The 63,784-nt window shown below is 42.3% G+C and overlaps 4 protein-coding genes across 4 annotated transcripts; 2 read left to right on the top strand and 2 right to left on the bottom strand.

Annotated features, from left to right (window-relative positions):
* Positions 1–8,157: 8,157 nt before the first annotated feature.
* On the bottom strand, positions 8,158–36,680 carry LOC112265279 (gap junction delta-2 protein-like). Its single transcript, XM_024442423.2, has 2 exons — positions 35,502–36,680; positions 8,158–10,064 (listed from the first exon to the last, which is right to left on the bottom strand). Exons 1-2 carry the CDS (start codon positions 35,570–35,572, stop codon positions 9,221–9,223), a joined length of 915 nt encoding a protein of 304 aa, XP_024298191.1. The 5' UTR covers positions 35,573–36,680; the 3' UTR covers positions 8,158–9,220.
* A 3,067-nt stretch (positions 36,681–39,747) lies between these two features.
* LOC112265276 (ribosome biogenesis protein NOP53) lies at positions 39,748–50,866 on the bottom strand. Its single transcript, XM_024442420.2, has 12 exons — positions 50,568–50,866; positions 48,120–48,196; positions 47,919–48,015; positions 47,213–47,412; positions 47,063–47,118; positions 46,813–46,908; positions 43,165–43,266; positions 42,897–43,046; positions 42,619–42,794; positions 42,237–42,303; positions 41,046–41,122; positions 39,748–40,420 (listed from the first exon to the last, which is right to left on the bottom strand). Exons 1-12 carry the CDS (start codon positions 50,771–50,773, stop codon positions 40,360–40,362), a joined length of 1,365 nt encoding a protein of 454 aa, XP_024298188.1. The 5' UTR covers positions 50,774–50,866; the 3' UTR covers positions 39,748–40,359.
* Positions 50,867–51,326: 460 nt separating this feature from the next.
* LOC112265278 (histone H3.3A) lies at positions 51,327–54,453 on the top strand. Its single transcript, XM_024442422.2, has 4 exons — positions 51,327–51,474; positions 52,534–52,677; positions 52,815–52,968; positions 53,488–54,453. The coding sequence occupies exons 2-4, from the start codon at positions 52,550–52,552 to the stop codon at positions 53,614–53,616; spliced, it is 411 nt and encodes a 136-aa protein (XP_024298190.1). The 5' UTR covers positions 51,327–51,474; positions 52,534–52,549; the 3' UTR covers positions 53,617–54,453.
* Positions 54,454–55,223: 770 nt separating this feature from the next.
* On the top strand, positions 55,224–58,468 carry LOC112265277 (histone H3.3A). The gene is made up of 4 exons (XM_024442421.2): positions 55,224–55,364; positions 56,226–56,369; positions 56,573–56,726; positions 56,961–58,468. Exons 2-4 carry the CDS (start codon positions 56,242–56,244, stop codon positions 57,087–57,089), a joined length of 411 nt encoding a protein of 136 aa, XP_024298189.1. The 5' UTR covers positions 55,224–55,364; positions 56,226–56,241; the 3' UTR covers positions 57,090–58,468.
* The last annotated feature ends 5,316 nt before the right edge of the window (positions 58,469–63,784 follow it).

Genomic DNA, 63,784 nt, shown 5'->3' with positions numbered 1-63,784 from the left:
CCAGTCCTCAATCCCAATTCAGCACAGCGAATTGGGATATCAGAGACACACACACACACACACACACACACACACACACATTGCAAACACTTTCTCTGTTGACATTGCTGCTGTTTAGTGCAACAGAAATGAAAGAGGAATAAACACATACACACAAATGCACACGCACGCTCACACTAAGGTTATTATAGTTTTGTGTTTTTCTATTTGTTTTTTCTATTTTTTATTTAAGTTGTCCAGAGCCAGCTGCTATCGCACTGGTGCCAATGCGAGAGCCTTAGGATTCAACCGAATATTACAGATTGTCCACACACATATTAACTGTGGTAGATTTTTGGGGAATTTTATGAAAAGCTGAATGTGTTCTGAGCATTCTGAGCCACAAATTGACAGAAAAACAACTTTGTTTTAGTTCTCAAAGTGGCTGAAGCAGTCGTCTCTGCCTGCTGGTCGCTATGCTACCCGAGAAAGCATGCTCACAGGAGAAGCGTAACTTACTTACACAGACACTTTTTTTCAATGGGAAACTGCCTTTTTGCTTCATCTTAATTCCTCCATAATATCTGGTCATAACTAGTAGTAGTGATGCACAAACTTGGTCTATTTGAAACATCGCCATCTCCTGGCAGCAGTTACCCACCAGATTCAGTAGCTTGAAAACCTGCAAAAAGCTTGAAAACCCCATTGAAAACCTACATTGAAAACCACATTGAAAACCTACATTGAAAACCACATTGAAAACCTACATTGAAAGTTTAGGGAAAAAGACTAAAATGGAACATAATATGCTTTTTATTTTAGTTTGTTTTGGAATCAAAGATAATAGTTTCAGTATAGTTTTAGTTTTTCCAAACATGTTTGTTAATTATTATCTATTATTATTATTAACTAAATTGTTTTTTCATGACTATTTTTTTGTTTTAGTTTCAGTTTTAGTTTACTGTAATAACCTTGGCACACACACACATACGCACACACACACGCACACGCACACACACACACACACACACACACACACACACACACACACACACACACACACACACACACACACACACACACACACACACACACACACACACACACACACACACACACACACACACACACACACACACACACACAGCATTCCCTCCTCCCTTTCCCTTGCTATTATCACTGATGCCATTAAGAAACTACTTGGAATTGTTATTATTTGTGGTCAGTTTTATCATTTCAGCAGCAGCACATTTTGATGTGTCATACTATAATATACTGCTTTTGTTTTTCGATTCCATTCACGTGGACAATGACATTTCGATATCCCATCTCTCTCTTGGTTTCTGTCTCTCATGCACACAAACACATGCAGAAAATGTTTTGATATTTTGACACCTACATCCATTCAGATAGGGCTGCACACTGTCAATCACCACAAGGTCAAATTCGGGCATGTGTAACATTCAAGGTTTTATTCAGTATTTACATACAGTACACAAGTCAGACACAATGGTCAAGAAACCTTCAAATAAGGTCAGTTGGATATAAAATCAAATCTGCAGTCAAAACAACAGATTTTCCGTTAAAAATCACAAACAAGTGTTTTTTTCTTTCTTAGCATTTTTTTTATGTCCACTTCGGTGTTGGAGATATGCAGAGCTACGATGAAACAATCACATGTTATTCTACAGCTAATACATTTCCCTTTCTGCTCCTTAAGAAAACACGTACCTGACGTTCATTTTAGTACCGAGCCAAATATAGACATTACCTCGTCCTCAACTCTCGTACCCTAGCATGTTCTTGATATGATTTTTCATGACGTTACCGTAGCAACCACTCCTATAAGGTAGCCTTATTTAATTTGACAGTGCAGTGGTGGTGTGGATCAAGAATCATAAGCTTTATGTCAATTGTTTACTCTAATTTGTATGCTACTTTATGACTCAACGGGGCCACTGTGTCAGTTGAGGGGACAGGTAGTTGTTTTCCCCTCACTAAAGCTTCTCTTCTGAAAAACCTCACGGCCTTAGAGCCGTCCTCACTAGATCAAGTAGCACTCAGTTTAATGAAATTGCCTAGTTACTATTGATATCATGAGAGATTAAAGGGTTTGAAATTGCCCCCATAAACAAAATATTCCTAATCCAGCTCGGTGTGGCTGTTTGTGTCGACTACATCAGCACCGTGCATTGAGTGCACTTATAGCACGTCGAAGCCTTAGACTCAGTGGGTGTCATGTCCTTCACATGACAAGACAGAGCTGGCTTCATCATGGCTCAGGCTCTCAGAGTGGAGAGGGGGATACTAAAGGCATGTCACAAGTATCATCAATACCAATTCTCATGTTCAAGTTTGTATGACACGTTCTACTAATCCCGATGCAAGTCTGTCTTGCATGAAGTAGTGATTTCCTTGCTTATTGTGGCCAATGAGAATACAGACTTTTCATGCTAGGGTCCATTTTTAAAGCATGTTTTGACACAATAGACAATGTTGGGTATTTTTGCCAGCATTTAGCTGATAATGTAGCTGACCATCATTGTCCTCCACAAAGAAAATCGGGGAGGGGACTGTGGCTCTATATTTGTCCGTTAGTACGTTCGTCACATGCGATATCTCAGACAGCAATGGCCTAATTTTGACGGAACTCGGGTGAATGATGCATCTTGCAATAGAGATCTGCCATTTACAAAATGACACTGTTTGGCCAGACGGTGGCGTTATAACAAGTTATTGAAAATTAAAACTTTAAAAGGTCACACCTCTCACTCCATTTGACCAAATGTCAGGCAATTCTGTACATACAGTAAGTCCCTTTCCTCACAAGAAACAAATAAGGTCTGCTATGATGGATTTTCCGCCATTTACAATATTGTGAAAAAGACTTACAACTCTACTCCTCTGGCATCGAATTACCAATCTGCATGAAACTTCATATGTGGCATCTATGGACAAAGATCTCTCAACGCAATATTTTCCAGACTAGTACCTAAAACAACATGGCCGCTCTTGACCAATAACCATTCACGCGGGCGTGGTCTGGCACATAAATGCATATAAATCAGTCACAGATATTGTAACAAAATCTGGTAAACATGTTGCAAACACTGTCACGACTCATCATACAGTGCCTTCGGAAAGTATTCAGACCCCTTGACTTTTTCCACATTTTATTACCTTACAGCCTTATTCTAAAATGTATTAAATAGTATTTTTCTGTCATTAATCTACACACAATACCCCGTAATGACAAAACAAAAACGATCACATTTACATAAGTATTCAGACCGTTTAATAGTACTTTGTTGAAGCAACTTTGGCAGCGATCACAGCATCAAGTGTTCCTGGGTATGATGCTACAAGCTTGGCACACCTGCATTTGGGGAGTTTCTTCCATTCTTCTCTGCAGATCCTCTTGGATGGGGAGCGTTGCTGCACAGCTATTTTCAGGTCTCTCCAGAGATGTTCGATCGGGTTCAAGTCCGGGCTCTGGCTGGGCCACTCAAGGATATTCAGAGACTTGTCCCGAAGCTGTTCCTGCGTTGTCTTGGCTGTGTGCTTAAGGTCATTGTCCTGTTGGAAGATTAAACTTCGGCCCAGTCTGAGGTCCTGAGCACTCTGGAGCAGGTTTTCATGCTCCATTCATATTTCCCTCGATGCTGACTAGTCTCCCTGTCCCTGCCGCTGAAAAACATTCCCATGGCATGATGCTGCCACCACCATGCTTCACTATAGGGATTGTGCCAGGTTTCCCCCAGACGTGACGCTTGCCATTCAGGCAAAAGAGTTCAATTTTAGTTTCATCAGACCAGAGAATCTTGTTTCTGTGCCTTTTACTGAGGAGTGGCTTCCGTCTGGCCACTCTCCCATAAAGGCCTGATTGGTGGAGTGCTGCAGAGATAGTTGTCCTTCTCGAAGGTTCTCCCATCTCCACAGAGGAACTCTAGAGATCTGTCAGAGTGACCATTGGGTTCTTGGTTATCTCCCTGATGAATGCCCTTCTCCCCCAATTGCTCAGTTTGGCTGGGGCGGGCAGCTCTAGGAAGAGTCTTGGTGGTTCCAAACTTCTTCCATTTAAGAATAATGGAGGCCACTGTGTTCTTGGAGACCTTCGATGCTTTTTTGGTAGCAGTTTTTGGTACCCTTCCCCAGATCTGTGCCCTGACACAATCCTGTCTCAGAGCTCTACGGACAATTCCTTCGACCTCATGGCTTGGTTTTTGTTCTGACATACACTGTCAACTGTGGGACCTTATATAGACAGTTGTGTGCCTTTCCAAATTATGTCCAATCAATACATTTTAGAATAAGGCTGTATCGTAACAAAATGTGGAAAAGGTCAAGAGGTCTGAATACTTTCCAAATGCACTGCAACCAAGAACATTCATATCGACACCACATGGTGGCGCTATAGCTTTTGTTACTATCAGTATAGTCTAGTTTGAATTGTTATTACTAATTGGCCCAACTGGCCCAAGCTGGGAAGGGGGGGGGTGCTGCATCATTTTCAGGCTAGTGAAGTTGACGGCACTGCGTATCACCCATTGGCACAACAAGGCTAAAGGTTTGATTAGGTCCTTGAGCAACAAACATGGTCACCACGTTCTGTTAGGGAGATAAATATTGGGATAGCGGTATGTTGTGTTTTTGTTTCTATGGTGAAGGGGGGATGAAGGAGACTGTGCTGAAACTATAAAGCCCTTGTTTATAAAAACTTTCAACACAGCCAGTCTCGTTAAAATGTTTGGACGGGTCCCTTTGTCTCAAGAGTGGGCGGTGCCAGACCTGATGATGTAAACCTGGGTCTGTTACCTCTCCACACCCCCCATGCCACTGGTTTGAATGCAGCCCTACATGTGAGGTTAGGACAGGTGGCTCTGGTGGTAGATGTGTGCTAGAGTGATGGTACAGCAGGTATTTAATAGTGTCACAACCTCCAGGGTTTGCTCTCTGCCACCACAGATGGTGTCCGTTCCTGCCAATTGGAAGAGTGTGTGAGCTGTCTGTAGGTCCTTGCTTCCATCTCCTCGGAAATATTTATCTGAACTTGTCTGGTAAATGACCTTCCTTGTCACTGATTCAATGCAACCCATGATGAGGGTTGATAGCACCAACGTTTCAGGCAAGAGGGCTGGTTTAGGCTTGGATACAAGGAAGTGGCCACAGAAGTAGGGTTATGGGTCTGTTTTGCCGTAACTCTGCAGATTAAAGGGATTTTCTTGCCATCAAACTAGTCTTGAGAATGTTTATGTAGTAATACATTAGCTTTCTCATTTGTGTACTGATTGACAATACTTGATGTGCCTTATTATCTATATGGTGTTTCCTGATGGGTTTCCTGTGTAAGAAAGAATGCAGATGTTGTCTGATAGCGTTTAGAAAAGTTTTGTTGTATTAATTGTAGAAATATTAATAAAAACCTAGTTTTAAAAGATTGTTAATCATTTAGAAGTGCATAATTCCTGAGACTGTTTGTATGATGTGCAGTAGCCCTCAATGTGTTGACCTGAAGCAGAGGGCTACACAGTCCCCATAATGTTACTGTGTCTTAGGGCTTCACTGTTTCTTTCATCAGACTTCATTCATTCAGTCGTAATTCATTTGCATTACTGTGGAATGTTGTTTCCTCTGTTTTGTCAATGTAGTGTTTATTTACCCTGAAAAGTGTGGCTTACAGTACACACAAGTATAGTTCAGAGTATCCACATCATAAGTGTTGTTGTTTAAAAAAAATCTGAATCTTTTTATAGCAGGTAAAGTAGCTCAAAATGGTGGTAAAAAAACAGCAGGGCTGAATCCTACCCTATTCCGTTTAGAAATGACTGCTTGGCTTGGTACTGACTTGTAAAAGAGTTAGAATGAGAGATTCTTGACATCAAGACTTAATTACACGTTTTATCTCCAAAGCTTGGACGACAACTAAAAAACCTCTTCTTTCTTTTAAAGATGGAGTTTTTCAAAACAGGTAGAAACATGCTTATTCTAGCCATTGTGCATGCCTTAAAAAAGAATACATTTTAAACCCCATGTAATTTGTATATCACTTTGGCAAGGGATACAATACATGTGATCACATTTCAACACCCCCAGTTTGTACATTTAAAATGTTTTGTTCTTTACATAGGAAAAAAAAAAACTTTTTCGATAGGTCTTTCAATTACATCACTGTACAAAAAAAAGAGCAGAAGACAACAAAATGAATCCACAAGCCAGAAAGGAAACAAATTAAGAAAATAAAATTGCATAATTTTCACATATAGACTGGAGAGAGCATTAGACCACTAGAACCCTGTGTGGTCACTTTGGGAAGTGTCCTTATCCCAACCCTGTTATATAACCCTCAATGAGACCAGACAGGAGAGCAGGAGAGAGACACATGGGGACTGTACATGTACACTACTATACTACACTTCAGACCAACCTTCCCAAACCGTTTTCTTAAAGAGAAGCGCCCAGGATCATTTAGAGAAAGCCCGGCCTTAACCTCTATTATTACGCCCTCTCAGCAGTCTTCTAAGAACAAGGCTCCTCCTCATCCAATCCCACGGCCATTCAACAAACTCTGAAGAAGGGGACTAATTCTATACTAGAGATGATCTACTAGTATCAGTGGGTTAATCACAGACAAGACCGGACGAATGAAGAGCCTTCTCTGGCTACTTCACCAGTCACACCTCAGTAAGACTATACAACCACATCAGCAGTGTGCTCAGTGAGGATAGAGAGGATAGCTGGACTCATACATAGAGATACAACTCTAGAGAGGCTGACTTCGTAGAGCCGCATTTTGTCGGCCATCTTACACGGGGACAGTTCTGAACGGTTTCTATCTCCATAAACGTGTCTCTCTGCGGTTGTAATCCTCTGTCATTGAATGACTAGCGAGGACTTTGTCATGGCTTTCTGTCGTTCTGTTTAGGACATTTCCTGTTCTTTTCAAACAAATGTGCAACTAGAGGCTTGGTGGCTTTCCAGGTTCCAGCCATATTTCCTCTCCCATGTCTGTTTTCTCGGCTTGGCTTGCGAAGTTGTTTTGGCCCGGGCCCAGCCGGTGTCACTGTAGACCCAAACATCTCCAACCTGAGCTGCCTACTCTGTTTTACAGTGTACCAGACGTACGTGCCAAAAGAACACATGCTGTTGATGTCAATGTCTCCAGCAACCCCCCTCTCCCTCTTCTCTCTCCTGCTCCTTACAGAGTGTTTAGTAGAGCCTGTACATTACACACTCCAGGCTGTGTGTCCCTGGGCAGTGCTTGGGGTGACCGCCATTACAGGGTTCCTATATGATCCTGGGGTGGAACACCAGGAGAATGTTCCGGCCCAAACATTTTCACTCAAGCAGAACCATGCTGATGGGGACTTTCTCTCTGGACAGGACATAAACCAAGGAACACACACGCAAGTATGCGCGCGTGCACACACACACCCAGACACACACACACACACACGAGGCACATTGTACAGTACGGTGATGCACCTCGCTGGCCATGTTTGGCCTTCTTATAATGTCATCGACATGGACACTACTACTGCTCAGTGTGCACACCCCTCCCTCAATACATCCACAACAAGGACACCCCCCCTCCCCACCTCCCGTGTCTAGCCTCACTGCAGGGTGAAAAGGCATTGTGCTGTAAATGTGGGATCCCTTTTAGAGTGTACCACTGTTGCAGAAAAGCTGAACACTGTCTTCAGTGGTGTTGAGCGAGTGTGTTGGGTTTTTATTGCTGGTGCTACAGAGCTTTTCCCAACGAGAGTTCCTTTCTGTCTGCCGTTCTCCCGCCTGTCTTCAGGGATCGTGCTGCAATACTTATTTTCCTTTGTATTTTCCTCAATCTTTTCTCTTCTCTTAATAAAGGCATGCCTGCTGATAACCACAGATGAGAGAGATGCAGCACAAACCAGTAGATTAGCATGTTCTCTGTCAAGAGTACAATCCATGATAACACTTGGTTCATTCTAGAACCACTGCTTTGTAAACCTGCCTTTTTCAAATACCTCTTGCAATCCTCCTCTCAGACACAAATTCAGTTCCATCGATCAGAAACAAAAAAAGACAAGGCTATTTATACATTTTAAGTACCCCATGATCCCAACCATGTTTTTTGCCCCTCCCTCCCTCCCTCCCTCCCTCCCTCCATAAAGATAAATACATCTATTTTGATATACTCTCTCAACTAAAAGATGAAATAATATGCAGGAACTTTCAAACAAGAAGTAAATCCAAAGGCTGGTACCAACTTCGTCACGAAAGGAATAAATCAACTCATAATAATGATATGGTAAACATTTAAATTAGTAATAAAATGATCTGGTTCCTCTCCGTCGAGAGAGCAAGGAGAAGGTTCCTCTTCTACTCTCCTATTTCTCTCTTTCACTTTCTTTTTCTCTTTCTTTCAGTCAGTCACAAACACACGCAATACATTGGCATGCTGGAGAGAGAAGCTCGGCGCAGGGGTGTTTTTGTGTGGAGGGGAACGGTTTGTGACTGTGGAGGTGTCGTTTATGCGTGGCCTCCTTGGGTTCCTCTCTAAAGATTACACGGAGGAGAAGAGGACAAGAAGACATTACTGTCATCCACCCTCAGTCTCAACGGTGCAGGTACCAGCAGCGAAGAAGTAGAGAAGAAATGTTTTTAATATTCCTTCATGGTGTTTGTGTTAATAGTTGTTTGCCAGGAGACAAAACGTAAACAGCAGCTTCTTCTGGCACCAGCTCCAGGACTCCCGAACACTGTCTCTCTCTGTCATCGTAATCTCTGGAGACTAGCTTGAGAGGAACATCATTCTCTCTCCACAGCAGGAAAGAGAGGCTAGAAAGTTGACTCCCTGTACGCTGCTTGTGGAGAGTTGATCATCGTTGCGACAGCACTTCCTCTCTTTCTCTGTTAACGACCCCTCCTGCTCTCTTCATCATGGATGAAATAAGCCAGAACAGCACCATGACATAGCCAACCCCTCGGTCCTCTTCACCGTCCCTGGCCCGAAAACCCTACAACAGCCAGAAGCCCCAGAAGCCCTGTCCCAATCAAAACATCATTCACATGACAAGGTATGACAAGAACAGGTGCAGCTGGTAATAAAGTAATAAAAAAATGCACCAAATATTCCGTGGCAGCTTTCCCTCCTCCTCCTCCTCTTTCCATTAAAACTAAAAAGAGAGAGCGGAATGGAGTGGTCGTCCCACTCGTTCCCTACTCTGCCCCCTCACTTACCCAGCATTTAGCCCTGTCTCCATCAGACATAGGCGGACTCGCTGGACTGGGTCCTGCCCATGTTGGGGGGCTGTGACAGGTGAGACATGTCCTTCTTGCGGATCTCGCAGATGGACTTCCGGCGGGCCTGCACGCCCCGGATGGCTGCCTTGATTTTCTTCCAGCCCAGGTGGTTGAGCTCTGCCAGGTTGAGCAGCACGCAGATGCCACTCACAGCGAACATGAAGACCAGGAAGACCGTTTTCTCGGTGGGCCGTGACACGTAGCACTCCACCTCCTTCAAGCAGGGGTAACGGTCGCACTCGAAGATGCCCGGCACGCTGAAGCCGTATAGGAAGTACTGTCCCACCAGAAAGCCGATCTCCAGTGCGTTACGGAACACCACCTGGATAATGTAGAAGCGCGAGATGCCCTCCTGCTGGCGCTGCTTGGACTTCTTGCCATGTGTGAGCCCCCGCGGCACATTGGGAATCTCCTTCACCTCCATGCAGTCATGCTCGTCCTTCCCGCCACCGTCGCCGTGGTGCACCAGGATGCCGTTGATGTTACGAAGCTTCCTGGTGCCACTTTGCCCGTAATCCGAACGCTCCAGCAGCGGGTAGAGGAAGGAGTAGCGTCTGTCACGCTGCTTGGCCGACTGGTGCACAGAGTAGGTGATGAAGCACAGGCTGGGCGTACACACCAGAATGATCTGGAAGACCCAGTAGCGGATGTGGGAGATGGGGAAGGCCTTGTCGTAGCAGGCCTGGTTGCAGCCCGGCTGCAGGGTGTTGCAGATGAACATGGTTTGCTCGTCCTCGTACACCGTCTCGCCAACGATGGCCACGATCAGGATCCGAAAGATCACCACCACGGTCAGAAGAATCCTGTCAGAGAGAGAGAGAGAGAGAAGACAAAATAAATATTAGATACAATTATCAACTGGAAGGTGTGGTGAAGAGAGAAAGGATGGTGGAAAACCAATAAACAATTTTGGATTAAAGAGATTTAAGAAGATTCAGACGGGGCAGGATCAAGAGAGAGAGAGATATAACTTGGTTAAGAGATGTGGAGTTCTGGGAACAATGAGCAGTGATTGGACATGATGTCACTGTTCCTTTAGATAAGGTAGAAAAAAAGGGATTAATCTAAAGCACATTCATCTGCTGAGCACAATATCTATATTAGAGAAAGAACAATTATTTTTTCCCATACTTCTTCCAGTCATTTCATCTCCAGCGCAACAGCCATTTAAAACAGCGACATGACACATCTCTCTGCTTCATGGCCTAAGTTTAGCATCAGGCTCATTTAACATGATAACCCTCATCTCAGTCCCTGCTAAAATGGATCTTGCTCTAATTAATTTTGTAACACACAGTCTCTGTCTTCCCATTTTTCATCTATCCCCTTAGCAACCGGTGACACTGTGCACCTTGTTTGCGGCTTGCGTGCTATTTCTGTGCGTGTGACAGAGAGAGAGGGGAGATTACTGGGTGTGAAGCAATTCACTGTGTTTTTTCAGTGGTGTGCTTAATGTGACATGTTGAGAATATTCATTCTAAGAATAACTATTATAGCCTGTGAGGGGGCATACATATGTACAGGGCCGGCCCTGGACGTTCTGGCGCCCTAGGCGAGACAAAAATAAAAATAATCACATTTTTATCTCAGCTAAAAGTCAGAGGAACAGAACATAACAGCAGCCCAAGTCATAGGTCATATTTCTCCAATGTCAAACCAGAGTGTCTTGCTTGCAAAAAAATGTAATCTTAGCTAACCTTATGAATCTAAACATGGCATTTTCAAAAGTGACATTCCCACCCAGACAGATGCTCTACCGAGGCAAAAATATGTAAGCTTCAACTGCTGATGCCTTCTGTCTCATATAGACTAACGTACATTGGTGCAAGAAGTGTAAATCAATCCCAGAACAACAGCAAAGGACCTTGTGAAGATGCTGCAGGAAACAGGTACAAAAGTATCTATATCCACAGTAAAACGAGTCCTATACTGACATAACCGGAAACGCTGCTCAGCAAGGAAAAAGCCACTGCTCCAAAACCGCCATAAAAAAGCCAGACTACAGTTTGCAACTGCACATGGGGACAAAGATCGTACTTTTTGGAGAAATGTCCTCTGGTCTGATGAAACAAAAATAGTTTGGCCATAATGACCATCGTTATGTTTGGAGGAAAAAGGGGGAGGCTTGCAAGCCGAAGAACACCATCCCAACCGTGAAGCACAGTGGTGGCAGCATCATGTTGTGGGGGTGAGTTGCCTCAGGAGGGACTGGTGCACTTCATAAAATAGATGGCATGAGGACAGAAATGTATGTGGATATATTGAAGCAACACCTACAAACTTGACTCAGTTACACCAGCTCTGTCAGGAGGAATGGACCAAAATTCACCCAACTTATTGTGGGAAGCTTGTGGAAGGCTACCCGAAACGTTTGACCCTGTCATAATCGTCGTAAGAACATCTGGACCAAAGCGCAGCGTGAAATCGGTTCAACATTTTTTATTATAAGTGAACCGCACAAAAAACAATAAAGAATAAACGATACGTGAAGCTACGGAGTGCTCACAGGCAACTACACATAAACAAGATCCCACAAAACACAGTGGGGAAATGGCTGCCTAAATATGATCCCCAATCAGAGACAACGATAAACAGCTGCCTCTGATTGGGAACCATACCAGGCCAACAAAGAAATAAAACAACCTAGATTACCCACCCTAGTCACACCCCGACCTAACCAAAATAGAAAATAAAAAGGCTCTCTATGGTCAGGGCGAGACAGACCCAAGTTAAACAATTTAAAGGCAATGCTACCAAATACTAATTGAGTGTATGTAAACTTCTGACCCACTGGGAATGTGATGAAAGAAATTAAAGCTGAAATAAATAATTCTCTCTACTATTATTCTCTCTACTGCCATTTCACATTCTTAAAATAAAGTGGTGATCTTACCTGACCTACGACAGGGATTTTTTACTAGGATTAAATGTCAGAAATTGTGATAAACTGAGTTTAAATGTATTTGGCTAAGGTGTATGTAAACTTTTGACTTCAACTGTATCTTCAGAAAGTGGAAAGCTAAATTAATAGCTTCAATTTATATTATATAGTTATATTATATTTAATATTATAGGCCACAGCTCAGCTTCAGAATGTCATAGAGAGGAATCAATATATCCCTGTATGTCACACCCTGACCATAGTTTGCTTTGTATGTTTCTATGTTTTGGTTGGTCAGGGTGTGAGCTGAGTGGGCATTCTATGTTACATGTCTAGTTTGTCTAGTTCTATGTATGGCCTAATATGGTTCTCAATCAGAGGCAGGTGTTCGTCATTGTCTCTGATTGGGAACCATATTTAGGTAGCCTGGGTTTCACTGTGTTGGTGGGTGATTTTCCTGTCTGTGTTTGCACCAGTTAGGACTGTTTTTGGTTTTGCACATTTATTGTTTTGTTAGTTATTTCATGTCTAGTTCCTTTATTAAAGAACATGAATAACCACCACGCTGCGTTTTGGTCCGCCTCTACTTCACCTAAAGAAAACCGTTACACCGTAAGCATCAGCTGCTTATAGTAGGTAGCAGTTTCTCACTAATAATATGACATCTGTTATCACACATGGCAGACACCACAATTGTTACAATTAGAATAAAAATAACACTTTTATTCAACATATTTAACATATTTTAATATTCCTGTAGAACTGTAAAAAGAATGATACATCATTTGAGCTTTGGAAACAAGTTCTTTCAGAAATGCATGGCTGGCCTAATGTCAATGACCCAGCCTTAACGAATTTTGTTTATTTACATATCGAAATTGATTGTCCAGCATCAGTTTCAGCATCTATTTTTTCCGTGCCCTGCCTAGAGTGGCCTCTTTCCTCTGCTGTGGTGCTTCCTTGCAATCAGCAATGTTTTCTCTCGGTAGCTGTCCATGGTCCTGAAATCAAATCACCCGAGAGAGACAGAGAAAGAGAGAGGGATGTAGTCTATTTAAATCATTTAAAAAAACAAAGTAAACAGGAGATAGATAATTGAGTAATCTTACAAATTACTCTGTGATAGAATTATTGTGAGTGTATGAGCAACACTTACCTCTCATTCGAAGACAAGCTGACTCGCCTGGCCTTCCTGGCAGCAAAAACTTGCACTGCTTGTGCTCAATTTATATGGTGGAGAGTCCATTGAGTCTCTCTTGATTCATAGCAGAGCGCAGGTAGTTTTTGATGAGTTTGAGCTTGGAGAATGTGCGCTCTCCACTTGCCACTGTCACGGGGAGGCAACAAATCCATTGGGATACCAGTAGGCCATTTGGTATCTGGATATGTACTCCAGTGCGTCAAGTGGTTTTGCCTCACTGTCCAGTCTCCTGCTCAAGACTTTGAGCTCATTACACAGCTCTTTTGCGCCGATGTCCCTGGAATCCCTGTACGTAAGGGCCCTCTCCAGTGTTGCGCAGTCAGTGATAAGTGCTGCATTGTCCATGTCCTTGATGGTGGGGATGTTGTACAGGATGCTGAAAACACTGCTGTGCTCTTCGAGCTGCGTAACACACTCGTTGACAGACTGGATAGCAGAATCAAGAATCTGATGAAAGAAATATACTTTGAATTTCTGCTGAGGTACAGTCACAGGCTCATCTGGGAAACAGTGAAGCCCATGACTGGGATAACAGTCATGGGCTTCACTGGGAAACAGGGCTCGATTACCCATCTCCTCTGCCAACTCTTTTGCGCTTGCTAATGCGCCAGCGAAAGCTGCATCAGATCGGTGGTCTTGGAGGAATACCCTGATTGAGTTCAATTGAGCCTCTGCTTGTGAAAGGTTCAAAATTCAGCAGGGAATTTCTTTGGTTTAGAGATTGTGCCACTTTTCTCATTCGTTTAAAAAAAAATAGTTGCTTCCTTTTTCTGTCTCTTAGACATGGTAGCAATTTTAAAAAAAAATCTCTGTAGCTTATTATTATTTCCACTAGTAGCTAGCTAACGTTAACAGGTTAGACTACTGCCTTAATCACTAATCTTCTTCCTCACACACAAACTTAAAAAAAAGAATAATAATAATCTAAACCGGCAGATTCCTTTTTAATGTTTCACAATTGGATAATCCCATATAAACACACACATCACTATAGCTATCAAGGATAGTGGGAGTGAACTTCGGGAGAAGCGGGAATGGGGTGCAGGCGGGAACTGCAGCAACGGCTATGAGCTAGTGTCTGGGGCGCCGGTGGTGTAGTAGCCGATCAGGGGTGGCAGCTAATTGCCAAAATGTCGCCCAAAATTCAATCTTGCCTAATGGGAGGGCCGGCCCTGCATATGTATACAAGTGTATGCAGCTGTTTTTGTACAGTGCAGCGCTACAGTTTCCTTCTGTGAGTGGGCTTCAGAGGTAATCTTTCACTGTCAGTTGAACTCACACACTCTCACTCAAAGCATTTGTCTCATTCATTTTTCAGACAAACTCAGCAGGCCTTTTAACACTAGAGGACGGCGAGCCTTTTGTGTGCAGCTCTCAAAGAGATCCACACTTCGAATGAACTTCCGTTAAGGTCATAAATCATCATAATTACTCCAAGCAGATTAACTGTATAATGAGAACTTTTATGAAGTGATGACGACAATAGAAGAAAGTGGGATTGTCACCTTAGTTGCCAAATAGTTGGATGCGGTTTGGCTGCTCTGGATGAATTTGTAATCTACCAATCGGAGCAGCTTTACTGGCCTGCACATGCCACAGCTGTGGTTTCAGAGGTCATATTTAATCTGACCCAAAGTCAGCCGCTATTCACAGGCCTATTTCTCATAACAGACAGAGACTGCAGAGGTAAAAAAAAAATGTAAGCCTGGAATAAAGGAAAAGGAAAAAACTGAAATACATGCTCCCAATCCGCCCACCTGTAATCTGGATGGAATTGCAGTAGAAATTTTGAAATGTAATGCTGTTGCCCTTGTAGTGACTCCATTAAGGAGTTTAGGACACCGTATCCACTACAGCAGTTCTATAGCATTGTGCCAGCTAGCGCACTGTATCAGTCAAAGGCTGTGAAAAATGATTAGGTACAGAGGGAAAACATCAAATTACTGTGGAATTAGTTACAGACGGGGATAAAAAAGGCACCCAAAAATGTAGCGGACAGAGATTTAGATGAATAAAAAAAACTGCCAAAGTGGTAAAAAAAAGGGGGATGAGGGAACAAAATCTCATCAGGGAGAATGAATTATATAATGGCTTCCACACGCAAACCCACAACCTTAATCTGCTCCAGGGCCAATGGAGGATTCTTGCATTAGGCCTAGTAGTTTGTTTAATGCCATCAAATAGCTTCAGATGATCCATGCCCACAGCCCCCACCTGCTCCTTCTCCTCTTCCTCCTTCACTAGCTCTCGTTCTGTCTTTTCTCCCTGTCTTTCCATTCCCTGTGCTCCTGCGCCCTACCATCTCCCTCCCTAACCCCCCTCTCTGTCCCTCCCTTCCTCCCCCTCTTTCCCTCCCTATCTCTGCCTGGCATTGCAACAGAATAAGCTCCAAATAGAGACCATTTCTATTTAAATTGTTTACATTTTGGTGAAGCATTTTTGCTTCCATTGTCGGAAGAATTTGTTAAACGTTAAAACAAAATCTCCTTTGTGAATCTTGTGAAAATGTCCAAAACCGCCTGTGTATGGCTCTGCTGGCCTTGCCCCCCAGCCCCTTGTCATCGTGTCCTCCCCCCTCAACAGCCTGCATCTGGTTGTTAAATGAACACCCTGTCTGTGCTTTCATACAATGTGACTATGTGACTATGTAAAAACATTATGCCCAGAACCCAAAAACATCTTTTAATTTATCATGGTTTCTCTCTCAACAGCTAATGACAAAAGCCAGGTTTATTTGTTTGAAGTACTATTTGCAGTACTATTTGAAGTACTATTTGTATCTACAGTGATCAGTGTGCACCAACATGTGAAATGATAAGTTATTTCTCGGAGGGAAGCGTTGTCACAACCGTCCGCACACAGACAACTGAGCAGCTTGCTAAACAACCAACAGAGATTCCATTTGAAGTGATGCTACTGTTTTGCTGTTGTTGTTGTTGTTGTGGAGGAAGAACAACCCCTTTTATACTGTACGTTCATTAAAGTCGTTCTTCCTTAAGTTTGACTTAAGTTTGACCGATTCTACAGTGTTTCTTTCTGTAACCCCTGGAGATAATATGATGATCGAGGAAAGGGGGTAAGTCAGGAGGGACGGTTCCCTGGTGCCTTTACCCACAAACCCCCTACATCCCCCCTACCCTCCCTCCCTCCCCTCCCCTCCTTCCTCCGACAGTTACCATGGCAACAACAGATGGGCAGAACAAGGAACGGAAGCTCTGATTCGAGCTGAGGACCAGCTGTAGTGAAGACTACAGGCAGCTTGACTACCCAGGAAGCTGAGAAGAAACACCAGCAATAACAATGCTACCAAAGCAGGTTGGAACTGTCTGCTGTCATCTATGGATGGAAGCCAGATGAAAAAATCATTCTACACCCAGGAGAGAGAACCTGTTGTATAGACTGTTGCAGACATGGTTGATCTATGATAGACTCTTATTGATAACCACAAACACGATCGATATATATAAACTGGGTGGTTCGAGCCCTGAATGCTGATTGGCTGACAGTCGTGCCGAAGAACAGCCCTTAGCCGTGGTATATTGGCCATATACCACACCCCTTCGGGCCTTATTGCTTAAATATAACAGACACTAGAGAAGTCCTTTTCATTAGGTGATGGCTGAAGAAGCCACCCATACACAAGAAGCTGTGATGAGTCAAAGCTGGCTTGTTTGCCCCATGATTTCAATGTTCCCCATGTGATACTGCTGTGTAATCCTCTTAAAGGGCTCCCTCTTTCCCCCGTTGTCTGGGCTTCTGCTGCGGCTTTACCTGGCCTCATCCCTTTAACTCTCTCTATAAAGCATCTCCCTGGTTTCCTCATGCCTGTCTTGTGACAGGCTGCCAAGGTTTATCGTCAATAGGACCTGGTTGACTTGACTGCAGGCCATTTGGCACATAGCCCACAGCTACGTCTTGCTTCAGGTAGGGTCAGACTCTTGGCCGTTTAGCTAATACTGTATCGACTCTTCCCAGAGAATCCTGGGCCTATTTCCTCTGCCGCTCACACACGTCCACACACGCGCACACACACGTCCACACACTGGTTGTGCGTCAGGACAACAGCTTAGTCCCAGCAGGATGAGACTCCAGACATGGAGGAGAACTAAAACAATTGAGAGAGGGAGAGAGAGAGAGAGAGAGAGAGAGAGAGAGAGAGAGAGAGAGAGAGAGAGAGAGAGAGAGAGAGAGAGAGAGAGAGAGAGAGAGAGAGAGAGGAGGGGGGCTGCAACCTTCAATCCAGGTTATTTGACAGCATCTCATACGCAACCAAAAATACTGTAAATACTGGCACACACACATACATACTGTATATAAAACATCCCCACCAACACAGACACATACCCAGTGAAGCATACACGCAAAATACATGATGCAAATATATTTAGACAGTAGTGATATAGAGTTCACCCTGAGATGGAGCCTGAAAATCATCCATCCACTTTAGAGAGCACGGGAAGAACACAGGAATGTCAGACAGTATAGACGCAGTCATCTTTGTAAAGCTTGTGTGTGGATGGCACTCTGTTGGCAGGGGAGCGGAGGCCCTCTGCTCCTTCTGTCACTGACTGGAATGTGACAGAGATGGAGGAGGTCCAGGATAGCCCTCAAGACCGGAACACACTCTCTGTGGCAGAGCCTGTACACACTGCTCAGTGTTAAGTGTGTGTGTGTGTGTGTGTGTGTGTGTGTGTGTGTGTGTGTGTGTGTGTGTGTGTGTGTGTGTGTGTGTGTGTGTGTGTGTGTGTGTGTGTGTGTGTGTGTGTGCGTGTGAGAGTGTGAGTGTCACTGGGTGTGGGTTTTGGTGTGGTTTGGCGTGTTTGAGAGAGATATAGAGCCAATACTATATGTGTGTGCTGGTGGAGAGAAGAGAATGATCCTGTCTGTGTTTTTTGTGTGTCTCTCGGTCTAAAGTCAGAGCCATACGGATGTAAATCTCATCCGTAGACCTCTGACGTGAGACAGTACCCACTCATCCTCATCCACTTCTCATCAAGTCCTCGCCCCACACTCACAATATCCACAATCTCCTCCTCAGTATCCTAGTCCAGCTGATCAGTACTGAGAGACAGACTGGGGGCCATGGCACACTGGTGTCCTCTCTCGTTGGACACACACTAGAGTGACTTGAGCTGGTGATTTAATTACACACAGCACAGCAGTGATTAATCCCTATTTACCACTTGAGTAGCTCCAAGTCCACTCGCAGCCTCTCAGCAGTCCTTCACAGCACCACAGAGACCTCCACTCCACAGTAATCAACTGATAACAGTATAGGTGTGCAATAGGGCTGACAACACAGCCATCAGAGCTGAGCGCTGGGTTTGGGAAGGTCATGAGGTGTGAGTTAGAAAAAGAGCAGCAGTCAGAGATCGGGATGGGAGCACGGCTGTAATCCACATTTAATCTTCTGTTTTGGACAATCCAGGGCCTGCGAGTGTGGCCCCTGCCAAGGCCAAAACCCAAATCACTCTCAGTCACACATGTTGGAAGCATTCTTCACGGACTCCCAGCCACACACACTTCTCTATCGCTCCTAAATGTATTCTAAACATGTGCAGTACTGAGAAGTATTCTAAATCTATTTTAACCATGTGCAGTACTGAGAAGTATTCTAAATCTATTCCAAACATGTGCAGTACTGAGAAGTATGCAAGGACCCAGACGTTCTAATTCACAAGACATTTCCCATCACGATTGATGTGTACAGTTAGTGAATCAATGTAAGTAATAACAAATTGCTAGTTGTGCATTTGAGTTTGATGAACATCTACATTTTGGGTGAAGGTTGTGTGTTTACCTGTTTATAGGTTGGAATGTTTGTGTGGGGGGATTATATGTATTTATGTTTGTGTTAGTATTGCTTTGCAAAACCAATCTCCTCCACCACAGTATTCTCTAGAGCAGGAATTCCCAAACGGAGGTACGCAATGCCGTCGGGGGTGCGCCAAATAAAAATGTGATTCACATTTTCTTTTAATAAAATCTAAATATTTATTGTTTTTTAAACTTTTTTTTTTCTTGACATTTTCAAACAGTCCATTTATATTTTCCAATGGGGCTATACATTTAGTAGCCTCGTTTCACTGCCAAAAATAAAATAAAATAATCTAGTGTCCAGCGAAATAACAACATAATGTCAAATACAGGTAGCCTAGTCAAATAATTAACATCCAATCATCATTTACCGTTACTCTCTCGCGGGAATTCAACTATGTAGCCAAACGTAGCTGCTGCTCATGTTGGTATCTGTACTGATGGCACAAGAGCCATGACAGGGAGACCTAGTGGAGTGGTAACGTGCATGCGAGCAGTTGCTCCCGACGCCACTTGGGTACACTGCAGCATCCACCGAGAGGCTCTAGCTGCTAAGGGAATGCCTGACAGTTTGAAAGATGTTTTGGACACTACTGTGAAAATGGTTAACTTTGTTAAAGCAAGACCCCTGAACTCTCATGTATTTTCTGCACAATGCAATGATATGGGCAGCGACCATTTAACACTTTTGGTTATCAAGGGCAAAAGTATTGACACGTTTTTTTTAAATTGAGAGACGAGCTTAAAGTTTTCTTTACTGACCATAATTTTCACTTGTCTGACCGCTTGCATGATGACCAGTTTCTCACATGACTGGCCTATCTGGGTGATGTTTTTTCTCGCCTGAATGATCTGAATCTAGGATTTACAGGGACTCTGCAACTATATTCAATGGGCGGGACAAAATTGAGAACCACTGGTTCTAGAGCAGGGCTTCCCAACCAGGGGTACTAGGACCTTGGCCTATCCACAGTGGGTACTTAAAAAGACTCAGGAGTCCACAGGGTTACTGGTCAAATGCACATGAAGGGGTACTTCAGGGGTACTCAGGGCAGAGCAACAATCAGTTGGTGGTATAATAACCAAAAAAGGTTGTGAACCACTGCAAGGAAACTTGGGATGGCCACTGCAACCACTGCAAGGAAACTTGGGATGGCCACTGCTCTAGAGTGATTGTATCATTTATCAGACTCAGCTTTCACTAAGGTGTGATGCTCCGATCTGTCTCTATTCCCCATCTGAGGCCTAAGGAGATCAGACACATGAAAGCACTGCTCTCTCCTAGTGTGTGTGTGTGTGTGTGTGTGTGTGTGTGTGTGTGTGTGTGTGTGTGTGTGTGTGTGTGTGTGTGTGTGTGTGTGTGTGTGTGTGTGTGTGTGTGTGTGTGTGTGTGTGTGTGAGAGAGAGAGAGAGAGGGGTTGTGTGTGTGCGCACATGTACAATACACGTCCCAAGTGTTTGTAACACAATTTGCTTGGAAAGAGTGGAGATCAATTCAGTATATTATTGCCAGTCAAATGGCTTCTCTCTGTCTCACCCTCTCTCTCTCTGTCTCACTCTCTCTCTGCAGCATGGTGAGTTGAATACTTAATGAAAGATAAGTGAATGTGATAGGTGGAGTGTGAAGTCGTTGTCACATTTAGCATGCGGTTATTCATGTTTGGCTGCTAACGGTGTGTGGCTTACTCAGTTTTGGCAGTGGAAACATTTGCCTGAGAGTGTGAGAGTAAATATAGCATCCGCACCGCAATTTGCTCACCCTTGTGTTTGTATGTTTGGCCATCTGGCTGTATGTCTGTGTGTGTGTTGGGATATGAACTTGTGAGTCAGACGAGGATCTGTATCACAAGTGTCTGTTTATGTTTGTCTATTTGTGTTGGAGGGAGCATGGCGCATGTCGCTTATTGGTCTGTGTAAGGTGTTTCACTGGTGTGTGCGTGCGTGATTAAGTATATATTTGTGTGTGTTTGTGTGTGTGTTTGAGTGAGCTGTCTGGCTCTCTCATCCGCTCCTATCACTTATACTCAACCAAACACAGCAGCTGCTGCTGCCAGCCCTGAGGGACAATGTTGGACACAGTGGACAAACACAGATACACACACACCAATGCCATATCTCCCCATGCCCTTATCATGCCTATAGCCCAAACATTGCAGCAGAATGATAGGATGCAGGTTCTGTTCAGTGAGCGAGAGAGAGAGAGAAGAGAGAGAGAGAGAGAGAGAGAGAGAGAGAGAGAGAGAGAGAGAGAGAGAGAGAGAGAGAGAGAGAGAGAGAGAGGGGAGTCCAGCACCATACGTCACTGTAGAAAAGCATTGAGAGAGGTGGTATAAGACAATGTGTCAGAGATGTATGGGATAGATATGATCTGCACCAGGTGCAAATCAATACCCACAGGCACTTGATCTGTCTAACTCTCACAGTTAGAGCGAGAGCGCTGGTGCCTTTGTACAGTCAGTGGACCTCATTATGAGTCTATGGAAGCTTAGAACAAAGGAAAAAGGCTCCTAACAAACTGATACAACCTTTCATATGCGTCTTGCTACGTCAGATAATGAAAGCTCAATGTTCTGTTGTTGTTGAGAGCCCAATGCTGGTGTGAGGCCTATACGACGAGGCCTTTACTTAATCTTTGACAAACCATGGTATGGCTCTTTGAGAAGGCTGAATCTATGGCTCCATGACTGTTTGAGGTGTTGACATGGGTTAAGATTGTAAGATAATAATTGAGTGGCCTAAGAGTGGTCTGGGACACTGTGTCTATTCTAGTCTTTCTCTTTGAGTTTTACGGTCATTTAAGGTCAGTCTTACAGTCATTTAAGGTCAGTCTTACGGTCATTTATAAACCCCTGTTAGTCATAAGTGCTGACTCATGGACTGAACCCTCGTTAACAGCCCAGCCTCTCAACAGCCAGATTCACTGACCTCTCCTCTCTCGGCCTGAATAATCTTTCTTAACCCTCTTTTTCCACTCTTTTTCTCCATCCCTCTTTCACTTTCTCTCTCTCTCTCTCTCTCTCTCTATCTCTCGCTCTCTCTCTCTCTCTCTCTCTCTCTCTCTCTCTCTCTCTCTCTCCCTCTCTCTCTCTCTCTCTCTCTCTCTCTCTCTCTCTCTCTCCCTCTCTCTCTCCCCTCTCTCTCTCCCTCTCTCTCTCTCTCTCTCTCTCTCTCTCTCTCTCTCTCTCTCTCTCTCCTCTCTCTCTCTCTCTCTTAATATTCCTAATGGTCTGTTGATTGTTTACCCAGCTGTTTGGGACAGTAAAAAGTAGAGTGCTGCAGCTACAACCTCTTCTCATCTATTTGTTGGTAAATATATACATCTACTGTACAATTAGCTTCGGTTAGCGAAGATGGAGGAGACTGAAACGAAAACATATTCTTAAAGTACTCTACTTTCTCTTTCAGAATATCGTTCGGTGAATCATGAGTGACTCCATCATTTGTAAAAAGTTTCAATACAACATATTTGGTAGCATTTCTTTGCTGAAGATTGGGAAAAAAATTGTGCATTTTTTCTCATATTCCATCCAGTTTGCTTTATTTTTATAATATATTACACTGGATCTTCCTTGAATAAGTTCCTCCATTTCTTTTTGTTTTTCCTCTAACTTATTCTGTGTCTCAGTACAGTTTTTATTGCTATCTAACTGTACTGTTAGTCCTTCAATTTCCTTTGTTAATATGGACTCAATGATCTAAATCTTTTGTTTTATAGATGAGTACTGAATTGCATTGCCTCTAAAGGCACATTTAAAAGTGTCCCATACAGTATGGGGATCTTCTGTACCTATGTTATGTCAGAAATACAATTTCCAATATCCTCGCCTACGTGGAAATTCCATACGAATCACCTTTATTTCTAAAGACATTTTTTCATCAGCCGATGTCACAAAGTGCTATACAGAAACCCAGCCTAAATTCCCAAACAGCGAGCAATGCAGATGTAGAAGCACGTAAGCATGTAAGAGTAATATATATGCCAATTATGTGATGGTCTGACCGCATTCTGTCCCCTATCAACACTTTTTAAACTTTTGGTGCCAGAGAGAGAATGTCATAAGAAAGTAATCAAGACGACTAGCTTGATTAAGCCTCCGCCATGTATATCTCACTAGGTCAGGATATTTAAACCTCCATATATCCACTAATTCCAATATATCCATGACATTCATGATTTCCTTTAGTGCCTGAGGGTGATAGTTTGAAGTGTGATTTCCTTTACGGTCCATATAGGTATTTAAAACCATATTAAAATCTCCCACCATAATAATAGAGTATAGTGTTGCTTGTAGAGTTTATATATTTTTAAATATATTTTCAAAGAAGCTTGGATCATCATTATTTGGACCGTATATATTAATGAGCCAAATCTGTTTATGGTCCAATAACATATTTAAAATCATCCATCTGCCTTGAGGATCTGTTTGGACAATTTGCACATTTGGATCAAATGTTAATTAATATCATTACCCCTTTTTGAATTTCTTTACCCACGGGAGAAATATATTTCGCCCCCCCAGTTCTTTTTCCACAAACGTCATCTAAAATTTTTGAATGAGTTTCCTGTAAACAATAGACATTAGATTCTTTTTCTTTTAACCAGGTACATACTGATCGTCTTTTTGTAACGTCTGCTTCCAACTCACACTCTCAAACACCTAGATCCCCTGAACGCAGCTCACTCTCCAGATCCCAATCACCTGAATTCTGATCACCTGTTCACACACCTGTATGTCATTATCACACACTATTTAGTTCAGTTCTTTGCACCCCATCACTGTGAGGTATTGTTTGTTTTGTGACACACTTGTATTTGGAGTGCTGGTTTGCTTGTAATTTAATCCTCCTGTGTATGATAGTTTTGCCTGCCTCACTAATGATGCCTATTCCCTGCCTGTACCTTAGCCTGTCGGATTTCCTGTTTTCAACCACTTGCCTGATAGTGACCATATTCCCAAACATCTCCATGCAGTCAGACCTTTGATTTTGTGCCTCTAGGGCCACAATAATATGCCCCCTCTCTGAATGTCCGAGTGTGACCCCCTCCCCATGGGTTACTGCAGCTAGTGTTGCCAGCACTGCCACTGCCTGGGTGGGGGCACCCCACCGGAATCCCCACCGGCTAGGTACAAGTTCGTCAAGGTTCTCATTAGCATCTTTGACAATTTCCTTTTATATTATGCTCTCCCATCAGGGGGCTCTGGCTTTGCAGGACCAACCCTGCCAGACTGGCTCAGAATCATGAGGGGACGCATTGACCACATTTAGGTTGCATACAGGCCGCTTACAGCAGGCCCATAAAACAAATAGGAACTTCTCCTTAGTATCTGGGTCATTCAGGTGGGTGTCTAGGGTATAGGGTTGTGGACCATTCCCTCAATATAGGACCATAAATAAATAAATTAACATTTATTTTAAAAATGTAGCTCCACATGATAGGACAATAAATAAATTAGATGTATAATTTATTTTAAAATGCAGTTCCACCGTGATAAGACAATAAATAAATAAGATGTATAATTCATTATAAAATGTATATCCCTCATCTGCACAAAATTGAAAGCTCTCTCACAACCCCTGCTCACAGGCATACATTGGTTCTGGGATATGCAACCATTTCCTTTCCCAGTCACTTAACGCCACACTTTCCCAAACACCAAAAAACACACATCACCCCATCCATCTCAACACATCCACACATACCCACATACTGAGCCTTCTGTCTGCTGTGTGTTTATCTCCACCCTGTTGAATTAGTGCTTTTGTGTTCCAATTAGTTCTATTTGAAGATAGATAGAAAAGCTAAACTCAGCAAAAAAAGAAACGTACTCTCACTGTCAACTGCGTTTATTTTCAGCAAACTTAACATGTGTAAATATTTGTATGAACATAAGAAGATAGCCATGGAGAATAGCCATGGAGTAGTCTTTGTGTCTCTGAACAATTGATTATCAATATACAGTTTGCAGAGCTAAGCGTTTCCCTTTCAATCTATTTTCCTTGAAAATTGGACACAGAACTTTGCGCCGTTCTGCAATTTCCTTCGGGAACTGATCATTCATGCCTATTTTCGTGCCAGCAAGTCATTTAACCAGGCTTTTAACCATTATTTTATCTTCAAAGAAAGCAAATTTGGCAACGATTTGCCGTTCATACCTCTGCTCGAAGTGGTGTACATGTTCGAGATGGATTTTGTCAATAGCTTCGTGTGGGATCTGAAGCGCTGTAAGGAGGAACTCTCTAACTACACATTCAGGAACTTCTCCTTCTTTCTCTTGGATACCTCTAAGTACCAAATGATCTCTCATGGATCTAGTCTGTATGTCAAGTAAGGCTTCTCTTAGAACGATGTTCTCCTTTTAAAGTTCATTAACTTCGGTTGCAATCTTATTGACTGTCCCTTTTAGCTTGTTTGTGTCTTTCTCCAATGTCGCAGCTTTTTCATTACTCATCCCGAGGCCTTCAACTCTTTTATATCCTTACCGAATAGTTCAAGTATACCCAGTTCGTCATTTATTGATTTGAACAGATCGGTTTCGACCTTTACCTTTCCCGGTGGTGAAAAGATTAAATTGTCTGTGTCTGTAGAAGAGTCACGTTTTCGTTTTGAGATTGGTTCTCCTGTCTTACTTTCTGTCATGATGAGATAGGTTCCCCTGTCTTACTCTCCGTCATGTTGAGATAGGTTCCCCTGTCTTACTCTCCGTCATGTTGAGATAGGTTCCTCTGTCTTACTCTCCGTCATGTTTGGGTGTTGCTTGTTTTGCTAATATTTGTCAATACATTTCTCTAGTCTTAAAATTTGTTTTGTGTTGTTATCCAGATTGAAGGTTATTACCCACCAAATTGTGAAGTGCTAATATTTATTCTAACTTACCGATATTGAATATTGCGTTTTTATCTTGAGGTGATCTACATTGCTGTGTTCAGTCCGCCATCTTGCTCCTGTCACTACTCATTTAGTGTCTGGCTCAACCTCTTCTAATCTTAGTGACCGTGTTGTGGTGTTTCACCAGGACATCTGGATACAGCCAGTCAGACAGACCCCCATTGAGAGAAAAACACTCAGAATGTAACACTTGTGTATAGGAGATCTTACACCTTTTCACAGTGACATGGTTTATCCAAACACTCATCCATACACTCATACACATAAGACAAGGGTTTATCTGTATGACTTTAACAGTGATGACAGGAAGATTAGCATTTAAAGGATTGTAAGGTCGGGAATAACAGAAAGAAAAGATGAAACGTGTGAGAGGAGGATTGGGTTTTGGGAGGAAGGAGTGAAAAGAGAGATCGGTGGGATTGGCACGCTGGAGAAGTTGGCTCTGCACGGGTGAATCCCGGATTCAACTGTACCGGGCAGATGGCATGGTGGCGGTGGGCTTATGGTATGGGCAGGCATAAGCTACGGACAATGAACACAATCAGATTTAATATTGCAGATAGATTTTAGCTTCCATCAATGTAATTGTCTGCATCATTTCCAATCCTAAATATATTTTTTTGTAAGTATGTACATATACATACAGTACTAGTCAAAAGTTTGGACACACCTACTCATTCAAGGGTTTTTCTTTATTTTACTATCTTCTACAATGTGGAATAATAGTGAAGACATCAAAACTATGAAATAACACATATGGAATTATGTAGTAACCAAAAAAGTGTTAAACACATTTTAGATTCTTCAAAGCAGCCACCCTTTGCCTTGATGACAGCTTTGCACCATCTTGGAATTCTCTCAACCAGCTTCATGAGGAATGCCTTTCCAACAGTCTTGAACGAGTTCCCACATATGCTGAGCACTTGTTGGCTGCTTTTCCTTCACTATGCGGTACGACTCATCCCAAACCCTCACAATTGGGTTGAGGTGTGAGGTGTGTTTTGGGTCATTGTCCTGTTGAAAAACAAATTATAGTCCCAAGCGCAATCCAGATCCAATGGCATATCGCTGCAGAATTCTGTGGGAGCCATGCTGGTTAAGTGTGTCTTGAATTCTAAATAAATCACCAACAGTGTCACCAGCAAAGCACCAGCACACCTCCTCCTCCATGCTTCACGGTGGGAACCACACATGCAGAGATCATCTGTTCACCTACTTTGCATCTCACAAAGACACAGTGTTTGGAATCACAAATCTCAAATTTGGACTAATCGTGTTTCTTGGCCCAAGCAAGTCTCTTCTTCTTACTGGTGTCCTTTAGTAGTGGTTTCTTTAGTAGTGGTTTCTTTAGTAGTGGTTTCTTTAGTAGTGGTTTCTTTGCAGCAATTCAACCATGAAGGCCTGATTCACGCAGCCTCCTCTTTACAGTTGATGTTGAGAGGTGTCTGCTACTTGAACTCTGTGAAGCATTTATTTGGGCTGCCATCTGAGGTGCAGTTAACTCTAGTGAACTTATCCTCTGCAGTAGAGGTAACTATGGGTCTTCCTTTCCTGTGGCGGTTCTCATGAGAGCCAGTTTCATCATAGCGCTTGATGGTTTTTGCGAATGCACTTGAAGAAACTTTCAAAGTTCTTGACATATTCAGAATTGAGTTCTTGACATATTCAGAATTGACTGACCATGTCTTAAAGTAATGATGGACTGTCATTTCTCTTTGCTTATTTGAGCTATTCTTGCCACGATATGGACTTGGTCTTTTACCAGATAGGACTATCTTCTGTATACCACCCCTACCTTGTCACAACACGACTGATTGGCTCAAACGCATTAAGAAGGAAAGAAATTCCACATATGAACTTTTAACAAGGCACACCTGTTAATTGAAATGCATTCCAGGTGACTACTTCATGAAGCTGGTTGAGAGAATGCCAAGAGTTTGCAAAGCTGTCATCAATGCAAATGGTGGCTACTATGAAAAATCTCAGATATGTTTAGATTTTTTAGACGTTTTTTTTGGTTACTACATGATTCCATGTGTTATTTCATAGTTTTGATGTCTTCACTATTATTCTATAATGTAGAAATTGTAAAAATAAAGAAAAACCCTGGAATGAGTAGGTGTGTCCAAACTTTTGGCTTGTACTGTATATATATATTTTGTATATATCTTTTCCTTTATTATGTTCCCCTAACCCTACCACTCCTCCCCTAATTGGACCAAACTAATGGACAACAACACTTAGGGTTCTACTTCGCAAGTGTCGCAGTGGTCTAAGGCACTGCATCTCAGCGCTTGAGGCATCTCTACAGACACCCTGGTTCAAATCTGTATCACAACCAGCCGTGATTGGGAGTCCCATAGGGTGGCGCATAATGGACCCAGCGTCGTCCGGATTTGGCCGGGGTAGGCCGTCATTGTAAATAAGAATTTGTTTTGAACTGACTTGCCTAGTTAAATAAAGTTGACATTTATACATACTATATACATTTTACAGACACAATGTATTTTACAATAGTTCTCTTTTTTGAGTTTTTAATCTCATCCTTCAGCTACCCTAAACCCCTCCCATCTATCTCTGAACACCATCTAGTAGATTTTTATTTGCCATATATTTTTCAACTGTGCTATGATGTTTCACAAAAGTTCTGAACCTTTCCAATTGCATTTTATCTATGGCTATTTGAGTGCCCATAGATACCGTGACGAGATCCTGAGGCCCATAACCGTGCCATTCTTCCCCCGCCATCACCTCATGTTTTAGCATGATATTGCACGGCCCCATGTCGCAAGGATCTGTACACAATTCCTGGAAGCTGACAATGTCCCAGTTCTTCCATAGCCTGTATACCCACCAGGCATGTCACCCATTGAGCATGTGTGGGATGCTCTGGATCAATGTGTAAGACAGCATGTTCCAGTTCCCACCAAATCCAGAAACCTTGCACGGCCATTGAAGAGGAGTGGGACAACATTCTACAGGCCCCAATCAACAGCCTGATCAACTCTATGCAAAGTAGATGTGTCGCGCTGCATGAGGCAAATGGTGGTCACACCAGATACTGACTGGTTTTCTGATCTGTGACCAATTGATGCATATCTGTATTCCCAGTCATGTGAAATCCATAGATTAGGGCCTAGTGAATTTATTTCCATTGACTGATTTCCTTATATGAACTGTAACTCAATAAAACTTTTGAAATTGTTACATGTTGCGTTTATATTTTTGTTCAGTGTAGTTTTTGGTAAAAACATTTTTAAAGACTGTAAAATCACCAGGAATTCAGCAAAACAATAATAATTTAGGAAGTCTGTTCCCAATTATTCCCACAAATAAAATAAAAAGAGGTATGTGATCGTGTCTCAATGTAAGAGATATAACGGTTGTTATTTTCAAATACAATCTCGTTTTGGGCTTAGGTGTTGTCAATTTAGGGTGGAAAACGTTTTCTAATTATTTTCCAGCCCTACGACCATTCCCTCCGATCTAGTTGCCTACCCCTGATGTAAGGGGAAGAAGAGACTGTAAACACTCTAGGGGCCAATGTATCTGAAATGAGGACGGTAATAAATAGACCTGTGGGGAACTCCGCAAGGTATGGGCCCTCTAATACACACACACACACACACACACACACACACACACACACACACACACACACACACACACACACACACACACACACACACACACACACACACACACACACACACACACACACACACACACACACACACACCAATGTACTCTCTCAGTGCTCTCCCCCCTAAATAGCCATTACCTCACAGCTCCCTGACTCCAATACTCTCACTGGAGCTGAACACAGACCTGTGGAAGCCCTCACACTGATTCAACTGAACGATCAGTGGTTAAAAGAAGTCGGAGCTACATGGAGCCATGCTCCAGCAAAGGGAAAATCATATTTTTATCCAAAATAACATGTCCATCCAACTCTAAACAATCACTTTATCCAACTCAAAAAAAGTATGTTTATCCAACTCAAAAAATGATGTTTATCCAACTCAAAAAATGATGTTTATCCAATTCAAAAAATGATGTTTATCCAACTCAAATGACTGCACTGAAATGTGTTTAGATGACCTGTACTTTAGTATAAGCTATGTGTTTGTGTGTTTATACACTGATTCATGTCTACCATACACTGTAGATGTGTTTATGTGTTTATACACTGATTCATGTCTACCATACACTGTAGATGTGTTTATGTGTTTATACACTGATTCATGTCTACTATACACTGTAGATGTGTTTATGTGTTTATACACTGATTCATGTCTACTATACACTGTAGATGTGTTTATGTGTTTATACACTGATTCATGTCTACCATACACTGTAGATGTGTTTATGTGTTTATACACTGATTCATGTCTACTATACACTGTAGATGTGTTTGTGTTTATACACTGATTCATGTCTACTATACACTGTAGATGTGTTTATGTGTTTATACACTGATTCATGTCTACCATACACTGTAGATGTGTTTATGTGTTTATACACTGATTCATGTCTACCATACACTGTAGATGTGTTTGTGCGTGTTTGGAGCACAGGGGGTCTAGTCCTCTTCCCCTTCCTCATCGGTGACACAGATGCATATTGATTTCAGAGAGCCTGCTGAGAAACCATGCTGAATGACAGTACAGGAAGAGAACATGGTACACACACACACACACAAACACACACACACACACACACACACACACAAAGACCCCCAATCTTTTGCTCACACACATATGCTGCCCTTCTAACCCAAAGCTGCCCACGCAGCAAAAGCACACAAACAGTGTGTACTATACTATGCTATGTCTAATACCCAATGACATTGCCCTGAGGCAAAACACAGAGAATGCCATGCCATTGATGCTAGCTCCTCTACCAATAGTAAGTATGGTAGACCCTGTTTCCGGAAGCCATAGTTTGGTCTGGTTGTTTCAGCGCTACTATGATTAATAAGTAACTACAACAAATCCATCAGGTAAGAATATCATACTGATTGGTGTCCAACCACATGGTTTCCACCAGGTTTAACCTGACAGGAGCATGGGTTCCCTCGCATGGGTTCCTCGCATGGGTTCCCTCGCATGGGTTCCCTCGCATGGGTTCCTCGCATGGGTTCCCTCGCATGGGTTCCCTCACATGGGTTCCCTCGCATGGGTTCCTCGCATGGGTTCCTCACATGGGTTCCCTCGCATGGGTTCCCTGCATGTTCCATTTCCTACTCCTTTATCCAAGTCTAACGCAACTCAAAATAATAAGTTCATCAAATTGTATCTAATAATAATTTGATCTACCTCAAAACAATATGTTTTACCAACTCCTACTCCCCTTGTCAGTTGCTGTCTACAATGTTTTCCACCAACTGTACAAAATGTTCATCAGTCATGAAGCTGGGTTATAGCCAAGACATTATGATCTCTGCCTGTTTTGAGGATCTTCCTTCCAACAATGGGTATCAGTGTCGAGATCAGAGGTTGGTTGTGGCCAGTGTTCAGTCACGCTCTCTCTCTCAGCCTGCATATCAATGGAAGGAAGCCACTATCTGATCTCAGCCAGGAATTGTATTTATAATAATATGATAAATCATATGCAAATCACACACACACACACACACACACACACACACACACACACACACACACACACACACACACACACACACACACACACACACACACACACACACACACACACACACACACACACACACACACTGCATTGGGAAAGGAGTGTGGCATCTCTCCTGCAAATGTACACAAACACATCTGCGTGTGTTAATACTAATGCGATTAATGTGATTTGTGTTGAAAAGCAGCCAGTTTGTTTTCGTGTCGTCCCGAGGGAATGCACAGTGGCATCACCAGGGGGAATAAGGGAGCCATGATGCTTCCTTCCTTATTTCCTCGCATCTTCAGACAGTGACCAATGAAGAGCCCCAAACCACAGTAGAAGGACCAATCAGAGACTTGTGCTCAGGGGGATTCCCAGTTTCCACAATGTTTTTAAATAACGATGATACCAAGGTCAGATGTCATGTCATGGAGAGCCATCGCTCTTTATGGCGGCTGAACAATTGTGAATATTAGAAAAAAGGGTTCCAAAGGGGTCTTAAGTTTTCCCTATAGGAGAACCCTTTCTGGTTCTAGGTCGAACCCTTTTGGGTTTCAAGTAGAACTCTTTGGAAAGGGCTCTACATGGAACCCAAAAAGGTTCTACCTGGAACCAAAAGGGTACGTCCTAGAACCAAAAAGGGTTCTTCAAAGGGTTCTCCTATGGGGACAGGTGATGAACTCTTTTAGGTTCTAGATAGCAATTTTCTTCTAAGAGTGTAGCAATGGATGAAAAGCAAACATGACCAAATGAGTCGGCTACGGAACAGTACAGACAATTGCTTTAACTCTAACTCCAATAAGCCCTCTTGCTGAAGTTCCTATTACCATCTTACGCTTTAATACAATTGTCAGAGAGAGAGAGAGAGAGAGAGAGAGAGAGAGAGAGAGAGAGAGAGAGAGAGAGAGAGAGAGAGAGAGAGAGAGAGAGAGAGAGAGAGAGAGAGAGAGAGAGAGAGAGAGAGAGAGAGAGAGAGAGAGAGAGAGAGAGAGAGAGAGAGAGAGAGAGAGAGAGAGAGAGAGAGAGAGAGAGAGAGAGAGAGAGAGAGAGAGAGAGAGAGAGAGAGAGAGAGAGAGAGAGAGAGAGAGAGAGAGAGAGAGAGGAGAGAGGGAGACCGTACACTGGTTCTGTAACCATATAAATATAACTACTAGAACAAACACTAGAATGGGGAAATCAGAACAATTACTTGAAAAGGGGATTACCTTTCTAGTAATTGTATTTCTATGACTGTAACCGGCCTCTGCAGACTAAAGCAATGGCGCCTGCCTCTGTCTGTTAGAGTGTGAATAACACTTTGCTCTCACTCCTTCTAGCGTGTGTGACTAATTCAGATGATCAGTGTGGATCATGAATGAGTAGGGGAGGCGTGATCATTCATAGCACTGCTACCAGATACAGGCTGACTGGTCTGTTTCCTAATGGAAGCACACATCTGGGGAAGCCAGGGGTCAGGCAGCCAGGGGTCAGGCACTACACATATTACACTCTAATTCTATAGTGCTAGTCCTGGAGGAACATTCATATAGACATAGCGATATACACTGATTATGATAGTGTTATGTATGGGTTATGAATGTGTTATGAAGTCCTTATGTAGGTACCCTTCAAACAATGTGTCACTCTATAATGAATATGCTGAATAGCTGATAATGTAATTTATACACTCAAAGTATCTAATATTGTATGACAAATTATGGACCACCAGCTTTTGGGCCCAGTACTGTATTATGAAGTAGACTACAGTAGATACTGTCTCTCTCTCTCTCTCTCTCTCTCTCTCTCTCTCTTTCTCTCTGTCTCTGTCTCTGTCTCTCTCTCTCTCTATATATATATATCTATCTCTGTCTCTCTCTCTCTCTCTCTCTCTCTCTCTCTCTCTCTCTCTCTCTCTCTCTCATTTCACTTTTAAGCCTCCACTACATTAGGACAACCAATGACATAAGACCCTCACAATTAATTTGTGATGTAATTCAGAACACATATGTAATATAATGATATACTAACTCCCAATCTAGATATGAATGAGATGTGTCTTTACTCAGTAACAACATGTACATCCCAAATGACACCCTATTCCCTTTATAGTATCCTACTTATGACTATGGTCCATAGGGCTCGGTTCAAAAGTAGTACACCGAATGTACAAAACATTAGGAACACCTGCTCTTTCCATGACATAGACTGGCCAGCTGAATCCAGGTGAAAGCTGTGATCCCTTATTGATGTCCACTTCAAACAGTTTAGATGAGGGGGAGGAGACAGGTTAAAGTAGACTTTTTAAGGTTTGAGACATGGATTGTGCATGTGTTCCATTCAGAGGGTGAATGGGGCAAGACAAAAGGCGTAAGTGCCTTTGAATGAGGTTTGTGTCAAGAACTGCAATGCTACTGGGTTTTTCACGCTCAACATTTTTCCGTGTGTATCTAGAATGGTCCACCACCCAAAGGACATCCAGCCAACTTGACACAACTGTGGGATGCAATGGAGTGAACAATGGACCAGCATCCCTGTGGAACACTTTCGACACCTTGTAGAAACCGTGACCTGATGAATTGAGGCTGTTCCGAGGGCAAAAGGGGAAGTTGCAACTCAATATTAGGGAGATGTGGATAGGCAAGCCAAATGAGAACACTTTCTACTGCAGTCTTGGAGCATTCATTTATCTTTATGCAGATGTCAGGGAGGACCAATGACCACACTGCCCATAATGAGGACACAACCAACCCTACAGCCTTCTGTAGTGACTTCCCAGAGGACTAGACACTATAGCAGAGGACTAGACACCATTTCCTGTTGCATGCAGCTCTGTGAAAACAAGCTCTCTGACGACTACCACACATAGAACATCACACTCTATCAAAGAGTAAGAGAAAGTGTGAGAGAGAAAGGAGCGAGAGAGAGTGTGTGTGTGTGTGTGTGTGTGTGTGTGTGTGTGTGTGTGTGTGTGTGTGTGTGTGTGTGTGTGTGTGTGTGTGTGTGTGTGTGTGTGTGTGTGTGTGTGTCTGTGTGTGTGTGTGTGTGTGTGTGTGTGTGTGTGTGTGTGTGTGTGAGAAAGAGAGAACGAGAGAGAGAGAAGAAAGTGAGAGGAATGGACTGGACGAAAGTCAAACGAGGTCTCTGCATCCTCGTGCTGTTCTAAACTCTAACAGCTGAAGCCCCTCTGACCAATGGCATCTCTCATCCCCCTCGTTCTCCCCCCTTCATTCCCACCCTCCCATCATCATCCCATCACTTTGTCGACAGGATTTAAACAAAGCCTCTCAGCTTCTGATCAGCCACTTTGGACAGGAAGCCACAGACTCAATCAGACCTTATTTGCAACACATAGAGATGACACGCAGAGGGGAAGCTCCATTGAGAGCCTCAAACTGACCATACAGAAGAGAATATCCTCGCAATAAGCCCCTTATCCAATACCTAGCATCATCCCCATCATAACCAATAGCGGATAGTGCCCTTTCCGGCCAACACCAGAGACATTGACTATCAATCTGCCCATTTAAAATGGTAATGTAATGTTTTATTTTATTTTATTTTTATTTTAATGTCATAGCCATTGTGTTTGCGATTGAGCCTTCGGAATGGAAACCTTTTGAATGTCATGTAATTTAACCTCTAGATCAGGCAAATTCAAATCTGGACTTTGAAGCCAGTTCGACGCTGATTTTCATTCTTTCCCACTAACCAGGGACTGATAATGACCTGGGACACCAGGTGCGCGCAATTAATTATCAGGTAGAACAGAATCGGCAGTACTCTGGACCTGCAGGCTCAGATTTGAATACCTCTGCTCTAGATATCAGTATGCTGCTTACCTTCCGATCATGGTGGAATGCTGCTGGACGGCAGCCTCCAGAAGGCGCTCCAGGATGGTCCACTCCCCCATGATGGCCGTGGTTACTCCTCTGGGTACAGGAACCCCGTTGTTGGCCCTCACTCTGGGCTTTGAGGTGCCCTAGGCCCACGTGCGTCTACCCACCGGAGGGGAAGAGAGAGCGCTGCTGCTGGGTGGGACTGGGGGCCGAGGGCGTCCTCTACTACAGCTCACTAGGCCCCCATAGCTGCCTGATGGATATCCCTGGACCCCAGCTGCGCTGACCTGAGATGACTGGACCGGTGCTTCTCTGTATGCCGCTGTGCAGACGCACACATACAAACTCTGTATCTGGTGGCAGAGTTGGTGTCCCTGTTTTCACTTGTTCTGTCCTCACGTGGGTTCTCTCTCTTTGTGAACCTGCCCTCTAGGTGTACCTGGCCTCTCTACCTATCTCTGTCTCCAGCTGCCCTGCTTCTTTCACACAGACAAACACACACACACAGCTGCCCCTGCTCGCTACCACAACACACATAGACACACTCTCTCCCCAGCTGTCGTAATCCCTCAGCCGCTGTGCTATGTCTGATAAAACACCACCCAACACAATGAAACCAAACTCACACACTCTAAATGCCCTGCCATGCACTGAGACTTACAGTGTGCAGGAACAGTGATCCATCGCACCCAGTCTCACAAGCACACTCCTTCACGCTCACACACTCGCACTCGGTCCTCAACAGTCAAAGATCAGCGTCTGTCTTCTCTCTCCACTCCTCCCTCATCCTCCTCTTCCCTCCCTCCACTCTGTCTCTCCTCCGTCCTGTCTCTCTCTCCTTCCCTGTGGCTAGTCTTGTGCTTCTCTGCCTCTCTCTCCCTCTCCCTCTCCTCTCTCCTCGTTGTGTTCACACCGTCAGTGGTGGAGTAGTGTAGCTCTCTCTCTCTCTCTCTCGTTTACTCTCTCGCTCTCCCCCTCTCACTCTGGCAGAGAGCGAGAGTGAATTTCTGCTTTGCTGGTGCTCATAAGGAAAGCTCCTCACTGGTTTCTCTCAGCGTGCTAGAGGAATGATAGCTCTTCTTCTTCTCCCTCCCTCTGCTGCTTCTCTGCCTTCATCTAGTTTCCCCTCACAGTTTGACACTCTGTCTCCACCTTCTCCACCTGCCCACTTCCTCTCTCACTCTCTCTCTTACTCTCTCTCTCTCGCTCACTCTCTCTCTCTCTCTCGCTCTCTCACTCTCTCTCTGTTACTCTCTCTCGCTCTTTCTCTCTCTCTCTCACTCTCTCACTCTCTCTCTCTTACTCTCTCTCTTACTCTCTCTCACTCTCTCTCCTTTCTCTTTCTCTCTCTCTCTCTCTCTCTCTCTCACTCTCTTTCTCTTACTCTCTCGCTCTTTGCCTGCAGGCACCCGGCTCGTGCGTGTGTCCAGAAGATTAGAGAGAGGAATCATCGCTCTGCTCATCCCTCCATCCTTTGCTCTGTTTATCCCCTCCTCTCTCTCATCTCTCAGTGTTCCACTCCAATTACAACACAACCGACACACAAACCATTTTCCTTTATCACTCTCATCCTGCCTTGCTTTTCCTCCATTTCTCCATTTCCCGCACCTACTGGCGTGACTGGTCTACCTTCCTTTCCCCTTTTCTACCTCTCCTCTCATCTCACCGTTTGTGTGTACACAGAGCGTTCACATTGACAACTGTGTTTATTGGCACTGGCATGGTGTTGGGGGATGTAGAAGACTGTCATGGTCACCTTCGCTGTTGTGGCCACCCTCAAATGCACAAACACTTTCTAAGTCTCTGGTGGAAATGCGAACATACAGATGACCCCTCTCTCTCTTTTTCTACCCACAGCCAAGGGAAGGAGAGAGCAGAGCAAGACTGAAAGCATGTGTGTGTGTGTGTGTGTGTGTGTGTGTGTGTGTTGGTATTAAAGAGAAACAAGATTTAACAAAGAGATTTGACGTTTGAAGCAGCTTGCAGTTTCTATATTTGACATTTGGAGAAACGTGTAAAAAGTCTAATTCTGCAGTGACTTTGAACCTAGACCAGATGATGCTCTCTCTCTCTCTTCATGCATAACCCTTTCTAAGCAGGAAATTACATCACAATGGGAGTGGAGTGCCCGAGGCCTTTACAAGGTGTATATACTAGTGTGTCTGTGTATCATCAGCTGGACACCAGCACAGACGCCGGACTGGGAGGACTCATAGAGAGCAGTCACAAGGATCCAGACCCTTATCCTCCCTGGTGAATACTGACGTGGGATCTGACTTGTAAGCTACTGTATGTACACAGTTCATATCACTATGTTACCCATCCTGTCACATTCATGGGAGCATCCACTGTGAGGTTCAGGTGAAGATTAGAAATACCTCCCAAAAGAAAGGTCTTTGACATAGTCATGTCCTGAGCGAGTGAGTTATGGTCAGTATCAGTGCAGTCGGTAGGGGAGGGGATGAGGTATTCCCCACTCACCTTCACTATTCATGTGTCTTTGAGATAGGAGAAAGGACAGCTTGAAGACCGGTATACAGGACTATAGGTGAGGAGACTGATGGTTGCTGGCTCAGCACACCGATGTGTTCGGGGAGCCGTGAGACACACTGTAATGAAGTGATGCAGGTGAACAGTGAGAGCGTTCATGTGTACCGCTCGACTCCACTCACGGCGCACCACAGTCATCTACCTCATGCTAAGGCAATCTGGCTCCATCAACGGCTCGCACGTGAGGTGAGGGAGAATAGGAGAAAAACATGAAAACCATCGCTCTCAAACACACCTAAATCTGAACACTCAAAATGACTGACGGTCATGGTGAACCAAAATGAACACCAAGATGGCTGGTAGCATTGACAGAATAGATTAAACGAGAACATTATTGTCCATTGCATTGTGAAATAGAAATGTGCCTTTTTACTCCTATTGCTGTCAACGGCCATAACATAGGTACGGTTTACTGTGGGCACAGTCTCAGAGCCATCAGTGTGTTGAGGGTAACTACACTGTGGGTAGGGGCAGGGTAATGTGGGCCCTGGATGGTGCCTGGCAGGCCCGAGGATTAGCGGTACGTTTGGTCACGTAGTGTAAATTAAATGGACTCGCTGTGTGAAAAAGGGGTTGACAAAATGTTTGAATGACTAACCACCCCCCCCCCCCATACATACATAAGGTCCCTCAGTCAAGCATTACATTTCAAGCACAGATTCAAGTACTAAGAACAGGGAGCTGTTTGTCAGCCTCATAAAGACCGATTGGTAGACAGGTAACAATAATATATTGAATATCTCTTTAAGCTTGGTCAAGTTAATAATTATGCTGTGTAGGATGGATTAAACCATCCAGACACAAAGTCCTTCTGAACTGAGCTGCAGGAGAGGAAGGAAACTGCTTAAGGATGTCACCATGAGGCCATTGGTGATATTAAAAGAGCTACCAGAGTTCAAAGGCTGTCATGGGAGAACACAGAGGATGGATCAACATTGTAGTTACTCCACAATAATAACCTACATGACAGAGTGAAAAGAATACAAATATACTGAATATGCATATGTATGCAACAAGGTACTAAAGTAATACAGCAACAAAAAAAACTGAGCACAGGAATACACTTTTTGGCCTAAATGCAAAGCCTCATGTTTGGGGCAAATTCGACAGAGTAACTGCCTCATTTTCAAACATGGTGGTGGCTGCATCATGGTACGGCTGTACCTGACATTGCCAAAGACTGGGGAGTTTTTCAGGATGAAAAGAAACAGGATGGAGCTAAGCACAGGAAAAACCATAGAGGGAACTCTGCTTCACACGAGACACTGGGAAATGAATTCACCTTTCAGCATGTCAACCACCTACAACACAAATCTACACCATAGTTGCTTACCAAGAGTTGAAAATTTGGATCTAAAATTTTTAAAATAGTGGTCAAATATTGCACAACACAGGTGTGGAAAGCTCTTAAGAGACTCACCCAAAAAGACTCACAGCAGTAATCTCTGCCAAAGATGTTTCCAACGTGTATTGCCTGAAGGGGGCAAATATTTATCTAATCAAGGCAGTTTTATTTAATTCATTTATTTATTTTTTGCATTTCATCCACTTTGACAGAATTGTGTAGACAAAAGTACAATAAAATAATTTAATCCCACTATGAAATACAATATATTTTGGGATTGAATAGGCCAAAACAATTATATTGTTACCACAAATGCAATGAGGCATTTAAATAGCAGTCAGTAAAAACAATGTCAATAATTAACTTGTTTTAATGAAATCAAGTCAGATTATGGCAAATAAAGGGATTTTGTACACAATAACAGATAAGTGACAGAACGCACACAAGTCCAACTCTTGACACATGGTTTTAAACGTTACTACGTCATTAATCGCTTTACGTATTCACTCAGGCATCCACCCCTTCTAACGAGGGTATTAATCTTGGTTTGATGAGAGCGAAATACAAGATTACCAACTGGGAGGGAGACAGGAGAGCACCCTTCTGAAGTCTAACATTCTCAACTGATGTTGACAGATCCAGATTTAAATATCCTGCCAATGAACTCATTTGACCTCAAAATGCATTAGACTGAATCTGTATAACACTACCTGGGTTGGGCTGGTTTATGTTGTATATAGATGTGTGAAAATATCAAGGCCTGGCAAATGTTACAAGTTGTGGGGAATTCAACATTTTCCAACAGATTTTAAAAGGTGGCAAATCCATCAATGACAAAAAAAATGGGCTGAGTTGATTGATGACAATTGATGGGGCAAACAGTAGCTCTCAAACAGTAGCTCTCTGGCTGGCTGTCGCTGTGTTTGTGACGTCAGTCCTGAACAGTTCCATAGGTTGGTTTGGTCTCTAGGTGATCTCCCTGAAGGCCCTCTTCTCAACATACTTCACCTTGTGTCTCCTCTTGAACCTGTGGGAGGAGGCGGAGCACACAATCAAACACCGTCCTGTCTAAAGCACGTCAACGGCTTCACATTAAATCAAGACTATATTCTCTTGTCCAAGAAAAACAAAAGGAGACGTGGAGGGAAAGCAGCATAGCGTGTTGCCCTCAGTTCCCAGGAGGCTGTTTACACAACAGCTCCCCGAGTTCCATGATTGTCTTCACATTTCAGAGGAAATACTGTTATCGCGAGGATGGGATCATCACTGGACACAGTCAGGCTCAAGCTGACTGAACCAACAGAGGGGGTGCACTACAACACAGTTACCCAGCTAACGTTGATAAACAACCAAAAATAACTACTGATTTTCTGGTTCATTAAGAAAGTCAAACGTGTTTGAGTCAGATCATTCCCATTTCAAGCTCAGCTTTCTAAAAAGTTATTTCCCAATATTTAGGCAAGTTAGCAGGATCAATGCGTTAGCCAGTTTTGTAGTATAACTCTCTGGAAATAAACAAAAACAAATCTACAAAGTTCCACTATGAAAGTTACAGACACACTAGGTATATTACATCACAGTTCAATATCCATTATAGGCAAATATATTTCTGACATGAGATGTTGTTTGTTTTTAAAGGGAGAATAACTTACTTGGCTCGTTCTCTGGGCTCAATCATGTTCCTCTTCTGCATACTCTTGAAGCGGTCCTTGAGGACACTGCCCTCTGGCTGCAGGAAACATAATTACATGTGAAGGGAAACATGTTAGTAAACCCATATAGTTGAGTGCTCTGATGAAGGACCTTGCGCCAAAACAGGGGTCAACGTGAGACGTTATTGAAGGGAATTGCATTGCTATCCTGAAACTTTGCAGCATTTCAGTTCCACATACACTATCGTTCAAAAGTTTGCAGTCATTTTGAAATGTCCTTGTTTTTGAAACAAAAGCACATTTTTTGTCCATTAAAATAACATTAAATTGATCAGAAATAGTTTAGACATTGTTAATGACTGCTGTAGCTGGAAATGGCAGATTTTTTATGGAATATCTACATAGGCCCATTATCAATAACCATCACTCCTTTGTTCCAATGGCACGTTGTGTTAGCCTTTTAAAATGAGAAACTTTGATTAGCTAATTGATTAGAAAAAACTTTTGCAATGACGTTAGCACAGCTGAAAACTGTTGTTCTGATTAAATAAGCAATAAAACGGGCCTTCTTCAGACTAGTTGAGTATCTGGAGCATCAGCATTTGTGGGTTCGAATACAGGCTCAAAATGGCCAGAAACAAAGACCTTTCTTCAGAAACTCATCAGTTTATTCTTGTTCTGAGAAATTAAGGCAATTCCATGAGAGAAATTGCCAAGAAACTGAAGATCTCGTACAACGCTGTGTACTACTCCCTTCACAGAACAGCGCAAACTGTTCAGGCCAACAGTTTTTAGCTGTGTTAACATAATTGCAAAAGGATTTTCTAATGACCTATTAGCCTTTTAAAATGATAAACTTGGATTAGCTAACACAACGTGCCATTGGAACACAGGAGTGATGGTTGCTGATAATGGGCCTCTGTACGCCTATGAAGATATTCCATTAAAAAAAAGAAAAAGCCGTTTCAAGCTACAATAATAAATTTACAACATTAACAATGTCTACACTGTATTTCTGATCAATTTGATGTTATTTTAATGGACAAAAAAAGAAAAGGGCTTTTGTTTAAAAAACAAGGACATTTCTAAGTGACCCCAAACTTTTGAACAGTAGTGTACATGGACATGGGTTCAAAGGTCAGCCAAGTATGATTGTATTGTAGAACGTGAGTGGGATACAGTCAGTCAAACCTTGAGTGTCCGCAGGGATCCAGGAATCTCATCACTTAGCTGGACCTCTAGATCCTGAGCCTGGAACCTGGGGAGATATGTGGGGGACAAGTTCAGACAGTATGGAGACAATAGACAAAACAGCAGCACAGACGCAACTCACACTTAGGGGAAAGCAGCACTATAGAAATAAGGCTAAATTATTTGGTTTGGAATGGGGTATAGGCTCTTCTGGAGCCCATTGTTACAGAAATGTCTAGGACTACTTACAGTTCATACTATGATGCAATTTACTTGATCTGCTTTGCAAAATGGGGGAACAGTTGCATCTCACTCTAGGTATAAAATTGTAATAAATAACCAAGATAGCAGATAACAGTGGCAGCCCTGTGGAGGTACTGACCTGAGTCTGCCGAGACGCCGAGGCATGGACTTCTCTGCCTCCTGGTTGGCCTTGCGCTGGGCCACCCTCTCTCTAGTCTGCTGCTCCCCCCTCTTCAGGGTCGCCTGGATGGAGCGCAGCTGGAAGAGCTGCTGCTTCTTGTCAGTGAACACCCTTGCTGCCTGCTTCTGTTGCGACTGCACAGCGAGAGAGACACTGTCGGTCAGATCCTAAGCTAGCACATGGAGGGGAAAGACTAGGGCACGTTAGTGGGGAAAAGACTTCGTAGTCTTGCATACCTTTATCTTGTCAGCTCTCTCTCGCCTCCTTTCTTTCTCTGTCTTTTTCTCCTGCTGCAAGCCGCCACGAATAGAAACATCCTCTTCCTCCTCATCTTCATCTTCCTCCTCTTCCACTAGCCCTTCCACTAGCTCCTGGAAGACTGTCTCCTGCAGAGAAACAGCGAGGAAGGTCAGGCAAAATTGAGCTGGACAGACCACATACAGGTCTGAATTGTGAAACGATGAACAGTTGAGCGGCGGGGGGAGGGGTGTACTGATGTTGTACCTCAGTGGCGGTATCCTCTCGGTTGACAGCCAGCTGTCTCTCTATTCTCAGCTCCGCTCTCTCCCGCTTCACCTCCACCTCATGGGCCTCTAGTAACAAGGCCTGAGAGAAAGGTCAGCACTTCAATACATCAACCACAGCATTACTCAACATGAAAAGACAGATCCTCACACACATACCAAGCGAGCAGAAACATTGAACAAACTAGAAGTCGACCGATTAATCGAAATGGCTGACTTCAAGGTTTCATAACAATCAGTAATCTGTATTTTTTTTACACCTTTATTTAACTAGGCAAGTCAGTTAAGAACACATTCTTATTTTCAATGACGGCCTAGGAACGGTGGCTTAACAGCCCTGTTCAGGGGCATAACGACAGATTTTTCATCTTTCGTTTTTGCAACCTTCCAGTTACTAGTCCAACGCTCTAACAACCTGTCTTACATTGCACTCCACGAGGAGCCTGCATGGCAGGCTGACTACCTGTTACGCGAGGTAAGTCAAGGTAAGTTGCTAGCTAGCATTAAACCTATCTTGTAAAAAACAAACATAACAACTAGTTAACTACACATGGTTGATGATATTACTAGTTTATCTAGCGTGTCCTGCGTTGCATATAATCGATGCTGTGCCTGTTAAACTTTTTTGGGATAGGGTGCAGCATTTGGAATTTTAGATGAAAAGCCTGCTACTCAGAACCAGAAGCTAGGACATGCATATAATTGGTAGATTTGGATAGAAAACATTAAAGTTTCCAAAACTGTTAAAATAAAGTCTGAGTATAACAAAACTGAAATGGCAGGTGAAAACCTGAGGAAAATCCATCCAGGAAGTGCTGTTATTTTGAAATGGGTGTTTTTCCATTGAAAGCCTATCCACCATTTAAAGGGATAGGACCCAGATTCCATTCCTTATGGCTTCCACTAGCTGTGAACATTCTTTAGACATTGTGTCAGGCCTTATTCTGAAAAATGAGGGAGAATGAGCAGTTTCAATGAGAGGCCAGTGGAATTTCCCCAACTTATTTGGTGCGCAATCCCGAGAGCACGCCTTTCTTGTTTTTCTTTTATATTGATGACGCTATTGTCTGGTTGAAATATTAGCGATTATTTAGAATAAAAACAACCTGAGGATTGATTATAAACATCGTTTGACATGTTTCTACGAACTTTCCGGATACTATTTGGAATTTTCGTCTGTCTCTTGTGACCGCATTTGAGCCATTGGATTACTGAACAAAACACGCCAACAAAATTTAGGTTTTTGGATATAAAGAGTGACTATCGAACAAAACTAACATTTGTGTAACTGGGAGTATTGTGAGTGCAACCATACGAAGATCAAAGGTAAGTGATTCATTTTATTACCATTTCTGACTTTCGTGACTAATCTACTTGGCTGCTAACTGTTTGTAATGTTTTGTGTGCTGAGCGCTGTCCTCAGATAATCGCATGGTTTGCTTTCGCCTTTTTCAAATCAGACATGGCGGCTGGATTAACAACAAGTTAAGCTTTATTTTGATGTATTGCACTTGTGATTTCATGAAAGTTAAATATTTACAGTAATTTAATTTGAATTTGGCGCTCTGCACTTTCCCTGGAAGTTGTCGAGGTGGGACGCTAGCGTCCACTGATCCATAAGAAGTTAATTTCTCATCGAATCACAGCCTACGTCGCCAAACAGGGGATGATTTAACAAGCGCATTCGCGAAAAAAGCACTCTTTCTAAAACTGTTTCAACAGAACAGTCTGAGTATAACAGAACTCATATGGCATGGCAGGCGAAAACCTGAGAAGAATCCAACCAGGAAGTGGGACATTGAGGTTTGTAGCTTTTCAAAGCTTGGCCTACCGAATACACATCGAGATATGGATGAGGTTGCACTTCCTAGGGCTTCCACTAGATGTCCACGGTCTTTAGAAATTGGTTTGAGGATTCTACTATAAAGGAGGGGCTCAGAAGACCTCTTCGAGTCAGTGGTCTGGCAGAGAGCCTTAGTCTCTTGATGCGCGCTCCCGACAGAGTTACTTCTCGTTCCAGTGCTTTTCTGAAGACAAAGGAATTCTCCGGTTGGAACATTATTGATGTTTTATGTTAAAAACATCCTAAAGATTGATTCCATACATCGTTTGACATGTTTCTAAAGGACTGTAACGGCTTGAGGGGCTTCGATGAAGATCGGTTAGTGATTCATTTGATCGACTTGGCTATGACCTAACAGTCATGTGTTGTGCTTTAGCTTTAAAGCATTTTTGAAATCTGACAAGATGTGTATCTTTCATTTGCTGTATTGGACTTGTTGATGTGCGAAAGTTACATATTTCTAGAAAATATTTTTGAATTTTGCGCGCTGCCTTTTCGGCGGAATGTTGTCAAGGGGTTAAAATCAATACACACGTATATATTTTTAAACCTGCATAATTAGTTAATATTGCCTGCTAACATGAATTTCTTATAACTAGGGAAATTGTGTCACTTCTCTTGCGTGCCGTGCAAGCAGTCAGGGTATATGCAGCAGTTTGGGCCACCTGGCTCATTGCGAACTGTGTGAAGTCCATTTATTCCTAACAAAGACCGTAATTAATTTGCCAGAATTGTACAAAATTATGACATAACATTTTGGGGGTGTACAATGTAACAGCAATATTTAGACTTAGGGATGCCATCCGTACGGTTCCGTATCTCACTGAAAGAATAAACATTTTGCGAAATGATCGTTTCCGGATTCTACCATATTAATGACCAAAGGTTCATATTTCTGTGTGTTGTTATGTTATATAATTAAGTCTATGATTTGATAGAGCAGTCTGACTGAGCGATGGTAGGCAGCAGCAGGCTCGAAAGCATTCATTCAAACAGCACTTTCGTGTGTTTGCCAGCAGCTCTTCGCTGTGCTTAAATCATTGAGCTATCAACTCCCGAGATTAGGCTGGTTTAACCGATGTGAAATGGCTAGCTAGTTAGCAGGGTACGCGCTAATAGCGTTTCAAACGTCACTCGCTCTGAGACTTGGAGTAGTTGTTCCCCTTGCTCTGCATGGGTAACGCTGCTTCGACGGTGGCTGTTGACGTTGTGTTCCTGGTTCGAGCGAGGAGAGGAACGGAAGCTATACTGTTACACTGGCAATACTAAAGTGCCTATAAGAACATCCAATAGTCAAAGGTATGTGAAATACAAATGGTAGAGAGAAATAGTCCTATAATTCCTACAATCTAAAACTTCTTACCTGGGAATATTGAAGACTCATGTTAAAAGGAACCACCAGCTTTCATATGTTCTCATGTTCTAAGCAAGGAACTTAAACGTTAGCTTTTTTACATGGCACATAATTGCACTTTTACTTTCTTCTCCAACACTTTGTTTTTGCATTATTTAAACCAAATTGAACATGTTTCATTTTATTTGAGGCTAAATTGATTTTATTGATTTATTGTATTAAGTTCAAATAAGTGTTAATTCAGTATTGTTGTAATTGTCATTATTACAAATAAATACATTTTAAAAATTAATCGTCTGATTAATCGTATCGGCTTTTTTTGGTCCTCCAATAATTGGTATCGGTATTGAAAAATCAATCGGTCGACCTCTAGAACGAACCAGGATTGAAGGTTTGCGTTTTAATCACTGTTGTTAAGTGTAGTAAGTTACCTGATGGGAGAAGAAGTCTGGGTTGTAGGAGCCTCCGGGGGCTATGACTTCCACTGCCGGGAGAACAGAGGGCTTTGAGTTGAGCTTCTCTGGTCGCTAAGAGTGAACAAGACCGTGTTAAAAACCTCATGGTCAGACAGTAAATATACAAACGCTCCCATTTGCCTAAGTATCCCTCTTCACTATGCAGCACATACAATACTGAGAAACTATAAACTTTCAGGCAGTGACAATGCAGTATTCTTCTCACCTTCACACGCTTCTTCCCTGTTTGCTCAAGGTAGTAAGGATCAGCTGTCTCTTTGGCTGCAATATGTAGAAAAGATGGTCACAAACACCGACAAAAGAACTCCAGGATTTATTTCGAAATAATTTAGCATTTTTGAATAGTCAAACTTACCATCACCTCCCCACAGATCATAATAGGGTCTGTCTGGGAAGTTGTTGGCCGCCGTTTTTGATTTTGACGCTGTAACTGCCGGTCTGCGGTTCAAGAGCCGTTTCTGTCTCCGTGGTAACACACCCATGGCCGCCAATTTCTCTGCATTCTCTGCAATGCGGCGGAGTTTCTTCGCATTCGGTTGCTGGTGGGCCAAAATACTAGGGGAGAGAGGGAACTGAATTTTAAGTAGTGTCCCCAAGAAAAGGAAGAATTCAGTGCACAATCACAGTTTATTATGAGAATGAGGAATAAACTAACCTAAGTACACTTGTGTACTTTCAAAATATAGCCTTGCTGCATGGCTTCAGTTTATAACGTGGAGGCATATCTGGGTCGTATTAGTTAGTGCAAACAGTAGGAAAACCTTTCTCAACAGAAAACAAAAGTAAGTTCAGGTAGTCCCTCTGAGTTTCCGTTTCATTTCTAGTACATACGACCCCGGAGAGGGGAAGCAGCACAGCATGTTGCCCTCAGTTCCCAGAAGACTGTTCACACAACAGCTCCCTGAGTTCCATGATTGTCTTCACATTCCAGAGGAAATACTGTGAGCGCAAGGATGGGTTCATCACTGGACATTGTGCCATGCACAACTTGACTGACCCATCTCCAGGTAAGGGGCAGGATGCCGGGGGTGAGAGGGCCATGTTCAGGGTCAGTAACTCACTCTTTAGGTGGAGGGACGAGGGAGTCATGCTGCAGGATTAGGTCTATCCTCAAGGGCCGCGACTTTGACTTCTTCCCCTTCTTTCCCTCTTGGACTTCTGGCATCCGACACAGAAAACACTAACATCAGTGATTTGACACTCTAAACATTTACAAAACTGAAGCAGAAAATGTATTTATTATAAACAGTGGTATAATTTACCTGGCTGGACATATTTTCTCTGCTCTCCAATGTCCACAAAGAACAGGCTATCATCTGGCTTCTCAGATATCAGGCCTCTGTCGAAAAAAAAGAAGAGGTTTAGACAAGTAAATGAATAACTTCATATTTTGAAGCAAATAAAATGTGTGTATACAGCATGTGTTATTAAACTGTAAATAAGAGCATAAATGTTAGCTAGCTAAGTACATAAAAGCAGCCGAATCATAAATGAGTAAACCGGTCAAGAAACAATTCAGTTTAGGTGTATTGCTCAAGTTTGGGTGCTTATAGCCTGTGGTGTACACTACTTAAGTAAAAATACTTTAAAGTACTACTTAAGTAGTTTTTCCGGGTATCTGTACTTTACTATTTATATTTTTGCCAAGTTTACTTTATTACATTCCTTAAGAACTTCTCTAGGGTAGGGGTACTATTTTCACCTCCGGATGAAAAGCATGCCCAAAGTAAACTGCCTGCTACTCGGGCACAGAAGCTAGGATATGCATACAATTAGTAGATTTTGATAGAAAACACTGAAGTTTCTAAAACTGTTTGAATGATGTCTGTGAGTATAACAGAACTCATATGGCAGGCAAAAACCTGAGGGAAAAAAATCAAACCAGGAAGTGGGAAATCTGAAGTTTGTAGTTTTTCAAGTCATTGCCTATTGAATATATAGTGTCTGTGGGGTCATATTGCACTACATAAGACTTCCACTAGATGTCAACAGTCTTTAGAACCTTGTTTGAGGCTTCTACTATGAAGGGGGAGAGAAAGAGAGCTGTTTCAACCAGGTGTCTGGCATGAGCTGATCATGCGTGTGCCCATGAGTGCAACCTGCGTTGCATTTCAAAAGACAAAGTAATTCTCCGGTTGGAACATTATTGAAGATTTATGTTAAAAACATCCTAAAGATCGATTCTATACATCGTTTGACATGTTTCTACGAACTGTAACGGAACTTTTTGACTTTGTCTGGACCTAGTGCTTGCGCCGTATGAATTTGGATTACTGGGCTAAACGCGAGAACAAAAAGGAGGTATTTGTACATAAATGATGGACTTTATTGAACAAAACAAACATTTGTGGAACTGGGATTCCTGGGAGTGCATTCTGATGAAGATCAAAGGTAAGTGAATATTTATAATGCTATTTCTGACTTCTGTTGACTCCAACATGGCGGGTTTCTGTATGGCTTGTTTTTGTGCCTGAGCGCTGTACTCAGATTATTGCATGGTGTGCTTTTTCTGAAATCTGACACAGCGGTTGCATTGAGGAGAAGTGGATCTAAAATTACATGCATAACTTGTTTCTTTTAACAATGTTTTATGAGTATTTCTGTAAATTGATGTGGCTCTCTGCAAAATCACTGGATGTTTTGGAACTACTGAACATAACACGCCAATGTAAACTGAGATTTTGGGATATAAATATGAACTTTATCTAACACAACATACATGTATTGTGTAACAAAGTTCTATGAGTGTCATCTGACAAAGATCGTCAAAGGTTAGTGACTAATTTTCTCTTTCTGCTTTTTGTACCTCTCTTTGGCTGGAAAATTTGCTTTTTGTTCTGTGAATAGGTGCTGATCTAACAATCGTTTGGTGTGCCTTCGTCGTAAAGTCTTTGAAATCGGACACTGTAGCTGGATTTACAAGTTTCATCTTTAAAATGGTGTAAAATACTTGTATTTTTGAGGAAATTTAATTATGGGATTTCTGTTTTGAATTTGGCACCCTGCAATTTCACTGGCTGTGGGCCGCTACAGTCCCACATATCCCAGAGTAAAAAGAAAATAATGTAATTTTTACTCCATACATTTTTCCCTGAAACCCAAAGGTACACGTTACATTTTGACAGGAAACGTGTCCAATTCACACACTCACCAAGAGAACATGGTCATCCCTGCTGCATCTGATCTGGCGGACTCACTAAACACAAACGCTTCGTTTGTAAATGGTGTCCCCCCAAAAATATGCCGTCTGGTTTGCTGAATCTAAGGCATTTGAAGTTTATACTATTACTTTTGATACTTAAGTACATTTTAGCAATCCCATTTACTTTTGATACTAAGTATATTTAAAACTAAATACTTTCGGACTTTTACTCAAGTGGTATTTTACTGGGTGACTTTACACCACTGATTATAGCTAGGAATGTAAGTCGGAAATTGTAAAAAAAAAAAAATTAAAATAGCATAGCTAGCTAGAATAAACAACCCAACGTGTATCTTAGCATTGCTAGCTAGCAAAGTGGTGTTTCCATTTTTTCCAAGTGGACTTGGATTGATTGACATGCAAAACTAGCTAGCGTAATCAGTGGTTTGATAATGTCGCAATACCTGCTAAATAATCGTTTATTGGTACAGTAAGTACTACACCTAGCTAGATAGCAACTGTAGCTAGCTAGAATGCAAGCAGGTATTGGCTAACACATGCTGCTCACCCTGTAGCCCTTTCCTGAAGTCTCACGTCATCCAAAAACTCTTCAACATCTTGAATATCACTGTGTTTGTTCCAATTCTTTTTCTTATTCTTATTCACTCGCTTTCTCTGGCCACTGTTCAAGTCATCTGAACCGGCCGACGATTTAAAAGACATGAATCCTGGCTGCGCTGCTGCCACGCGTTTCAGTCTCTTGACCGCCGCCATGCTGGATCATCTGGGAGACGATGCGATGACGTCTGTTCTTCCTCTGTTGAGGTTCAGCACAAGTTGATGGGCCCCTATGTCCACCTTGAGGAGGACTTGTGTTAAAAAAAAACACCCCTGGAAATAAGATATTTGTAGGCCCCAAATGTATACATTGATTTTTTATTTTTTTATTGCTAGGTCATTTAATACTTTTGTGATTTAAACGTGTATATAATACAATTTATACTAAAGCGATGTTTGTCACAATACACAAACCTTCCAAGAAGTGTAATCTGATAATCTAAATTGTTTGAATTCTTATATGAAGAACTACAGGTAACAGAAATCCTGTAATTGCTAATTTTGCAGTTATAGCCATTTTGTCCCGCGCACTCACGTGGAATCATCTGAGTCCATAAAACACTTTCAATAATTGTCATCCATTTGTCATCCATTTAAATGGTCAATATCTGCCAATACAGTAAACAGACGTTTCACTAACATATCTCATTATGGAGTATATCACGCTTTTAAGATGATTGATAATTGATTGAATTGGTCAATTCTTAATCGTGTAAAAAAGTTGGTCTCTTGTCACAGCAGATGCATTGTGGGTAACCTGCCATTTTAACCCAATATAGGACTCCATTCTGTTGTGTGATCAACGCAATAAATAAGGACACGAGACGAGTTTCATATTTTTAACTGTTGTATCAAAGGTAAGTGTTGCGTTTGAAATATTTTTTTTTTTTACAAATATTGTGTAATTGTACATTTTAACTTTTTTGTTATTTAGACTATCTTTTTGCAAGTAAATCCGCAGTCATAGGGAAAAACACAACCCAGACGACCGAAAAAGCAAGCTATTATCCGCTTGTAGAAACTACAGACCCAAAGCACTCCTTTCGAATTTGACACGGTTTATGCACGGGTTCTGAGTAATTTTCTGAGTACAGAAGTTTTTCAATAGATTCCTAACGATGTCTAGAACAATCCTTCAATGTGTTTTAGTTTAAAGCGACAATATCCTCGTTTTAAATGTCGTTTTAATTGTCACCTTCTTGTTAAACACATTCGAATTTTTCCTTCACGTTAATACGTTCCTGCTACAGCAGCCATAGTCTTCAATGCGTAAGAGGCGGGGACCTACTTGGTAAAAGACGTTGCTCATTGGCGAAAATGGAAGAAAATCCCACCCCTTATATCACTAAACAAGTCCCTATTGGTAGTTGTATGAAGCCTTTACGCTGTAATTCGCTGAAGTTAATGTACATCTTTGCGGACTTGTGCCACAGACGTGGATACAATCACAGAGGGTTATATACAAATAATAACGATTTTTTTTTAAGGATGTCATAGGTTACTTTCTAAATGTACTCCGTTACAGTTTCTATTTACTTGTCTAACAACTTTCAGTTATATTTTAATTAATTTGCCCTTAAGAGCCATTACAATACAAAATGTCCATCAATGCATTTGGGGTGTGATTCTAGGGGTCTGACTTGCTTAGGTGGAACAAACTTAATCATTGAATAAAAGCAAGTTTAATTGAGTGTCATTGACAACAAAGGTTTCTTATATTTTTTGCAAACATTTTTTTCTAAATGTAAAACAAGTAATGGTTTAGTTTTTCAAAGTATCTGTAATCTTATTACAATATTTTTGCTGGTAGTGTAATTGGTGGTGTTTAGTAGACTAACATGTTTTTTTTGTGCTGGATTTGATAGCTATTTTGTTACTTCCATTAACATTCCTGTCTCAATTTCCCCTTTATTCAGGTGATTTGAAGGAGCCATGGCCCGTACTAAGCAGACAGCCCGTAAATCTACTGGAGGCAAAGCCCCACGTAAGCAGCTGGCCACCAAAGCTGCCCGCAAGAGCGCCCCTTCTACTGGTGGGGTCAAGAAGCCCCATCGCTACAGGTGACAGCGGGACAAAATGCAGTGCCTGATCATGCAGGCTTCGACCCACCTGGTGTCATGCTCTCGCCTTTAATATAATTTGATGTAGATAAAGTAAAGGACCACAGTGGTGTTACTTAATTACTGTTTCCCTCCAGGCCTGGTACGGTGGCCCTGCGTGAGATCCGTCGGTACCAGAAGTCCACTGAGCTGCTGATCCGCAAGCTGCCCTTCCAGCGTTTGGTGAGAGAAATTGCTCAGGACTTCAAGACTGACCTGCGTTTCCAGAGTGCAGCCATTGGAGCTCTGCAGGTCAGTGTGTTTATGATTTTTGTTCACCCACCAAATGACACTAAAGCCAGACCTATCAGAATTTGTACACTTATAGGGATACTAAGGAAATTTGGCCATGAGGCCCTCTCTACTTTCGCTGAGTCTAAAATGGATGCATATTTATGTCTGTGTCCAGTATGAAGAAAGTTAGTTTGCATTGGCTCACAAACCTAACTAGCAAGCCCAATGACTGCAAGTCTATGGGTATCTGCTAGCATGCTCGTAGATGCCATAGACTTTGTCATTGTGCTAATGCTAGTTAGCATTGGCATGCAAAACTACCTCTAACATCCTTCATACAGGAGACCGACAAAAATGATGCACAAGTGCATCTGATTCTGGGGAAGTGGACAAAGGGCCTCATCACCAAAATATCGAGGTATCCCTTTAATAGTGGCCTACTGGCAGTACTCTCCCCAAATGTTTGAAGAAGGCATTGTCCCATACCAAGTTAACGCTTATATCATCAACTGAATTGAACTTGTATTTTGTCTACAGGAGGCCAGCGAGGCATACCTTGTTGGTTTGTTTGAGGACACCAACTTGTGCGCCATCCATGCCAAGCGTGTCACCATCATGCCCAAAGACATCCAACTGGCCCGTCGTATCCGTGGGGAGCGCGCTTAGATGCCTCCCTAATTTACGTGTCCTCAGGCTGTCTTTCCCTCCCTTCCCACTTTTCCTTTTTAAGTAGCTTGGTTTCAGTAATGATGTGATAAAAGTAGTGTGCAGTCTTGTCCCCCTTAGTTCTCTTAGCAGAAGACTTTTAGGGTACTTTGTGTATCATGTATCTGTTTTGAAGCTGATTGGAGTCACACCTTTTAATGTGTGTGCAAATCGGCACGGCAAATGGTGCATGCATGAAGCATCTTGGGCAAGCATTTTCTCCTATTGACGATGCTATTACATTATTATAACAGGCTTTTCTAATTGATAGACTTGCATTGTTTTTTTTTTTACATGTACCCTTTTGTTTGTTTTTTACAACTAGTGTTTCTACTGTTTACAGGATGCATTTACAAATAGTTAATTTTGTTCTGAAATTGATAAATGACATTGATTCAAAACATTGCTAAGGCCTATATGTAGTGTAATGTTTATGTATTTCTCCCATGTTTTATCCAGGTAATATTTTAGTTCCTTTCTCAGGTTGTGATACCCTTTTCTTACTGGTTTTGATTTTAATTTTCTGTTCATTTTTTTTTAAGCAGACATTTGTAATATCCAGAATTCTCACAAAGGTGATAAACTGATGTTCCACAACTGGTTTAGTAAAGTGATTGACCTACACAAAGTACTGAGTTGCATGCTGCTGGCAATGGTATTTTACTCAATTTGTACTTTAAATAGTGAGTTTGTCATATTTGGTCATTTGAAGAACTGTCATATTCATTGGGAAAAGTACCCAGTTTTACTTGTAACAATGCCTTTTAATAAAAAATGACAGGTGAGTCACCAGTAAAATACTAGAGTAAAAGTATTTAGTTTTAAATATACATATTTACAGATAGCAATGGGCACACTAATACTCAGACATACTTTACAAACACAGCAGTGGTGTAAAAATACTTTAAAGCAGTTTTGGAGGTATCTGTACTTTACTATGTTTGACTACATTCCTAAATGTACCTTTATCACTTTTCCCTGACACCCAAACATACTTGTTACATTTCAAATGCTTAGCTAGACCGGGAAAATGGTCCAATTCACTTAACAAGAGAACATCCCTACTACCTCTTTTGTGAGTTTGCCTGATCAGAGGCAGCAGGAATGACCAGGGACGTTCTCTTGGTAAATGGGTGAATTGGATCATTTTCTTGTCATGCTAAACATTCAAAATGTAATGAGTACTTTTGGGTGGCAGGGAAACTGTATGGTGTGAAAAGTACATTTTCTTTAGGAGTTGTCCAATGTAAATGGTAAAGTACAGAAACTAAAGTAGTACTTCACACCACTGATCGGAAAACCAGACCTTTTTGTGACGACATTTAAGGTTAACATTTGCCTTAGACTTGTGATTAAGGTTGTACACGGATATACAATTGCATCATTTTCTTGAGCATGGCAAATTGAAAAGCCAATACATTTCCACAATATCTGGATAAAAATATCGATATTAGGTAGGCTACGATGTTCGCTTATGAATTTCTGAGACCGATTCAGAGTACAAAATAAATATCCAAAGAACATGTGGCCGAAGTGCTACAAAACAAGAATTGTGTGTATACACTGTTGCATTATGGGAGAAATGATTGACATAGCAGCCATTTTCCCGCTGTACGTTTGTTCCCATTGTGGATACGAGGAAGAAAATACTGACACGGCAAGACAAGCTAAACATTTCTCACATCCTTTTTAAACCTCTTTTGGTGTAGGTAAGTCAAACACTCGACTGCTTTTAATTTACGGTAACTTCACATTTGAAAAGTTTCAAATTGCTTCAATTCTGGATATTTTGTTGGAAATCCATTTCATTTTCGTCGTAGAGAAAAATAACAAACCCGACTGTCGAAACGGCACAAAATTGCAGCCTTTTCTACAGCTAGTGCAGCCGGAGAAATTGTTTCAAATTATGCGCGGGTTCGCTTCGGTTGTACGCAGGCATTGGCGGTCGAACTCCGTTTCTATGCCTACATACGAGTTCCCTGGGATGTCTTCTTTAATGTGTATTAGTTGTTTAATGAGATTGTCAAACCGCTGTTTCTTGAAATATCAAAGTTTTAGTGCTACTCCCTTGCTTTTCTGCCTTGGGTCTTTATCCCGGTTGCGCATCAAGCAGCCGCCATCATCACAGCTGAGTGGGCGGGGCTACCAACAACGTCTGGGAGCTGTAGATCCCGCCTCTTCGTGACAGACGACACACTGATTGGTCTTAGTCATATGTTTACAAATTAGATTGACTAACCAACCAATGCCGTCGTTTTCCCCGTTGATTGATTGATTGGCTCACTGTCGACTTTGATTGGGGAGATAGATTCATGTTGTAGCTTGTCCGCACTTTTTGTTCCAAATGTGTTCAATGACAATGAGTTGAACACCCAATTACTGTATAAAAATACTCTTGTTTCACAGTGCTTTTCAATTTAGTTTAAGTATTTAATCAGCCGGGAAACAGATTAATAAAAATGCAATGACTTGATTATCAGGTCTAATTGCAACAACTAAAAGTTAACATTTTTAACCTATGGTCATTGTTATATCTCACATCTATGTATGTGGTTCTCCCCTTCATTCAGGTAATTTGTAGGAGCCATGGCCCGTACCAAGCAGACAGCCCGTAAATCTACTGGAGGCAAAGCCCCACGTAAGCAGCTGGCCACGAAAGCTGCCCGCAAGAGTGCCCCTTCTACTGGTGGGGTCAAGAAGCCCCATCGCTACAGGTGAGAGAGAGTGACAGAAAGGCTGATAAGGTCTTACCAGAGCAGCCCCCTGTCCCTGAGTCACAGTACTGGCCCTTATTATGACTCCATCACCACCTGATACAAGATAGGATTTAGGCCTAAAGAGTTTGATTCTGGATTTTTGTAATGAATCCATACAGTGATGTTAGTCATGGGATTCTTCTAACTGTGTTTCCCTCCAGGCCTGGTACGGTGGCCCTGCGTGAGATCCGTCGTTACCAGAAGTCCACTGAGCTGCTGATCCGCAAGCTGCCCTTCCAGCGCTTGGTGAGAGAAATCGCCCAGGACTTCAAGACTGACCTGCGTTTCCAGAGTGCAGCCATTGGAGCCCTTCAGGTCAGTGCTACATCATCACCATTGTAGTTGCTGTCATAAACCACATAACTCAAGTTTGAGGCAGGAGAAAAATAATTGCATTGTGTTGATTGTTTTATCACACACTGAAGAGGAATACTTGGATCATGTGCCCGAGTGTGTCACAGAATAGCATTTTATAGGTTGATATTGTCCACACATTTTTAAGTGTGTTGTCGTGAGCCATTTTTCATACCTGTTCTTTGTTGTCTGCAGGAGGCCAGCGAGGCTTACCTGGTTGGTCTGTTTGAGGACACCAACCTGTGCGCTATCCATGCCAAGCGTGTCACCATCATGCCCAAAGACATCCAGCTGGCCCGTCGTATCCGTGGGGAGCGCGCTTAAATGTCTCTTTAATTTACCTCTCCTCTTCTCACCAGTCTGTCTTCCCCCTCCCCTACCTGCCCTCTCCTCTTATGTTGGTAGTGATTAGAGAAACAATGATTATGATAAGAATAACGTGTATAGTGGTGTTTTCTTAGTACTCTCGGCAGCAGACTATTATAGGGTACTCTTTTGTGCATGTACCTGCTTGTTGCTGGTCAGATCTCCCACCACCACACCATCAAATCAGATGTTCCATTGTCATGATGCCGTGTGGAGAGATCAGATAAAACAGAAGACAGGGAATCTGAGACAGGTAGTGGTCACAGGAGGATGGGGTTAGGTTTTTGTCTGCAGTGGGGGGTACCTCATTCTCTGCAGGGTGCTACAACAACTGCCCTAGTCCCCTTCCTCCTTCCCAACTCTGCCAGTGAAATAAAGACTGAGCTGGTGTCTTTCATGGGAACGCATGAATGGGAGTACAGCCCCCCTCCCCCCCCTCTTTTGTGTGTGAGTGTGTAGATTCTGATCAGCACAGCAAATTGTATACAATTCAAAAAAATCTCTGGAGCAATGGTTTATTCTTACAATATTGATCATCACTATCATGGTTATTTACATCATTGCGCAGATGCACTTATTCAGAATGACTAACAGTAGTGCATACATTTCCATACTTTCTCCTGATTGGTCCCCTGTGGGAATTGAACCCACAACCCTGGTGTTGCAAGCACCATGCTCTATCAACTGAGCCACATGGGACCGGTTGTCAATTTTATTTAAAAATATTTTTTGCTTACGCACAGTTTTCATCATGGAAATAATATTTGTGAATGAAATGATGATGGGGAATTCTAATTAAATTTTGTACAGAAAACAACATCGACGTAAGCTTATTTTGGCTGTCAAAGGGGATCCTTGATGGTTCATTCTCATTTAATTTCCCCTTTACCTGATTGACACTGTTTTCCCTTTGTCTTTGAATTCTCAAATTTGGTTTCAGTGATAAATAATTGGAGACAGCATTTTAAGGCTTTTTTAAACAAATCGTGAATCCAGTGATATTCTTTGATCGCTCCTGAGGGGCCTTGTTGTGAGGGTAATGGAGCTTGGTGGTCAATGCTCTCTTGCAAACCAAAAATAGTGTAATTGGTAAAGTGATCATTTATGTTAATGTTATGGGAGCTATAAATGGGATGGTCAGAGATATTTAGACCTCCCCCTTCACTTTGCTCCAGGTTCTACATTTGTGTAATGTTTCTCAGGTTGTGTCACCCTTTTAACTTAAATCATTTTTATTTCTTAATTTGAATTTGAAATGTTAAGATGCTGAAATAAAACAATGTTTGTAATTTCCAGATTTCTCATATAAGGTGGTAAATGGATGTTACACACACACACACCTGTCTTCTGTCAATTTTGTTTAGTCCATTGACTATCAATCAATGACTAACATAGATATTTGATGTTATTGCCAGAGCTGTGAAAAGCACAACTTTGACCATTATGAGTAAGGTTTGTTTGCTATGACCATCACAATCTGGTGTTCTTATGAATGCATTAGCAATCTCAGTCCAATGTTGTTTCAAATACTGGACAAAATAGGTTATCGTGTGTTATTATTTTAAAAAATTGAATCCTTGTGAAAAGGAGTTACACAGAAAGTGTCCAGTAGTGAATCAAGTTTTTTACCTCTTTATCTCCCAAATTTTGTGGTATCCAATTGGTCTTGTCCCATGTTTTGAGGCAATGGAAAACCTTTTTTTTTTACATGGATTGTGCTCTTTATAATTCTTTTGAGATACAAAACGACCATTAGAGGGCAGTAAAGTACCACATTTGAACAACGAGCCAACTAGACAAGTCATACTCTGAATGACGTGAAGTCCATGGATGGAGGGTATCTGTAGAGCCCTATACTAAACATTCTTTTAGGTATCTCTTCAACAATATTCAGACCGTTGGAGCTGTACTGTTTTATCTGACATATACAACTGAATCCTTACAGAAACAATCAACATCACTGTATCAGATATCTGTTCTCAGCTGTGGTAAGTTAGGCCTAGAGCACAGTGTCATTCTATGTGTCCCTGTTTTTATGTGAAGTCTTCAGATCAGAGAGAGAACATCCTTATAGAGAATGTCCAAAAAGTGCTCAGTTTATTTGTTCCGTCATCACATTGATAAAGAAATTAACACTAGCATAAAAACTGGGCTCAGCCTCAGAGACCCTTGCTATCTCTTCAACATTCAAACTCATTTATATTTGTTTTGCTCTATCCTGTTTTATTGTAAAATATGTGAAAGTCTGCCCTAATGAACTGCTAGAAGTGTACTGATGTTAAAGTGGAAATACATGATTGAGGCTGCAAGCATGCAAGTGCCTCAGAATAGCACATCTCTCACAGGGGTGGACAGGACGAATCAACATAAAGATTGAATCTGTCTTCTTGACTTTTAGAATTCCCCACTGAACAAGTATGACTGAAGTTTTCCACCATGTTGCTTAACATGTTCAGGAAACTAGTAGAAATCTGTTTTATTATGGTAATCAAAATATGTTCTTAGGAATTGAGGGGATGTAGCCTAATTAATTGAGGCTATGTCCCCTTAATTCCTTTGCACATACATATTTCTACTCAGGTGCTACTTTTAATATTGTAGGTATAGTTTGCAGACTTGTTCATTTTAAGAAATCTGCTATTTTTGCCTGCAACATTAAACAGTAGCATCTGATTAGAAATGCCTAACAGGGTTGTTGTCCTGAAGTAAATGAGGGTGAATATCTATTGTGTACATCAATTTGTGGGTGAGTATGTCGGGCAGCAGGACAGAAAAGTCATGTTCTATATATTCTCCGGTTCAGGAATAGCTGTCCCTCATTCCTAGTTTCCACCCACACTGACCTTCTAATCTAGCCACCGGATCAGTGTCCTTGTCAATTACTGCCACACACCTGACAATCTGTATATACGCAGAGGCACACTCAAATATATACAGTACGCATACAGTGCCTTGCGAAAGTATTCGGCCCCCTTGAACTTTGCAACCTTTTGCCACATTTCAGGCTTCAAACATAAAGATATAAAACTGTATTTTTTGTGAAGAATCAACAACAAGTGGGACACAATCATGAAGTGGAACGACATTTATTGGATATTTCAAACTTTTTTAACAAATCAAAAACTGAAAAATTGGGCGTGCAAAATTATTCAGCCCCCTTAAGTTAATACTTTGTAGCGCCACCTTTTGCTGCGATTACAGCTGTAAGTCGCTTGGGGTATGTCTCTATCAGTTTTGCACATCGAGAGACTGACATTTTTTCCCATTCCTCCTTACAAAACAGCTCGAGCTCAGTGAGGATGGATGGAGAGCATTTGTGAACAGCAGTTTTCAGTTCTTTCCACAGATTCTCGATTGGATTCAGGTCTGGACTTTGACTTGGCCATTCTAACACCTGGATATGTTTATTTTTGAACCATTCCATTGTAGATTTTGCTTTATGTTTTGGATCATTGTCTTGTTGGAAGACAAATCTCCGTCCCAGTCTCAGGTCTTTTGCAGACTCCATCAGGTTTTCTTCCAGAATGGTCCTGTATTTGGCTCCATCCATCTTCCTATCAATTTTAACCATCTTCCCTGTCCCTGCTGAAGAAAAGCAGGCCCAAACCATGATGCTGCCACCACCATGTTTGACAGTGGGGATGTGTGTTCAGGGTGATGAGCTGTGTTGCTTTTACGCCAAACATAACGTTTTGCATTGTTGCCAAAAAGTTCAATTTTGGTTTCATCTGACCAGAGCACCTTCTTCCACATGTTTGGTGTGTCTCCCAGGCTTGTGGCAAACTTTAAACGACACTTTTTATGGATATCTTTAAGAAATGGCTTTCTTCTTGCCACTCTTCCATAAAGGCCAGATTTGTGCAATATACAACTGATGTCCTATGGACAGAGTCTCCCACCTCAGCTGTAGATCTCTGCAGTTCATCCAGAGTGATCATGGGCCTCTTGGCTGCATCTCTGATCAGTCTTCTCCTTCTATGAGCTGAAAGTTTAGAGGGACGGCCAGGTCTTGGTAGATTTGCAGTGGTCTGATACTCCTTCCATTTCAATATTATCACTTGCACAGTGCTCCTTGGGATGTTTAAAGCTTGGGAAATCTTTTTGTATCCAAATCCGGCTTTAAACTTCTTCACAACAGTATCTCGGACCTGCCTGGTGTGTTCCTTGTTCTTCATGATGCTCTCTGCGCTTTTAACGGACCTCTGAGACTATCACAGTGCAGGTGCATTTATACGGAGACTTGATTACACACAGGTGGATTGTATTTATCATCATTAGTCATTTAGGTCAACATTGGATCATTCAGAGATCCTCACTGAACTTCTGGAGAGAGTTTGCTGCACTGAAAGTAAAGGGGCTGAATAATTTTGCACGCCCAATTTTTCAGTTTTTGATTTGTTAAAAAAGTTTTAAATATCCTATAAATGTCGTTCCACTTCATGATTGTGTCCCACTTGTTGTTGATTCTTCACAAAAAAATACAGTTTTATATCTTTATGTTTGAAGCCTGAAATGTGGCAAAAGTTCGCAAAGTTCAAGGGGGCCGAATACTTTCGCAAGGCACTGTAGCTACGATACAGATTAACACCAGCATAAACACACAACATTAGGCACACAGACAGGAGAGACCAATATAAAATCAGGCTAGGTACGATTATTAAAGGAAGAAATACTGTATAAATGTAGGTCGTCAACTGTAAATGGCAAAAGCACAATGTAGCCTGCAGACATTGCACCAAAGTCAGATTGTATTTTTTGTCATTTCCTTTTATTGAATTACAACACTGGACCCTTGCTATAATTCTAAATAAAACCTCATTCTAAAGCATTTCCTATTAATTTATCTCTGTCCACATATCCTTTTTGTTCTCCATACACTCATAGAAAAAAGGGTTCCGAAAGGGTTCTTTGGCTGCGTCCATAGGAAAACCCTTTTTGTTCCAGGTAGAACCCTTTCTGGTTCTAGGTAGAACTCTTTTGGGTACCATGTACAACTCTCTGAGGAATTGGTTCCACCTGGAACCAAAAAGGGATCTTCAAAGGGTTCTCCTATGGGGACAGCAAAATAACTTTTAGGTTCTAGATGCACCTTTTTCTCTAAGGGTGTATATTAGCAGAACAAAATACTGGTGTTTCCTTAACTCTATAATGTGACTTTAGCTATAGTACCACTGAACTACACAGTACATCAGGGAAAGTTGTATAGATGTGCTGTTATTTGTTTTCACTATATACACTGAACAAAAATATAAATAATTTAAAGTCTTGGTCCCATGTTTCATGAGCTGAAATAAAAGTTCCCAGAAACGTTCCAAATGCACAAAACGCTTATTTCTCAAAAATGTGTTGTACAAATTTGTTTACATCCCTGTTAGTGAGCATTTTTCCTTTGCCAAGATAATTCAGGTGTGGCTGATTAAACATCATTGTTGTGCTGGGGGACAATAAAAGGCCACTCTAAAATGTGCAGTTTTATCACACAACACGTGCAATTGGCATGTTGACTGCAGGAATGTCCAACATGGCTGTTGCCAGATAATTTTATGTTAATTTCTCTACCATAAGCCACCTCCAACATCGTTTTAGAGAATTTGTCAGTACGTCCAACCAGCCTCACAACCACAGACCACATGTAACCACTCCAGCCCAGGACCTCCACATCTGGCTTCTTCGGCAGGTAGCCTAGCAGTTAGAGCGTTGGGCTACTAACCGAAAGGTTAATGGATCAATTCCCAGAGCTGACAAGGTAAAAAATATGTTATTCTGCCCCCTGAGCATGGCAGTTAACCCACTGTTCCCAGGGCGCTGAAGACTTGGATGTCAATTAAGGCAGCCCCCCGCACCTCTCTGATTCAGAGGGGTTGGGTTAAATGCGGAAGACACATTTCAGTTGAATGCATTCAATGCAGTTGTACAACTGACTAGGTATCCCCTTTCACCTGCAGGATTATCTGAGACCAGCCACCCGGACAGCTGATGAAACTGAGGGCTTGCACAACCAAATAATTTCTGCAGAAACTGTCAGAAACCATCTCAGGGAAGTTTATCTGCGTGCTCATCATCCTCACCAGGGTCTTAACGTGACTGCAATGCGGCGTTGTAATAGACTTCAGTGGGGAAATGCTCACCTTCGATGGCAACTGACACGCTGGAGAAGTGTGCTCTTCACTAATTAATCCCGGTTTCAATTGTACCGGACAGATGGCAGACAGCTTGTATGGCGTTGTGTGTGGGCGAGCGGTTTGCTGATGTCAACATTGTGAACAGAGTGCCCCATGGTGGCGATGGGGTTATAGTATGGGCAGGCATAAGCTGTGGACAACGAACACAATTGCATTTTATTGATGGCAACCTGAATGCACAGAGATACCGTGACGAGATCCTGAGGCCCATTGTCGTGCCATTCATCCGCCGCCATCCCCTCATGTTTCAGCATGATAATGCACGGCCCCACGTCGCAAGGATCTGGAGACAATTCCTGTCTGCTGATAATATCCCAGTTTTTCCATGGCTTGTATACTCACCAGACATGTCACCCACTGAGAATGTTTGGGAAGCTCTGGATTGACGTGTACGACAGCGTGTTCCACTGCCTATACGAAGGAGATGTGTCACACTGCATGAGCCAAATGGTGGTCACACCATATACTGAC

The sequence above is a fragment of the Oncorhynchus tshawytscha genome, linkage group LG13 (genome assembly GCF_018296145.1).
Source record: "Oncorhynchus tshawytscha isolate Ot180627B linkage group LG13, Otsh_v2.0, whole genome shotgun sequence".
NCBI classification, from domain to species: domain Eukaryota; kingdom Metazoa; phylum Chordata; class Actinopteri; order Salmoniformes; family Salmonidae; genus Oncorhynchus; species Oncorhynchus tshawytscha.
This window is presented reverse-complemented; position numbering and strand designations above follow the sequence as displayed.

Bases quoted from the DNA above. Each gene is read 5' to 3' on its own strand.
- LOC112265276 (XM_024442420.2), bottom strand. From the start codon at position 50,773: ATGGCGGCGGTCAAGAGACTGAAACGCGTGGCAGCAGCGCAGCCAGGA. The intron at 47,119-47,212 runs GTAAGTTTGACT...TACATATTGCAG, and splicing joins TGATCTGTGGGGAGGTGATG to CCAAAGAGACAGCTGATCCT. The intron at 43,047-43,164 runs GTACAACATCAG...GTTTCTCTGCAG, and splicing joins GAGAGGATACCGCCACTGAG to GAGACAGTCTTCCAGGAGCT.
- LOC112265277 (XM_024442421.2), top strand. From the start codon at position 56,242: ATGGCCCGTACCAAGCAGACAGCCCGTAAATCTACTGGAGGCAAAGCC. The intron at 56,370-56,572 runs GTGAGAGAGAGT...GTTTCCCTCCAG, and splicing joins AAGAAGCCCCATCGCTACAG to GCCTGGTACGGTGGCCCTGC. The intron at 56,727-56,960 runs GTCAGTGCTACA...TGTTGTCTGCAG, and splicing joins CAGCCATTGGAGCCCTTCAG to GAGGCCAGCGAGGCTTACCT.
- LOC112265278 (XM_024442422.2), top strand. From the start codon at position 52,550: ATGGCCCGTACTAAGCAGACAGCCCGTAAATCTACTGGAGGCAAAGCC. The intron at 52,678-52,814 runs GTGACAGCGGGA...GTTTCCCTCCAG, and splicing joins AAGAAGCCCCATCGCTACAG to GCCTGGTACGGTGGCCCTGC. The intron at 52,969-53,487 runs GTCAGTGTGTTT...TTTTGTCTACAG, and splicing joins CAGCCATTGGAGCTCTGCAG to GAGGCCAGCGAGGCATACCT.
- LOC112265279 (XM_024442423.2), bottom strand. From the start codon at position 35,572: ATGGGGGAGTGGACCATCCTGGAGCGCCTTCTGGAGGCTGCCGTCCAG. The intron at 10,065-35,501 runs GTAAGCAGCATA...TCTCTCTGACAG, and splicing joins CATTCCACCATGATCGGAAG to GATTCTTCTGACCGTGGTGG.